We start from the raw sequence: 72,089 nt of genomic DNA on the forward strand, positions 1-72,089 counted from the left end.
TAAACAGTCAACTTTAAAGTCTTCAATCAATGCAGAAACCAAACGGTTAACTACGACATGCCCATCTTATTTCAGTCCTAAATATCTGACAGAGACTATAGACCCCCATCTCTGCTACCTCTACGCTGGCAGACTACGCAATAAAGACATCACACCCAAATAGACATACCTTCTTTCATCCAAACAAAAAGTCAGCTGCCTTAAATAGTCGTGTTCCAATTCACTTAACAAAAAATATTCAACAGACAAAATTGGGTTTCAATTTTCAATTAGTCGATTCCTAAGATAAACAAAGTCGCATGTTGTTTTTATGATCAGATTAATAGCAATGCAGATCTAATTCACACAAATTAACACAGTATATACCCTGGAAAAACCTTCTAACTTGTAGGTGAAATCAGAAAAACCCAGAAACAAATATCTCAATATATATAAAGTAACTAATTACAATATGGCCAAATTCAAGACCGTTCACAAGTCTAATCTGGAACAGTAATAAAAATGTTGAATACAATATATTGAACCGCTGTAGATAAACGATCTAAATATCAATCACATTCTATAATCAATATACCTGTGTGTGTGTGTGATGATCTGCCTAATATTGTATTGATCTATCTCTGTACATATACGACACAATGAATATATATAAACCAATATGCTATGATGCCTCTGTATATATCAATCTACTATTATATATACCTCTAAAAATATTTATCTGCAATAATTATATATATATATATATATATATATATATATATATATATATAGACACACACACACACACACACACATACATATATATACATATATCATGTATCGATTTGTTCTTGAGATTATGTATATTGCTCTGTTTATATCAATCTGCCTATTACTGCATGTATATATATTTATCTGCCTCTAAATTAAAAATACTTCACTTGATTAATGAGACCAAATATATATCCGAAAGGCGCCCTTTCACCAAGGGTCAAGCCTTTCTATGAAGAAGCATGGCTTATTCAAGGTTGGCAGACTATGCTTAGTCAGGTAATATCACAATATTAATTATATTTTGTATTCAATATATATTTGCCCATTTAATATATGGGAATTGCCTCACATAAATATCAACGCTGATAGGCCAATTAGATGTTCATCTTGGCATGTGGATTCCAACCACAGCTAAAACATCAACACCACCTAAGTAGAAACGCTCTAATTCATTTGAGGAAACAAAATATGACGATGTGAAAGTTAAAATGGGATTTTATCTGATTTTATCTTTTTTAATTCCAATCATTCAAGAAAACAAAATATACTGTTTGGAAGTTAGAATGAGGATTATGCTCTTTAATTCCAAGCTACACTAGCTGCCTAACAACACACTCTATGACCATTGAAAGAAACATTTGCATGCACAAAAGTATTTTTTTAACAAAATTGAATTAAAATCAGTCTGCGGGCTATGTGTTCTTCCAATAGACACTCGCTAAACTCTTCAAGCAAAAAATAAAATACAAAATGCCTAACTAGAAAAGCCCTAGCTCATTTGGGAAAAAATTAACCCACCCATTATAAAATTGAACGCAAACGTTAATTAATCAATTACTAGATCACTTAGCTATGCTAGTTGTGCAATTAGTCATGCCTTAATGAATTCAAAGATAAAATCAGAAATCAATGACACTTACAAAATTAATAATGTTCCACGGGGATCTATCCCCTTAAATCCCCACGTTTCCATAACTGGGGTCCTTGAGATATGGGGACTTCAAAAAATATCACCTTACTAGATCACTTAGCTATGCCAGATGTGCAGTCAAACATGCCTCAATGAATTCAAAGATAAAATCAAAAATCAATGACACTTACGAAATTAACAATGTTCCACGAGGATCTATCCCCTTAAATCCCCACGTTTCCATGACCGGGGTCCCTGAGATATGGAGACTTCAGAAAAATATCACCTCACTGCATTACCACCTCCGCTGAGATGCCAGAGATGCCCAACATATCCCAAGAATGGAAAACAAAAAAAAATGATTTAATTTTTACAGAACATCAATTTTTTTAGGAAGCCACGTCCAATACCCAACCCTAATGACTAATGCACCCCCACCAAAGCCTCTCAAACCAATATAGCACCCTAAAACATGCATTTTTACTCACAAACTCATTTCAACAACAAGGTTGAGGAGGAGCAAAAGAGTGAGGGTGAAGGAGTGAAAGAGTGAGAGATAAGTGATGCAAGTGCAAAAAGGTTGAGGAGGATCAAGAAAAAGAGGATGAAGAGGGATTCTAGACCAAGTTGCAAGGATGTTTCAAGCATAAGATAGGATTCTATGACTTTCTATTTTTAATTAGTTTCATATTCATATTTTAATTTTCTTCTTATTTCATAGATATGTCACATGGACGCAAGTGCATATTCATCGTTTCAATGTTCACGGTTCATATTGTATAAAGATTCAACATTGAAATTTGAAAAGAAAAAAAATCATACTCAGACATGGCTGCAAGCTGTCATTTATTAATTTTTAATTTAAGTTTTCTATTTTAGTTGTTTATATGTTCAAATTTATTATTTATTATTTTGATTGTCAAACTAAAATTAAGCTTTTTTTATACTCTGGTTATGCTCTTCAAGCAAACTAGAGGAAAAAAATTAAAAGTGAAACTAGTTGACAAAGATTAACATCCAAAATAATTATTTATGTATTCTCTGCTTCTGTGCTTCATGCGACCTAAGTAAGGAAAAAAAGAAAGAAAATCTTATCTTTGCTTCTTAATCCTTTGCATTGTGCTACATTCATAGTTTGAGTTTTAGTTTTAAAATTATTAACTTTTTACTGCGATACCACAATGAGTTCTCATGGCATGAGTGAAAATGAGGTCAATGTTCAAAGTGAAACTGAATAATCTAATTATGCACCTAAGGTTGAGGCTGAGAGAGGTTATCATGATGGCGACACCCAAACCACCAGTTCCATGGCAAGTGTAGCTGCAGCTGCTAAGTCACATGGTTCGAGTTCAAGTTCGCATTCAGCAACAATGAAATTCGGAGGAAGTTTGCCAAGGGAAAAAAATTGAAAAAAAATCGACATTAAATTTGCTATATGTATATATAATTTTTTTAACAATATATAAATATAAATCAATTTAAGTTGTCAAAATAATTTTAAAATGCTAATATTTAATTATATTATATTATAAAATTAAATAGTCAAATGTTTTTAAGTTTTATTAAAACAAAATAAAAGTAATATTAATTGTAAATGAATGTAAATAGAAGTCACTTATTTAATTAAAATTATTAAAAGTAAATCAACATAATAATAAATTTAAAAATAATGTTATTTAAATGTGGTCAAAGTTAATCTATCAGCTGTATGTTAAAGTTTAGATTGGTCGCTAGGTTTAAACGGATTTGCGACGGACTTTTCCTTCCAGGAGTGACAATTTGTTTTGTGGATTACTTCATTTTCGCCCTCATTATTTTCCGGCTGGCCGAAAATTGGCTTTCATAAAACCTATTTAAAAAGTGTTCCGGTTAAAACTAAATCGTATATAGTTCGTTTCTGTCGCAATTTCTGCTCAAGTGGGTTCATATACCTATTCGATGCAACTAGTAATGGAATTTTTGTGAATCCTGAACACAAAAGCATACAAACTTTGTGCCATACGAATTTGTAGATGAACTCGAACGATTTTTTTTAATTTTATATAAGTACGGCGATTTCCGAACTTCATACACAAAGTTCGGCGAACCTTGTGACACTCCTGCAAGTATGAATTGTCCCTCCACAGTACAGGCAAGTCTCGCTGAAGGTCCCTTTGATCCTAAGTCTCCACAATTCGTAACAAAATTACAAAGCAGGCCTAGGACATCAGGGGCACAAGATTGCTGAAATGTTACTTTTGTGGACTTGAATATCAAGGCAGCATTGTCGGAGTTAATGCCCACCTGCTTCTAACCCGAGGAAAAGGTGTGGATGTATGTGAGTTTTGGGGAGCATTGACAAACCTAAAATTTAGGACTGAGATATGTAACTATGCGGTACCAATGGTGAAGAAAATGTAGTTGCGCCTATATCTTGTCTCATAAGCTGAATGGTCATCAGAGCCAAAGACACGTTTCTACTTCTACTTTGCAAACACAAGTTGCACACACGCCTTCTACTTCTGCCGCCAGTGCAGCAGAGACTAAAGGTAAATGCAAGTTGACAAGCGATGCTCTTAACAACTGCTAAATTATTAAATGCGCAAATGAAGGATGATGTAGATGATGCTATTGTTATATTCTTCTTTGCCAATGGCATTCCATTCCATGTGGCTCGATCTCCTTATTATAATGAGGTGATGGTGACGGTGGCAAGGCCACGGCTATCAGATATACCATTAGGAGAGACAAAATTGAGGACCACAATTCTCGGATAAGAACTATTTCAAAATAAATGTGTTAATAGAGAATATGAAAGAATCTTCGGTGGCTAGTGGATGCAGTATAATCATGGATGGGTGGACGAAAATTAGACATCATCCACTAATCAATATCATGGTTAAATGTTCACAAAACCCGTACTTTCACAAGGCAGTTGATTGATCAAAGGGTCACAAAGATGTCAATTTTTTATATCTGATCCTCAAGGGATGTTATTGAGGGGGATGGGCTACCAGATATGGTCCAAGTAGTGACAGAAGCAGCCCCTATGTACAAATCTGCAAGGAAATTAAGGCAACTTAAAGACATATTTGGTCGACTCCTTGCATGCATGCAACAAATAATGTAATCAAGGGCATGGGAATAATCGGATAAAGTACTAGTCAATGATGTTGGAGATGTGCAAATGTTTGCCTATAACCACCACACTTCACATGCCCTCTTCAAGACCACCTCTACAAAGAAATTCTTGAAACCTATAAAGACTAGATATGTATCCTATTTCATTCTCGTGGAGGGGATGCTTAAGCTGCAAGAGGCATTGCAACTAATGGTTATGATGGCAGAATGGAATTGATGGCTAAAGTCCAAGACATAGAGAGCGATTAGGATCCAAGACATAGAGAGGTATAAGGATGAAGGAAGTGTTAGGAATAACAATGCACAACACACAACTGAGAGGAGGGGGAAGGGGAATCAGTTGCATCTGAATTAAAACATTGAACCACACATCACTTTTCAGATCTGTAAACTTGTCAGTAAACAGATGTGTTACTTTAGAGGTTATGTAGTTTGGCCCAATGGAATATACGTGACAAACTACTTTCCAACAGTTGGATAGGTCCTTGGTATATGACCTTCCTTTGCATTTAGAGGGACAGCTCCCTCATATAATATGATTTGATTTTTAATTTTACAAGAAAGTAAATACAAAGATTTATGACAATCGTTCTAGCTAACTGAATGTGCAAACCTTTAACAAGAACTTAAACAAAGAGCAACTTAGACTCCATCAATAATACTGATGAACTACGCATACATGTATCTAATGAAGAAACTCCAATTTTCTATATCACAGGCACATTTCCATGAAAAAAGGTGCTTGATCACATAAGCCAGACTTTTAATGACAATTTGTCTTCACGAAAATGGAAACAATAAAATGTTATATTCTCATACAACAAATACAACTGATAATACTTGATCATCCAAAGTTAATTGAAAATACTCTCAAATTCACTTTGTTTTTAATACATAAAGTGATGCTACTTCAGTAATAAAGTTGCCCTCTTAGTTCATAAAGTTTCAAAAAGCCCCATTACAAAGCAAAATGTTCCCTTATATAGACTTGAGGTTGAGATAACCAACTCTTATGAGGTTAATAACTGCCTCACAATTATGCATTTCTGCTGAGGTTGATTAACCTCTACAAGGAAAACATTTAAATGGGGTTGCAAGCTTTGGGTTTAACTGTGAAGGAAACTCTGCAGTTAAGCGCGCTCAGGCTGGAGTAGTACTGGGATGGGTGACCTCCCGGGAAGTCCCGGTGCTTCACCCCTGTGAGCATCACCTAGATCCAATGAGTGTTAAGTGTTCCATTTATTCTCATGAGAGATGGATTCATGTTGAATCACTACTCATGAAACATGGGTCATCGAGTTTGACTCAAAAATCACACAGTTAAATCCTGATATTCACATCACAATTTAAAAACATGTCTAAAAGCCAAAATTTATCAAAATGCATAGAATATACAAAACCATCAAGAGCTTAAGACTGAAATCTATCAATCAAGGATTGGCTGATTTGCCCTTGAAGACCCTGTAAGCATCAAGGATCGCTACCATTGATTCATAATTTGGGAGGAACACATTCTCCATTCTGAGCTTGCTCGTAAAATATTTTTATCCTGGATCTCCTCCAATACATGTTGGTAAGCCAACTTACTACTATCCTCTAGAATAACAGCAACTACACTGAGCTTTGTCATGGTTTCGGCATCTGACACCCAATTCTCTCTCTCTGACTGAATCCTGATAATGAAAGATTCCAAAAGAAATGGACAATTGATATGTTGAAGATGCCCCACCAACAACTGTAGAGACGACTTCCTCCAATATTTTCAACGTTGCCTTTTCAAATAGAGTTATCAATCTTTCAAATTCAGTGATTCCTTTGTTGATATTTAACACGTTCCAGCTAATACTTTTATTTGACATGTGTGTTTGGTTATCCTTGGGATCAGCAATTACTTTTTCAGAGACCAAAACATTCACATTTATTTTGGACATCTCTTGTAGCTCATCCATTACTCCTTGCCAGGCAACCTTTTCTTCTTTAGTTGTTTCAAGTTCCTTGGTCATCTCTTGTTCCTACATAAGGATCTTCTCATACATCTCCTTTGCTCTAGTTATGAAGTTCGAAGCATCTTCTGTCATTTTTTTGATCCATGCTTCTATCATCATGCTATGAGAATTGTGCTTATTTACATTTTCTGCCAGTGTTTGATCTAGAATGCCATCAAGACCTGTTAGAGTTGGAAGGGAAGTAATTGCTGCCTGTGTGTTTGAAGGATTGCCAACTGAGTTAATATAAGACATTAAAATCTGAACTTGCTCCTTGAGTTGTTCCTTTGACCTCTTTTCTTTCTTAGCTCTCTGTAGTATCTATGTTGCAGATAACTCAAAATTCTGAAACTCTCCTTACAACAGTGGATGTACCAAGGTCTACTTTGCTTAGAGTGAAGTCTGACTCTGTGGCTTCTCCTATATTCTTCTTTGTTACTGGCCTTGCTATTTCTAAACATAAGTTGCATGAAGTCTTATCTACAGCCAACCTAGACATCATTTTAGTTTTCTTCACTTAAGGTGATTTCTGAAGAATACTAGACACCACATTGAATGGAGGTGGAACTACTTGAATTACCTCTTCTTCTTTTGTAGACTCTTTTGCAGCCATGATGATGAAGGACCTCAAGATGTTATTTGTGTATCAATAAATTTATGGCCAGTTATCACTGCTAAATTTTCTATCCTGGGTAATTGATTATCTGCTAAGTAGGAGATATTTCCACAGCAAGTCAAATTATGATTTGCTACCAGGATTTAACAATGTAGTTTTTGAGTCAAACTCATTGACACATATTTCATGAGTAAACCACTACTCATGAAATATGGGTCAAAGAGTTGGACTAAAAAAAATCACAGTTAAATCCTGATAGCAATATCATAATTGATTATCTACCTGTGTGATGTCTATCAGTGGTATTTCTGAAGAGAGAAACTCCTGAGGGGGTGAAGTTATAGTTGTAGGTGGAGGCAACTCGAATAGATTGTTCACTGTTTCTAGGAAGTTCCTGAATGTTCTCAGTGGGTCTATATTCTCCTTGATTTGCTTTGCCAGCTTTGTCCTTTGGTTTTGATCTTCTTTTCCTAATTGTGAATTCAACCTCGCATGCCATGAATAAATCATTCGGCTGATTTGGATCTTCATCACCACCATTATTATTTGAGTTTACCTGCTGCAATTCCTTGTTTGAGATTGCCTCGGATGCCACACAAGATTATTCCCCTTGATTGTTGTTCTTTCTAGCAGGATTATTCCTTTTACTTTGAGGTTCAGTTGCCATATTTTCTATCCTCTCCTTATTTACACATTCCTTTGTTCTCTTGATGACCTAGGTTGTCCTCTCCTTCAAACTTTTCAATTTTGGAATAGACCAGTCAATAGATGGAAGTTCCAATAACTGAATCTTCTCGTAGTAGAAAGGATCAATCGACAAACATTCATCATCCTCTATATCTGTCACATCAAATCCTCTTTGAAATCTATAACCTGTCTTACACTAAGCCTCATCCAAGCCCTTCTCCTGACTTTGAAATCATCCTCACAATCATCCCACAAGTCTTCTAGGGCTCGAAAATGACCGAGGATGGCACTTAGCTTTAGTTCATTGACTGCATTGCCTTTACTAGCATAGGGAAATCGAATAGTGTAGGGATACAAATTGATTTTGGCAATAGACCTTTCTATATTCCTTGCATCTGCCACCGTGTCACACCTGTAATGCCAAAAGGAAAGAGAATTTCATCTACTCTTTGGTTTTTCCAGAGCCTGTTAATTTGACTGATCTGCACATTTCAATTAGCACTAGTTTGTCATTAACAAACCTAGGAAGCATGAGGGGATATCCATCATAAGCTGCCAACTGAATGTAAGTGAACTTCAGGAAATGTATAAGGGAATTTCATCTACTCTTTGTCTTTTACAGAGCCTGTTAATTTGACTGATCTGCCTGCACATTTCAATCAGCACTAGTTTGTCATTAACAAACCTAGGAAGCATGAGGGAGTATCCATCATAAGCTGCCAACCGAATGTAAGTGAACTTCAGGAAAAGTATAAAATAACTTCCATACTTTTGAATTGCCACTGCTGCCTCTGGTGATATTTTGAGTCCTACATTTCCTTGAAGTTCTCTCACTGTCGACATTGTGAATGCATCATTCACCCTCCCAAAATGGTGCAAGTTATTCTCATACTACAACTGAGGGAGGTGATTATAAATGAGAGCTAAATTATCATAGATACCATGTCTATCAAGTCCAGGCCAACTTTTCATACCTATTATGGCATAGAAGAGGTAGGAAGTCATGTAGAAGCAATTGCTACTTTCAAGCTCTAAGAGTTGATTGTGAAGGCTATCACTGATAAGCTCTGCCCAATTGATGTGTTGTTTCCCTTCACAGATCATATTTATAAACAAAAACATCCAGTCCCCAAATGCGTGCGAGTCTTTAAGTCCCATTACTCTACTTAGAAGAATTACCATGTTTTCCACATCCTCCTTTAATCATGACCTGTGAATGGACTTTGCTAATTGGGATTTACCTCTTCTTGGCTGTGAGAACCAGGATCTAGCAATAGTATTCAAGCATTGGGTTTGATTTGCAATAGAATAATCTTTTGCCATTTCTTTATCTATATCGTCGTACTGCTCTCTGATTGGCAACTGAAAAACTGTGGCAATAAAACTGGATCCAACCAAACTATCACCTTATCATTTGATGCAATCACTTCTCTAGTTCTGGGTGATAAGCCTTCAAGCATTCTAACACCAATTCAGGGCACTATGCTAAGATGGGATGACCTCCGGCTCAGGCTAATCCACTATCTAATATCTTCGTAGCCAAGGCTGTCCTATTGCCACTTTCCAGAGATGACCAAAAATCCTACAAGCTGATATTTCCTCGAATGGTATCATCGATATCTGGCAGAGAGCTTTTTAAGATAAGAGCATAATCGAGCCTTTGATATTTGTACTTAATGATTTATAACTCGATTTCCTCTTCAATTAATTTTAATATATTTCTCTCCTGCACCTTTTTGTGATCATTTCATCAATTGAGCCAATATATCATTGAGGAATTTTGTTTATGCCAAACCTGACAAGAATCTCTAAAAGCAACTAGTATGCTCTACAATTTTCGGATGTCTGCAGTTGCAGGGGCATTTTGTCAAACAATTCCCATGCTTGGATTGGTCACTCCTAGTCTTCACATCATGTAGTATATGGTAAGTTTATTTAGTTAAATTTATTATTTGTATTGTCCAATGCTTTATTTCCTGCGATCTCATCTTTTGAGTTGCAAATTGTGGCTCATCTACGTGTTCCCATCTTACATTCTCTTTTTAATGTCAAAGTTGGTTGCATGTTAATGGCCATTATATCGGTGTAATCACTATTAAATCACCATCCCTGCAAACTTGAGATGTCATATTACTTTGAGATTTATACAGTGTCGTGGAAAAGGAGAGAAAATTGAGCAAGGAAAAAATTGATTGAGCAAATAATGTGCATGTCTATAATCTGCTCAAATTGTGAGCACTTGCGAGTACAAGAAACTTTGCTCAATCAAACCTATGTCTTCGTCATATCGTACTAACCCATGGGAGTAGTCAATTGACACTTACAAGATATTTAAAGAAATGAAATGACCATATTTGACAAAGTCTTGCTACATCGTTTGCATCAGGCAATTATATTGTTTGAGGCATTTTTTTTGTTTATTTTATGTGGCTATCCCAACTTTAATCTATTACCGTCTCATAAGGAAGACGACTAAATAACAATCACATCAAAGATTGTGTCATAAAATTAGCATGCTTCCCTATTTCCTTCATATGTGTCGATTTGGATTCAGTGTCCTGAGTGCATAGCCTGCAAGTTCGTGGGTTTTCAATGTAGCACTTTGTCAAACATATGGCAAGTGAGGTTGGCTTTATTGCAACATCAATACTTGTTGTGAGTAGCACATTCCATGATAATTCATCTCTGCTAAACATTTTGTCAAAACACTTCACACCGAGCTCATTACACTCCACTGAGTTATTTACGAATATTCCCTGTACTCCAAATTCTATAATGGATTTAGATTCAAAATATTGACTTTAAATATTGAATGTTGCTGAATAGATATGCGGATTGCACACGTTTGCGAATTCCATCAATTTGTTTGGGCTTTAATGTGTGTGGGGGATCCTAATTCCACACTGGACCCGATCATCAAACTAGTTCCATCGACATTTCATCAAATTCTTATTCTGTCTTCCCAAATCTTCTCATTTTGCATTTCATTGTGGAGGACACTTGGTTTATGAAGCCCCTAAAACATGTCATGAACCCTCTGATTAAATTCCACTCAGTTGGCATTCTTAATGGCTCTGCCGATATGGGATCAAATAGCTCACAAAGAATATTTGCTTATCTTTCTACCCAGCTGTCATTCAATTCGACTACCCAATGTTTCCAAACAACTCTCACAATGTCTACTCGCAAATTTTGGAATAACCACACACTGCATGATGACAAGAAGAACCATAGGCAATCACCAACAAATTTAAACTGTAATATTAACATTTGCATCTATATAAAACTGAGTTCCTTAAAGATCGCCTCTTCTAAATGTTATCATCGAACAAATGGTATTGTTAGAATGATTTAGAATAACCGAGAGGGGAGGCTAAATCAGTTATCCTCAGGTCTAGATGTACCAATTCATCTTTTAATCACTTCAACTACTTCAAATCAAAACATTTAGTAACTCGGTCTCTATAGCAAATAATCAACAACATAAAACTTGCAGTCCACTGTCCTAATAGTAACAAACTTGTAGAATGTAAAACATTAAAAAACATCTCAGATAACATCCACACAAGTATGACACTAGGATTTAACATGAAAACCAAATAGAAAAACCACCAGTAACATGCTACCAATTTTCACTCTTCTGAAGTGAGCTCTGTGAGGAGCCAACCCTGTTAAAGGTTACAAAATACACTGTTAAATGTGACTTTGTTATAGGATTTAATCACCCTGCTAGGAGTGGCCTTGTTAGAGGACTAGAACATTCCATTAGAATGCCACCTTGATTAAAGGGTTTACAAATGACTATTAGGTCAACCTTGATTAAAGGATTTCAATTGATGATAAAATGGTTAGAGAGTAACAATAGGTTGATTTGATAAATACAACTCACTTTGCAAATACAAATCACAAATTCGGTCCAACAGCTGACTCATTGACTGGCCTCCATTAACACCTCCATCACTAATTTGCTTGGCAATCCTTCAAGCAATCACTCTTCACCTCAACACTTCATTGTTCAGCCTTCTGCTCAAGTGCGTCAATCAAAAGAATCAACAACTGCTCCAAACTCTACTAGGTTAGCCCTTGTGCCTCCTTAAATAGGTAATTTTGATCTTTTGCCACTTAAACATCAGCGTAGATCTTAGGGTTTGGTCAAATTCATTGAATCCTTCCATCATTTCATCTCCTCCTTTCTCTTCTAGAAACTTCTCCTAACTTCTCCTTGAATCCATGCATAGAAACTTTCAAACACAATTTGTTATGTATTAAATGCTTCAGGTCATCCATCCTTATCTTCAACACGCTTTCCATATTCCAAGAATTCAATTGTGTCAGCTAGAAATCAAGATTTCCTCATAATCTGTCGAATGTTGTCCCTCGACCAACATCGGATTCTGACCCACAATCATCACTAAATTACTCAGTCGATACTAACTGTTCTTGTTCAGCATACTTCCAGATACTTGGTCGATACTGATGGTCGATTGACACTGTATTTTGTGCGGCTTATACTATCGCTCGGTCAACTATAGCATCGCTCGGCATAAACTTCTGGTTCCTTAATCTTCTGCTCTTTTGCTCGTTCAAGCCTATGCATTTGGTCTTCTATTAATCGATCCTTCTAAGCTTTAATACAACTATCTTCTCCACCTGTGTTATGATTAAATAATCATATTATCTTGTCAAAGTCCAACTAATCAAGTGCCCACTATAGTTCCTCATAACTCAACCTTTCAATAGGTCCTTTTGTATCTTCTTCTCAAATCCTCTTCATCAATCATCTTGATATGGCACTCTACTTAGATAGCAACTGTCTTACCAAAAAGGTTTGAAATGACAACATAACAATTGTTCCAATTGTAGTTCCAACAACTAGGTGTTCGCATTGGATACACTTCCTTCACATGCACAAGACATTCTATCAAATAATATGTTTGTCATTGAAATGGGGAGTCTATGTCAGTGCTAGAATCTTGCCTAATAAGAAAACAAGTTGGATTTTAGATTACAGGCCACAAAACATTACATGTTGTGTACCCTCAATCCATCTTTGGCATCATACTAGGTGGTTGGCAGCTTAGTGTTCAAGGCTGCCCAGATTGCAATTGCTTTTCCACATTGAATGAACGTCTTCTATAGCAATATTGGATGCTCAGTCAAATGTTTATTATCTGACTATAGATCCCAAACTTTCTTTCAAGGTTGTCACTTGACAACAATCATGGCGGATGCTATAACTACGGCTTCTTATTTCATGGGATGACATAGGCCATACACAAATGTCAATTTAAGATCTTCGTCAACCTTCCTCACCACATTTTGAAGCTCTGCTTCGTTAGTTCCAACAAAGTGAATGCTTGGCATAATATTCTTCTTGTACATGAAGTTGAGGGATCACATTGTCCAAGACTCTCACCCATAGCACATAGAGAGGATCCCTTTACTTTTCAGCATTTTGGCAAGGAATAGCTGCCTTTTGTTTGGGTTTATTAACCTCCTTCCTCTCATTTGCCAAATGAGGTTAAGATTTGGGTTGCAAATATGTTTCTGAGCTTTCCCGCTTAGCTTCCTTCTTTCTAGGAGGTTAATATTATACTTAGAAACACATTTTTGAGATTTCCCGCCTAGCCTCTTGTTGGTTAGAGAGGTTAAAAATTGAAATAGAATTACGTGTTTTGGGCATGTTTCTTAACCTCTTTGTATTTAAGGTTAATGTTTTGATTGCCAAAACACATTTTTGAAGCTTTCTGTAACCTGCCACAACTTTTGACTTGGGAATTGGATTTCAAAAATTCGAAAATGTTGGATGGAGCTGGAGACAAGTCGGAGGCATCAAGACCATAAAATCATTAAAAATGCAATAAATTAGAATCACCGAAAGCTTAAGTTTGGCACATTTGTAACTTATTTTGGATCATGAAGATGAATTTTTTGCAATCCAGATGGATGGGAATATAGGGAAATGTGCACAGACACATGGCCTAGGAGACTCCATAAGGAACTTCACCTGACATTATGATAATTGTGAAAATCTTGGCAAGCACAAGAACTGGGGCAACAAAACTTAAATGCAATGCAATGGGGATCAAACCTACTAATGATATACTAGTACATATAATACCTTGTTAAAGGTAGATGAGCAACGCAAATGCATTCACGCACTCGCTTGGAGCTCACTACTCAATTACAACAAGGGCAACATCCCTGATTGGACAACAATACAAATAAGTGAACAACAATTCACTGTAGACAACAATCTATTGAGATGAACTGACTAAAAGCATCAATTATGCCAATACAATTCCTTTGAAGTATATTATCAAATTCCACTAATACCTCTTCTCAATCAACTTTGATCTCTGTCACTAATCCAAACTTCACATCATCACGCTCTTTTTATTAGCTCTTCTCCATCTGCACTACATGAATTCAGAAAATAAATTCACTCTCTTCTACAAGTCTCTAACACTTATTAGGTCGGGGCAAATCTCAGTTAGGTATTGCAATCCATCAATCATAGATTTGTATCACGTCTGATTAGTACTCTAAGATTCATCTTCCTTTGTCAATTTGCATCTTGTAACCATCCGTTTTCCAATTGGGTTTGAATCTTCCATACCAAATTTCTTCAATAATTCTTTTACATACTTTCTCTATGATATTAAAAAATCCTTGTCTCGATTTGAATAATTCGCAAACCAAAAAAGAATTGCATCTCATTAGCAAAATCTGAACTTGTCTTATCATCACCATCAAAAATGATATCCACAAAGACTTCAACAATCAAAATGCTTTCAAAATTAGCTTTAAAGTATAAGTTACTGCAGGCAATGCCTTTATTGAATCCAAGCTTCAAGAAATATTTGTCTAATCTTGCATACCTGGCTCTAAAAGCTTGCTTTAATCCATATAAAGCTTTCTTCAATGGGTAAACCGTGTCCTAATTATCACAGCAAATCATCAGGTTGTTCATCATTGACTTCTTCCTCAAGATCTCCATTGAGAGATGTTGATTTGACAACCATCTAATATACCTTGAAATTTTTATAAGCAAGAAACATTCTAACAACTTCAAATATAGCAATAGGTGCAAATGTCTCATCAAAACCTATACCTTTCATTTGTGAACATCCTTTCAAACCAACCTAGCTTTGTTTCTAACCACTTCACCATTTTCATTTCACTAGTTTCGGAATATCCATTTAGTTATAATAACATTTTTATCTTTAGGTATGGGCACTAGAATTCTTGTTCTTTTCTTTTTAATCTAATATAATTCTTCTTTCATAGCTTTTATCTAGTTATCATCTTTGCAAGCTTTATTAACACTTTTAGACTCAACTTGTAAAGACAAATGAATTTCATCCTTAGCAATCTTTCCTCTACTCATAACACTCTGATTTTTATGACCAATAATTTTATCTTGTAGTGTCTCGTACCCTGATGCTCCTTGAAATTGATGTGCAAACCCTAAACTAAGACCGTACGGTTGATCCAGTACAGGAAGAAGACTTGTACAGATGCCAAATAGTGAAGTACGGTCAATGAATGAAGGTTGTACAGTGTTGTTGATCACCCAATGTCATGTACGGTAAGCAAGAGAGGGGAGTCGTACATTGGTATGGCCGCATGGTGGTATGGTCATATGGTGGCAAGACAGACTGTACGGGTGTATGGTGGAGGTGGTTGGTGATCCGTACGGGGGATACACGGGATTGTGTACACCGTACAAGAAGACATACGGTGAGACAAGAGGGTCGTACGATCAACGAATATCACACAGTAAGGGGGTGAATACGAAATGTAACATGGAATTTGCAAACAATAGAATGGAAGGTAAAATGCAAGGAAAAATAGAACATTTTGTGAAAATACTTTATTCAATCAACACAAGAGAATTTGATAATAATAACTTCATCAATTCGAAAGATAATGGTGCTCCGATTTGCTAGATCCGAGCAAAGTGCTACAGGCGACGGAATAGGGTGAGGGTTGAATCCCACTGAAACCGGAAGAGCCAAATAGGGAAGATCTTTCACTTCCGAAATGGCAAACAACAGAGAATCCCAACTGGAATTCGCAGTACAAAGAAATAAACCAAATTGCATGCCTAAAGCCTACCTCTAAGTCGTGCTTAAATACCCATTGGGGAAAACTTTCCGAGGGTGTACAAAGATAGCCAACGGCAACACAAACTACGCAAACAAAAATAAGAATGGGTCCGAGATACATAAAATCAATCGGCCCATTACAATAGTTTTAATAAATGATTTATTTTATAACAGGAACATTACAGTCCTCCCGTCACAAATTTTGCTTGTCCTCAAGCAAATGTAATGTTGGGTGCTAGAGAATGTGCTCGCCTATCCCACGTTCATCATCCAATGGCAAGTGTTTCCAATGCACCAGATATTCCTTCACCATGCAATTCCACAGAGTCTTCTCACGTACTTCGATGATCTCGGCTGGTTCCAATATGAGCTTTCCTTCTTCATTAAGCGGTGGAAGGTCTGTGGCTACTGTGATGTTTTGCCCTACAGCCTTCTTCAAGCATGAAACATGGAAAATGTCATGAATACGACTTCCCTCCAGAAGTTCCAATTCGTACGTGACTTCACCAACACGACAAACTACACGATATGGGCTATAAAATCGTGGCTTCAATTTTTCCTTTCCCTTTTCCCTCAATGAAGATTGTCGGTATGGCTGGAGCCAGAGATAGACCAAATCCCCTACTTTGAAACTCCTCTCCATTCTGTTTGTTGGTGTACATCTTCTGTTGAATTTGCGCCCGTTGTAGGTTTTCCTTCAAACATCTCTATATGTCCTGTCCCTTCTGAAGCCAGTCCCTCGCCCTTGGTACGCAGCTGTCACCCAGAACCATGTCGATGAAGGAGAGGGGTTCATACCTGTACAGAGCTTTGAATGGTGTCATTCCGATGAACATGTGGTACATGGTATTGTAGCAATATTCCCCTAGATGTAACCATTTGTCCCATGCTCGTTGTTGTGTCGACACATAGTTCCGAAGGTAACCTTCGAGTCATTTGTTTACAATCTCTGTTTGTCCGTCTATCTATGGGTGGTAACTAGTACTTGGCAATAATTTTGTCACTTCCATCCGAAACAGTTTTGTCCAGAAGATACTGATGAATTGCCCATCCCAATCACGGATGATGTTTCGGGGTAACCCGTGCAGACAAAAGACTTCTCTAAAAAACAGATCGGCAACTGTGCGGCTTGAAGGTCGGAGGGGATGGCGACGAAATGTGCGTACTTTGTCAATCTGTCAACCACCACGAAAATACAATCCTTTCCGTTCACCTTGGGAAGCCCTGTTATGAAATCTATCAATATACTTTCCCACTTACGTTCTGGAATTGGCAGAGGTTGTAGCAGCCCGATAGGTAGAGTATGTTCGGACTTGTTTTGCTGGCAGACCGTACTCTCTTACATACTGTAATACGTCCCCTTTAAGTCCTTTCCATGAAAACCTCTCCCGAAGACTTCTTTAAGTTTTGAGGAAACCCGGGTGTCCTACCAGGGGTGGGTCATGTACTTCCTTCAAGATTTTCTGCTTCAATTTGGATTCTAGCACCAAAAAATTTGATTTTTATAGTAGATGATGTCATCCACCACTCTGTACCGATCATCCTAGGTGTGGTCATCCATTAGCTCACAAGCAAATTTGTTTTTGGAGTATTCAACTAACAAATGTGCCTTCCAGTTAGCTGAAATCTGGTTTAGTGAGCAGATGGTGGGTTTCCTAGACAAGGCATTGACAACCACATTGTTCTTTCCTTTTACATATTCAATGTCAAAATCAAAAGCTTCAACCTTGCTTACCCATCTTTGTTGTCTCTCGTTCAAGTCCTGTTGCTCCAGAAAATATCTCAAACTGTTGTGATCTATACGGACGACAAACTTGGCACCTACCAAATATTGCCAAAACTTGGTTAGTGCATGTATGATGGCCAACATTTCTTTGTCATAGATGGAATATAGGTGTTTTGTCGGCGTAAACTTCCTGCTCTCATAAGCTATGGGGTGTTTATCTTGGATCAGTACCACTCCAATGCCTTCTCCGAACACGTCGCACTCCAAAATAAACGGTCGAGTGAAATCAAGTAATGCAAGTACGAGACAAGTGCTCATTGCCTCTTTCAACTTATCAAAGGTGAGTTGTGCCTTTTCATTCCACTAGAAAGATCCCTTCTTTGTCAGATCCATTAAGGGTGCACTCCGCTGAGAGAATCCTTTAACGAACCTCCAGTAATAACTACACAGTCCGAAAAATCCTCGCAAATCCGTGAGTGATTTTGGGGGAGGCCAATCAAGGATAGCCTGAATCTTCTCCTGATGCACTTGAACTTTGTATTTACTGACAACATGCCCCAGGTGCAATATTTTTGTCATACCAAATTCACACTTGGATTGCTTGGCGAACAAAGATTGTTCCTCCATGATACTTAGGACTTCATTCAGATGCTTTAGGGTGCTCCTCTCATGTCCTACCATAAATAAGATCATCAAAAAACACCAATAAGTACTTACGCAATTGCTTGTTGAAGATGTGATTCATGCATGATTGAAATGTAGCAGGTGCATTTGTCAATCTAAATAGCATGACCAGAAACTCATAATGTCCGTGGTGACAACGAAAGGTCGTCTTCTCTACATCTTCCTCCCTCATGAGATCTATTTTGTCACTTCCATCCGAAACAGTTTTGTCCAGAAGATACTGATGAATTGCCCATCCCAATCACGGATGATGTTTCGGGGTAATCCATGCAGACAAAAGACTTCTCTAAAAAACAGATCGGCAACTGTGCGGCTTGAAGGTCGAAGGGGATGGCGACGAAATGTGCGTACTTTGTCAATCTGTCAACTACCACGAAAATACAATCCTTTCCGTTCACCTTGGGAAGCACTGTTATGAAATCTATCAATATACTTTCCCACTTACGTTCCGGAATTGGCAGAGGTTGTAGCAGCCCGATAGGTAGAGTATGTTCGGACTTGTTTTGCTGGCAGACCGTACTCTCTTACATACTGTAATACGTCCCCTTTAAGTCCTTTCCATGAAAACCTCTCCCGAAGACTTCTTTAAGTTTTGAGGAAACCCGGGTGTCCTACCAGGGGTGGGTCATGTACTTCCTTCAAGATTTTCTGCTTCAATTTGGATTCTAGCACCAAAAAAATTGATTTTTATAGTAGATGATGTCATCCACCACTCTGTACCGATCATCCTAGGTATGGTCATCCATTAGCTCACAAGCAAATTTGTTTTTGGAGTATTCAACTAACAAATGTGCCTTCCAGTTAGCTGAAATCTGGTTTAGTGAGCAGATGGTGGGTTTCCTAGACAAGGCATCGACAACCACATTGTTCTTTCCTTTTACATATTCAATGTCAAAATCAAAAGCTTCAACCTTGCTTACCCATCTTTGTTGTCTCTCGTTCAAGTCCTGTTGCTCCAGAAAATATCTCAAACTGTTGTGATCTATACGGACGACAAACTTGGCACCTACCAAATATTGCCAAAACTTGGTTAGTGCATGTATGATGGCCAACATTTCTTTGTCATAGATGGAATATAGGTGTTTTGTCGGCGTAAACTTCCTGCTCTCATAAGCTATGGGGTGTTTATCTTGGATCAATACCACTCCAATGCCTTCTCCGAACACGTTGCACTCCAAAATAAACGGTCAAGTGAAATCAAGTAATGCAAGTACGAGACAAGTGCTCATTGCCTCTTTCAACTTATCAAAGGTGAGTTGTGCCTTTTCGTTCCACTAGAAAGATCCCTTCTTTGTCAGATCCATTAAGGGTGCACTCCGCTGAGAGAATCCTTTAACGAACCTCCAGTAATAACTACATAGTCCGAAAAATCCTCGCAAATCCGTGAGTGATTTTGGGGGAGGCCAATCAAGGATAGCCTGAATCTTCTCCTGATGCACTTGAACTTTGTATTTACTGACAACATGCCCCAGGTGCAATATTTTTGTCATACCAAATTCACACTTGGATTGCTTGGCGAACAAAGATTGTTCCTCCATGATACTTAGGACTTCATTCAGATGCTTTAGGGTGCTCCTCTCATGTCCTACCATAAATAAGATCATCAAAAAACACCAATAAGTACTTACGCAATTGCTTGTTGAAGATGTGATTCATGCATGATTGAAATGTAGCAGGTGCATTTGTCAATCTAAATAGCATGACTAGAAACTCATAATGTCCGTAGTGACAACGAAAGGTCGTCTTCTCTACATCTTCCTCCCTCGTGCGGACCTGATGGTATCCAGAACGGAGATCTATTTTTTTTAAATAGACCGCACCATGCAATTCATCTAGCAACTTATCTATCCTTGGAATGGGATATATATTCTTTATTGTTTTTTTGCTCAACACATGGTAGTCCACACACATGCGCATCGTCCCGTCCTTTTTGACCAATACCACAGATGACACAAAAGGGCTAGAACGGGGACAGATCCATCCTTTCTCTAGCAATTCCTGAATCGTCTTTTCGATCTCAACTTTGAATTTCTTGGGATGGCGGTACGGTGTGTTTATGACCAGCTTGGCTCCTACTTCCAACTCGATAGTATGTTCAAACCCTCGATGAGGCGATATGCTAGGAGGAATGTCAATGAAAACTTTATCATGTTTACTCAAAATATCCTAGAGTTCATCATATTGTGGTGGTGTTCGTTGTCCTTTTATAGGTTCCACCGAGACAAAATAGTGTGCAGCCCACGCAACGTCATCACGCCGAAAAATAGCCTCCATCCGATGTGCAGAAACTTCCTTCGAACCTTCATTTGCCATTCCGCAGAGAACAAACTTCTTTTCATCAACCACAAAAGTGAAGTCCATCCGTTTGAAACTTTCAGTGTGTTCAAGCGTCTCCATCCACTATATGCCTAGAATAACCTCCATGTCATCAAGGTCCACTATGAAAAAAATCCTCAGTCACCGTGTGATTCGCCATTGTGATACTTAGCTGAGGAACAAGGTGCGTGCAGGGTAGAAGAGTCCCTTCGGCAACTTTAACTTGAAAGTCTACATGCGTCTCCGTAGGTAGACCTCTTCAGTTCAGCAGAGATGAGTTAATGGAGTTTAGAGTGGTTCCACTGTCAAGCATCACCATAACCCTTTGTCATTGAAGGGTTCCCCATACACAAAAAACTGTGCACCTCGGGCTACCGGCTAAGGCAATGGTTCCTCCGCGTCGTACCAAAGTTGCAATTCTCTCCGTATGGTTTAAACGGACCATGTTGGTGTCATTGTGAGGTTGGTTATCTTCGGCCGGCATTTCTTCCTATTCGTCCTCATCATCGGACACAACCTCAATGTAATGGATCTTCCCCTTCCGAGGCATCTATGGCCAAGTTCCCAAGGTCCCTTACAATTGAAACACAAGTTCCTCCTTCGGAGTTCCTGTCTGGTAGCTTCGTCCAATGACGGCTTCCTAGGCGGAGGTTTGTCCCTCGGAAATGCCGACGGTTAGGAATGTGAATAATTTTGAGAGGATGATGCCAATGATGATGCCATCCTCCGCACTTTATTGATTGCGTCCAACAGGGTGGCAGGATTGAACCCCTTTACCCAACCTTTCAGAGGTTGTGTCAGTCCGTCCATGAAGAGCACTACCCATCTTCTTTCGGAAATGTCTGTGACCAAAACAGAGAGTTTTTGAAATTCCGCAATGAACTAATCGACCAATCCAGTTTGTCTCAGTTACGCCAAATCTTTGAAATTGAGTTCTGGATCTTTACCATCAAATCGCTCTATCAATCTCTCTGTGAATTCCACATAGTATTTATTTGATCATGCCCTAATGTGATGGTGTCGTGATGCCACCATTCATGCGCAACTCCCTCCAAGTGCAGCACCACAAACTTGATTGCTTCTTCTTTTGGCATAGGATTCAGCTGGAAGTATTGACCTTCATTACCCACGCTTACACAAATATGGAACCGGATCCATCAAATGGAGACAGATTTACTTTACTCAGCTTTCTTCTGAGATCATCGTTAAATATCCTCTGTTTCTGCCTCCCGAATATCTCATTCTCAGATCCGCGTAATCTTTGTAGGATATATCTTCCTCAAGATTTGCATTCTTCCAATCTTCTCTCAGTTGTTCTTGCATCTCTTCAAAGGTTGGTTGTTTCCCTCCGTATTGTGCCTCTGTCCTGGGGGGAAAGATGGCATGGAAGGCCGAGAGCGTGCGAGATGAGGGTTTGATTTACCCGACACCGAGTTCGCACTATGACCATTTTGTTCTCCGGATATTTTATTGTCCGTCAACTTCTTGAGAGTCTCTTCCATGAGTCGTTGAGTATCAATGATCTGTACTTGATTCCTGGCAAGTTCCCTCAGTAGTGCCACAAGTTCAGCAGTTGTCGGTTTCAGTTCAATAGCCATTCAATCAACAGAATATGTCCTTCTCTTTTGGCTATAAACTTTCATTCACTGTCCACAAGCTAGTAGGATCGAAGTACTCTGATACCATTGTAGTGTCCCGTACCCTCAATGCTCCTTGAAATTGATGTGCAAACCCTAAACTAAGGCCGTACGGTCGATCCAGTGCAGGAAGAAGACTTGTATTGATGCCAAATAGTGTACTGTCAATGAATGAAGGTCGTACGGTGTTGTTGATCGCCCAATGTTCTGTACAGTAAGCAAGAGAGGGGAGACATATGTTGGTATGGTCGTACAGTGGCAGGAAAGTCTGTACAGGGTATGGTGAAGGTGGTTGGTGATCCGTACAGGGGATACACGAGATTGTGGACGCTGTACAAGAAGGTCGTATGGTGAGTCAAGAGGGTCGTACGGTCAATGAATATCGCACAAGAGGGGGTGCTTACGAAATGTAACACGGAATTTGCAAACAATAGAATGGAAGGCAAAATGCAAGGAAAAACATAACGTTTTGTGAAAATACTTTATTTAGTCAACACGAGAGAATTTGATAATAATAACTTCATCAATTCGCAAGATAATGGTGCTTCGATTTGCCAAATCCGAGCAAAGTGCTACAGGCAATGGAATAGGGTGAGGGTTGAATCCCACCGAAAATGGAAGAGCTAAATAGGGAAGATCTTTCACTTCCAAAATGGCGAACAACAGAGAATCCCAACTGGAATTCGCAATACAAAGAAATAATCCAAATTGCATGCCTAAAGACTACCTCTAAGCCATGCTTAAATACCCGTCAAGAAAAACTTTCTAAGGGTGTACAAAGATAGCCAACGGCGACACAAACTACGAAAACAAAAATAAGAATGGGTCCGAGATACATAAAATCAATCGGCCCGTTACAATAGTTTTGATAAATAATTTATTTTATAACGGGAACATTACATATCTTTAGTATGATTAAGCTTTACATAACTTGGAGTCGGAGGGGCATGAGACTCATCAACTTCAATACCATTATCAATCTCTTCATCCGCTCCTTCCTATTCTCTATTTTGATTCTAATTTTGCTCTTTTGTGCACTGTAACAGATTATCTTCATCATCATTTGATTCATTATTACAAAATCTCTCCTGTATCTGAAATCTTTCATTAACTTTCACATTAGCACACTCTATAAATTTCTTTATCCTCTAATTATAGCATTGGCAGGCTTTGCTCTTAGTAGAATAACCAAGAAATATTCCTTCATCACTTCTAGGATCAAACTTTCATACTTAATGTAACATTTGCTTCCAAAAATTCTAAAACACTTAACAATAGGTACATGTCCATACCATAGTTCATAAGGTGTCTTACAGGTACAATGCCTTATCTAAACTCTATTCAATGTGTAGACTGCAGTAGTAACAGCGTCTTGTTGAAAGTTTAGCTTCAGTTGAATAATACTGAGCATCTGAATATGTTATCTCTGTCTTATATATATATATATATATATATATATATATATATATATATATATATATATATATATATATATATATATATAATTCAGACAGATATGATTCAGATCAGGCATATTACTGCTGTTACCAATTCACATTGGGTTCTGTCACTCTTGATACTTCGACTACATTGGATTACTTCCAGATTTATCTAGCATCTCCAATCAGGGATCGGGTCTTACTTGTATTGCCTTCGACAATTATTAAGATCATTATCAAACATATTATAGGGCATGATTAAACCATTGTATGTTTACGGTTAACAAAACATTAGTTTATGACCATGTAGGGTCATGACGCCATAGAGTCATGATCATGTAGGGTCATGACCCTATAGAGTCATGCCCCTATGGGATCACAACTCTTCACAATTGTATATATAATTGTTCTCATCAGTGGACAAGGCAATATGAAAGACATAACATACTTGCAGTCCCAGGATTAATAAAGAAACATTGCAGATTACAAAATACATTCCTGTCAACATTCGGCATTCCAGTCACAGCATATCAAAAGCATTTTTGAAGGTATCTACTTGTTACATTCAAGTTACTCAAGTAAAAATCTGATATAAATCTGTTATTATTTCTATCAGAGATCCTATAAAATTAACATTGTGTCAGAGCCATAGTGATAAGAAATTTTATTCAGAACTTATATAAAATTTATATTTTATTCAGACTTTACCATTTTTTTTATATTTATAAAAAAAAAAAATGGTTAACCACGTAAGGTTAGAGAATAGATTGGAGGGGGCTTCAACCCTTTCTTCATGGAAGATTCGTGTCATGATAATCCTAAGAGAAATGGAATTAGAAAAATATGTACAAACAAATAAAACTATTCCAGAAAATGATCCAGACAAAACAACATGGAAAAGGCACAACAATAAAGCCATGAAAATAATTATAGACTCTGTTAAGGATCATATTCTCCCGTCTATTTCTAGCCTTTCTACAGCATTTGAAATGTTCTCCACTATCAAAAATACATTTGAGATCAATAATACTAGCAGGTTGTTGACATTAAAACAGGATTTATTGTCAATTTTGCAATAAATCTGAGGCAAATTTGCTTCCAACATCATAGTCCTTGCAGTATCAAGGATCCTATCATTCCTTTTCTTTCCTATCCCATTTTGCTAAGGGGTTCTAGGGGCAGACATCTATCTCCTTATTCCATGTTCTTTGTGATATGCATCGAATTCTCCAGATGTAAATCCTCCACCACGGTCAAGTTTAGACATTTCAGTTCCATTCCAGATTCAGTCACACTTTCTCTTTAAGAATCTTGAATTTATCAAAAGCTTCTGACTTTTCTTTCAAAAATGCAACCCACGTCATTTTGGAATAATCACTAATGAATAGAATGAAATATCTCTCACCATAACAAGTCTTTATCTTAGTAGGACCACACAGATCTGTATGAACCAAATCTAAAATCCTAGTAGCAGTATATGTCTTGTTCTTAAAAGTAGTTCTTGTTTGTTTCCCCATAGTGCACTCCTGCATAATGTGTTAGTAGGCTTCATCAGCTTCAGTAGATCTCTCAGAATATTAATGTTATCAAAATTTATATGACAAAGTCTCTTATTTCATAACCGTCATCAATCTTCACAACCAAACATCTATTCTTTGCTGAATTCAAATGAAATACATTACCTCTGGTTTTTATTCCAGATGCAATCTCATTTTCAAAGTCATTTGCAATAGTGCACATTCCATCCTTAAATCGTAGATTGTAACCTTTGTCAACCAATTGTCCAACACTCAAAAGATTATGCTTTAGTCCATCAACAAATAAAACATCATCATTATTATTCTTACCATAAAGAGTTATTGAACCTCTTCCATTGATCAAACAAGGAGTGTTGTCACCGAATCTAACACCGCCACCATCATACTTATCAAGCTTCACCAACTTATTAACATCTCTTGTCATATGGTGTGAGCAACCACTGTCTATTATCCATTATCCTTCTTCTCAATTCAGGTAACCAGAGCTTGTTCTTCAATCATAGGCATTTCATCCTTAATAGCAATAAAGACAATCTCTTCCTCACTCTTTTTAGATTCGTCATCAATAGCACCATTAGCAGCAGCATAAATAACATCTCTTCTTTTAGCTAAGCTTGAATTTCTTTGGTTTACATTTAGCAACTCTCTGAGAACATCTAGATGCAAAATGACCAATCTTATTGCATGCAAAACATTTCTATGGCACTTTTCCTTCGTACTTCCCTTCATCGTTTGGTATCCTCTTTGCAATCATAGCTTCCAATTCTTCTTTCTTTCTTCTTCCTCAATCTCTTCCCATTCCTTAGCATATCTACCAAATCTTGCAGAACTAGTAAAACTTATAAAACTATCATAATCAGTCTTATTCTTTCCCTTGGAAATAGTAGCTTTAAATGTCGATCTACTTTAGGTAAAGTATCTCCAAGTTTAATCATTTCAAAAGAAGACAACTTACCAACCAGTGTGTCTCTTGTTATATCTTGATTTGTTATGATATCCTCAATAGCAGCAACCTTGGTGTCATAGAAAGTTAGCAAGAATCTGAGAATCTTTGACACAGTTTCATCTTCGATAATGGTTCCTCCAGCAGCTCTAATTCCACAAACTTCTTCCGTTATCTTCTGCACATACGCCCTAATTGTTTCATCTTTGCTCATCCTTGTATTTTCGAACTTTTCTTTTAGGCTTTGTAACTTTGCTTGTTACACAAATTTGTTACCTTCATAAACTGACTGCAGTCTTATCCAAATTTCATGAGCAGTTTCATTTTCCATCGCATCGGTATATTTGGTATTAGCTAGGGCAATGAGTAAGGCTTCCTTAGCAATCATATTGTAACAAAATTTCTTCAACTGTGCTTCATCTGCACTCTCAAGATCTAGAAACCGGTAGGGGTCTTTTGTACTGGTTCAATGTTCTACATTCATGCAAATCAAGTGTGTAATCATCCTTCATTTCCATAGTGCATAGTTAGTTCCATCAAAACTTTAGGCTTTCCTTCTTAAAGGCCATTGCAGATCTCAAGCAGTTAAGCTTCAAAAAGAGGACCAAAGAGCTCTAATACCAATTGTTAGAAATAACAATGCACAACACACAACTAAGAGGGGTGGAAACCAGTTGTGTCCGAATTAAAACATTAAACCATCCATCACTTATCAGACCTGTAAATAAATGCAATGCAAAGCAAATAACACCATAACACATAACACTTAAAAAAAATTTGTGTGGAAATCTGGTCAAGGGAAAAACCACATTGGGAATCAAACCCACTAGATGATGTACTAGAACTTATAATACCCTGTTAAAGGTAGATGAGGAATGAAAATGCGCTCAGGCCCTCGCCTTATCACAACAAGGGCAGTAACCATTATTGGACAACAATCCAAATAAGTGAACAACAATTCACTGTGGACAACAATCCACTAAAATGAACTGATTGAAAACATCAATTATACAAATACAGTTCCTTTGAAGTACATTATCAGATTCCACTCATACTTCTTCTCAATCAACTCTGATCTCTGTCAATGATCCAAACTTCGCATCATCACACTCTTTCCATTAGCTCTTCTCTATCCGCACTACATGAATTCGCTGTCTTATACAAGTATCTAACACTTATTAGGTTGACTCAATATGAGTCCTAATTACAAAATAAATTACATCAACCAATGTGACGTCATAAGTGTCGGCTAGAACACATATAAAATACATTACAATATCAAATAACAAAGCTATCATCCGATTGTTGATCACAACAATCCAATCAACATGTTTCCCAACTGAGTCAGCCAGGAAATCAATTCCCTTTCACTGTCCAACGAGCAAACAGTCTTCTGAGTCATCAACCTCAAGTAAATCCATAGGTAGTCATGAATTTGCATCTTCACGATGTATCCTCAATCGCACATGGAAATTCTGCTCCAATGAAACTTGCCGAAGAGTATACTGGACCTCTATCTGAAATAGTTCTCAGTAAATACTATCTGCGACTAGCCTTTGGCAAATCTTCTGTAACTTCTTTGATTCGACTCAGAAACACATGCGATGGCAAACATAGCATGTCGACTCACCAAACATCATCCTATCAGGTCCGCAGGCTCAGGGACAACAAATTATATCTTCGCTGAAAGTCTGATTGTATTGTTCATCAACCGGAACACTGTCTGATAGCCATATATGTTGACATCAATAACAAAACATTAATGCCAAACATATTCAGCAACAATTCCTAATAGGAATCTCTTCTAACATCCAACAATCTCCCAATAGGAAGTAATAAGAGTGATTTCTTTTAAGGTGGTGCAAAATATATGGTCTTCATCATTACTCTAGTTTTCAAGGTCATTAAATATGGGGGATGCCAATGCCTCTCACCTTGGACAGGTGTATAAGTGCATTGATTCTATGCTAGACAAAATGTGGGTTATTGTGCAAGACAGAGTGGATAAAGTTTGTCACTCTTAGGGGCTATTCTAAGGAGGCCAAATTGGATAAGGCAACTATGGCACAAGAAGGCTCAATTTTGTGCTGGAGTTTCATGGGGCAAATTTGATGACTAGTACTCTAGCCTTATTTCTATCTCAAATTTCTAGTTCTAATACTAAGAGGAACTAGTCTAAACAAGCTTCATCCACTCTTTTAAGCGGAACAAGCTTACCTCTGCGAGAGCAGATAAGCCTGTGGCTATACAAAGAGTTTCGTCTCATTGACTGCAAGACACTTTTGTACAAAGAAAGTCTAGCAACACAATGGGACGTAAAGCCAGAGGAACCTGCACAAACTGTTGAACAGCTATGCTTACACAGGGGAGTAGTTGGTATTAGTTTGGAGGAGCTTGACAATGTGAAGTCCACTTCCAGCAATTCCAGTGATGAGAAGTTTGGCAATAAGTGGAGGCCTCACTTCACTCTAGTTTGTTATTTTAACATCATTATAATCATTATGAAATCTTGAATATAATATAAATTTTGAATTTAACAAATTGAATTTACATTGCTCAAGATGAAGTTGTTAATGTTTGGTTCAAGCTTGGCAGTGTCTAAGTTCTACTTGGGCGGTCAAAAGAAATCAGATATCTGGAATTTGGCAAAAAGGGGGATGATTTTCAATTAGAATTGAAAAATCCTGATTGAATCAGACAAATCTGTCCAGTCACAAAACCTCCAGCCAAATATGGCTCAAAAAATTCAAATTTATTAACTAGGCTTGTCGTAATCCATTAAAGGTAAAATTGCATGCATGCAACACTATTGAAATCAGATTTAACTAATTAATTGCCGAACCATGCTAAATGCCTAACGAGACATGCACTCATCCATTCATGAAAAAATCTGCATGACTACAATATCATTGAAAATAGATTTTTATTGATTAGTGTGAGATGTTTGCCTGGCCATGTTCTAACAGGGATTTGGAGAGCTTCACTACATAATGGCCCAGGTTCAAATCCAGAAGAGGCAACTCAGGTGCAAACTGTAAACTGTAGTTCAGTACCCTCCCCAAGTGATGGGTTGGTCAATAAGAACATATAGATTCAAATAAGAAAATTGAATTCCAATTTAAATTACAAACTATAGCAGCTACCTGAATAGACATCAAAGTGTCATTGCCAACTCCATTCACGCAGAGTTTCAAATGCCCACAATAGCAATGAAATTAGGTTTTATTTAGTACAATGGTGTGGTAGTTAACAGCATGCTGCAAGAAATGTTAGGAAACGAACCTTGTCAAATTATACAGGTGAGAAACTGGGATATTTAAGTACAGTTGAGGGTACTACATAGTAGCTATACAAAGTTAATTTTAACCCAAGAATATTGTGTTTGGGTTTATTGTCACAAAGGTACATGAGATGGAGTGAGATAACAAAGGCAGAAGACTTAGTATTTTCTTCCCTATAACTATTGTAACAAAGCAAAAGAGGTGGTGGTTAATAGACACAGGAGGCAATAGCCCTAGAGGATAAGTTTCTCTAGCCTAAACTCTAGCAAGATCCATTTGGGTAGTAGAATATTGAACACAAGAGCCTGACTGATGCATACACAGGAATCTTGATGGGAATCGGATTACAACTAGTAGGTCAGATTCAGTGGCTGCTAATGTCATCTACTCCATACAAATCAGTTGAAACTAACATAGAAGTACAATACATCTGAAAAAAAGGTAGCAAGTTCAACTAAATATTTACATGCAAACATAATATTGAAAATTATTCAAGTTTCAACCGAGAAACTCCTACTGAAAATAAAGCTACGATCAATAGAAAAATAAGCTTACAGTCTCAACTAGTCCATCCAAATCGGCTGAAATGCCAATCGAACACCCTAATTAAAAACAATTAAAACTGAGCAACAAATTCACAGAAAAACTCAAACACCTGGAATTGAGTTTCAATTAATCAAAAATTTCAACGGTTGAATCCATATTGCTTGGACACTAATAAAAATGTATCACTGCCATTAACGAGAAACCGATATATCATACAATCGACCCCAAGAAAATTAAAAAATGTCGGGCATAACCTTCCTAACAATTCCTTCACTGAGCTCCCCAATTTGCTTATCTAGGCTTCGAAGTGTTTCCTCTTTCTGGACCTCTAATTTCTGCAAAGCCAACTCCAATTCCTTCTCAACCCGTGTTCTGGACTCCTTTAACTTCGCCTCCAACTCTGCAGACATCTCCTTCTTCATCTGATTCAAGGAAGCCGTGACCTCTGCCCGGGCAGCCTTGAGAATGGCATCAGCCTCCTCCTGTAAGCAAAGAGAGTTTCAGCATTTAAAGAAATTGTTGACGAAATTGGCTAAGAAAGTATGATTTGGATAATGGAAGACTAATCCTGAGGAGTGTAAATTTTACTATTAATACATGCATAATTTGGAAGAATTACAACCTTAACAATTCCATGATTCTGTGTATTAAAGCTCGAGAAAAAGTTAAAGGTAAAAGTCAGTTTTCCAGTCAAGGATAAACTAGATGTAAAAAAAGATTATTAAAAACCCTTCTGAAAGCCCAAAAGAGGACATTTGTTTCCAAGTGCCTTATGAATTAATCAAATATTGCAACCCTTGTTTTCAACCTCACAACCAAAGCCTCAGAATAAATATAACTTTTACTATCCACGCAAATTTTGATGAGTCCAAGTTTCAGTGATCTCTGAGAAAGTTGACAAGCAGTAATGATTGGTACAGTGCAATAATTCGTTTCACTATTTTGGATCCCCAATCCCCTTAGGCTCACCTCATACGACAGATTCCTCGTGAGCCAGTCAAGCTCCCGAGAGAATGTTAATAAAGCAATGCTTACTGCCTACTAGCCAGAAATGGGGATATCCAGCAATGACTAAATTATTAAATATAACAATTGACTGATTCATAGAATGAAATTATTTTGAAAATCTGTACGTCAGTTCGCCAAAAATACAGCTAATTATTAAAAAAAAAGACCCTACCTGTAAGCGCTTGATTTCCTCAGAATTGTCGCGAACACTCAGCAGCTTTTGCCTGATTTGTTCATCCCTATCATCCATGAATTTCCCCAAAGGCTTTACCCAGATGTTGTCAAGTGCTACCATTAAAAGCAAAAATTCTGCCGCTATAATGGGCAGGGTGAGATTGAAGTCAAAAAGCTTGGCTTTTTCTACTTCTGCCAGAGCAGGCAGGGCTAGAAGGCTGTTCAAGGCAATCAAGCAGCCATTTCTTACAGCAGGGGAAATTTTAATGTTAAATGGGGAGCTGGATGTATTTTTTTTCTGTTGGGCTTGGATTAGTAGGCGATTTTGTTGGCAGCAAACATTGTTTTTAAATGTGGGTACTTTGGTACCTGATGGAAATGTGTTTTTCAAAGGGATCTTGCCTGTGGCTGTGAATGGAGAGGCCATGAGTGTCATTTTTTAATGCTTGATCGTCGAAAGGAATTTCAGAGGTTTGAGGAGATGGATTTTACCGCCATGTGCTGAATATATTCAATGGGTATATACATTTCTGCGTATCCCAACCATATCCTACAATCCTCAACACCTGCCACACATTTATGTATGTGGTGCATAAAACAAATGGATGATAGGCTTTTAGGCTGTCTAATCATTCTTCTACGGCTACTAATTTTAGAGAGACGATAGTAATTCATTTAAATGGCATTTTCTCTCAAGTGGAGTGGAAATAAATATGGAATTTGTGTAGCACATTTGGTTGGTCCTATAGACTCTTGTGGTCCTCCGGACTTCATTAAAATCGCATTCATTCATTAGAGATGTTCTCCTCTTTTGTCATCCACTTTTGATAGATGAACTCTCTTAATGAATAGCCAAAATAATAGCCAAGTAATATTGTAGGTATAAGAAATATTTTGTATGAGATTTGAGATCTTTTTTTTCAATATTTCAAACTATATGTTAGACTACAGTATTTGAGGATTTGGAGTGATTTAAAAATATGGTTTCTAAAAAATTATTATGTATATTAAAATTATATTTATATTTATAAATGGATAAAAAAAGATTATATAAATATTATTCCTAATTAGTCGATAGGCTTTCATTTTGAGGTTGCTTGTAATTAGAAATCGGCTCACTTCAATAAACAAGTTCAAAATACCATTTTCTAATTATGGTTTGTAGAAAATCATTTAGGGTGACGTGATGATTAAGGCTCTTCTTTGATCGAAAGGTTGTAGCACGGATCCCTAGCATTGTATAGTTGTTCACACTAGACATATCAAAAGAGAGTTGTCTTATACGCAAAATTTATATCATCACCCCTACCAATGTCATGTGTCTGTAACAATAAATGACCAACGTTACTTCCTCGTGCCTAGAGCTTAGTTGGTTGATGGGACTACTAACACATTCCTAATGCACGTGTATGGTCTAGCTTTGATTTTCAATTATGATGATTGCACAACTCTGATTTTTTTTCAAATAGCCTAACATGAATCACCATGATGGGAAAATGAATGGATGAACATAATCAATTTCCTATTTATACATTTTTTCATTCCTCGACATTGTGATTTACTTTACTGAAGTATTTCCCTTCACCATGAATCAAGTCTCCACTTTCAACTATTTTTGTTGTTCCCAATTTTTGTTCAACATTTTTTTTTAGTTTTTTGGTCATGGTTTAGGGTGAATCTAAAGTAATTTGACTAATAGATCAAATAACTTTTTATAACCTATTCAATATGGCTTTCAATTTCCATGATTTTTATCCTAGTGTATTATGTGTGCTACCAAATGTTGTTATATGTAATAGTGACGATCATCTCCCAATGTATTAATAAATAGAATGTTTATCATGCAGAAAAATAAACTTGTAGCAGATCACTTGAAGGATATACTAGCCACATATTGCTCAAAGGATATTCCTTCAATAGATTGCTAAAAGGATATACCAACACAAAGAATTTGAAGAATGTAGTATCCTCCTAGAAAATTTGCCCATCTTTTATCATGTATATTGATAGTCATAGAAAAATAATTGTCTATTTAGGAAAGTAATCATTCTAAATAGAATGAGTTTTGATTTTTTAATTTGGAATATTGACTTCAAGTTTGGAACCCCTACTCTTCGCATATTTTTTTGTAAATTTAACCATGTCTCCCACTTAGCATCTAGAAGAATACACCTCAAATTGTTAGTTGTGTTTGATACAATAGAAGCACGAAGAAAATAAATTGTAGATGGGTGCTAATATTCAACACTGTGTGCCACCATTTTAGAACAAGGAGCATTTAATTCATATTGGCATTCTACCCTATATCACTCCATTCTAAAGATGACCTAAGTATGATAAAATCCACCTATGTGAAAACCCCACAAATGGTCTATAAGATCATCAACACAACAAATAATTTCATTTGGCAGTTGTAATGTCATTTCATGCATCTTCTGTATCTAGTTAAGTTAAGGAAGGATCATAAAATGGGCACCTAAATCATGGAATTTAGTTATTGTGAGATTCTTAAAAGATGGATAGATGAAAAGGCTTCAAGGACCTTTAAGAAAATGCAATTTGGTTGTGAAAAGCTAAGTTCTCTATTAGTATCTTCCTAGTATGTACCAAAATAGGCACCCAATCATTTGTTAGAATGTCTCAAAGAGATCGTGGGATGCAATGATTGCAAGAGTTCATAAAAAATAAATTTGTTGAGAAGCCCTTGTAAACTTATAAGCATAAGGAGCACACAATTTCATTGTTTAAAGGTTTGACAAAACATACAAATAATGAAATGGATTTAGAAACTCCATCAGAAATGCAACAAATGGGTGCCTTATGATTGAAGGATATGCACAAAATAGATTTGATCAAAAGGCTTTGGAAACTTTTGAACAATAGCAATGGTGGTTGTAAACCCCAACTCTACAACAATTGCTAATAGCCTTCTTGCCTATGCAAAATAAGAGCTTTGGACTGGCCTACATACATCTTTAAACACATAATGACATGAGGGTTGTTATTAAATATTATAGATGAAATTTGTATCACACATGTTGTCAAGGAAGATACATCCTTAGAATGTAATGAACCAAGAGTAAGACCACTCTCCTACAACTATTATTCTAATCCATAGACACGTAACCAGTTACAAATACAAAAAATTGCCTTTGATACCTTTATCTCGTGTGATTGTTGTCAAGTCATTATCTCCATGAGCACATTGGGGTGGGCCTACAAGTTCCACATGGTTGAGAGGTGTTGCTACCTATACCACTATTGGGAATTGCAGAAGGAATGACTATCTTTCAGATGTAGGATATTGTCAACTAATTACTCCTTCTCTTGTTCTCTTGACTTCACTTTTGTACTTGTACTCTTGGTGTGGATTCTTCTTGTATTGAGGTATTCTTGTATCTTGATGGATAACCTAGATATTTTATTTTTATGTATTTTCTTTATAATTGAGTGAATGATGGATGATGCCTCAAAATTAATGTATATGGTACTCCTTGATGTGGAGTTAGCTCTCATTTTATGTCATATGGTGGTGTTGGCATGCCCCTTCTTTGGTTGTTCTGAGCATCCTACTTGTTGCATGTTTATGTAACAATTATTACCTATTTTAGGATATGTTTGATTCCTTTGTGTGGTGTCAAAACTAGCTTTTTCCTGTGTTAGTTTTAGGTTCTTTATGTCATAGAGCTCATCGAAACCTTTTTTATGCCTTTTGAACAGAGTCGATCAAAGTTCAAATGCAAATGCTATGGCTTCTAGAATGAAGGACATTTTTTTATTGTGGAATGTTAGTATTTTATCATGCCTAGTAGTAGCATCTTGTCACATGATAAATTTCAAAAAAGTAATTCATCATACATGTGTAGTAATAGAATTTCACCACATGAAGTTCTAGTGAAGTTTCTCATCTTTTTATGCATTATATCATGCAAAACAATATTTTTTCACACTTCTAAAGGAGCTTTATTGCATGATATGTCATGGCTCCCACTCATAACCCTAATTATAGTGTTCTCTACCCAAGAGAGAGAGATAGATGATATAAAATGATCTCACTTAAATACATTAACTATTGATATAATGATAAATGAATATAATATATTCATTAAGTATCATATAAGGTTATATATTACCATAATATAATGTAATATATATATCAACATATTGATATGACAATGATATTATATTATTATAATAATAAATATAATATAAAATAATAATACATCAAATACTATGATTGAAGTGTATAGTTATTAAATGATAAAGAATAAATAATATTTATGACAATTAATAATCAAATAAAGAATTATTATTATTAAAATCTTAATAATAATAATATATTAACCATATAAATAATAATTATAATAGGGGCATTAGAAGAGACACGGCCCTTCAAACATGACAAATATATAAGGATGACATTTTTTTAGGGAATTACATCATTACTTGCAAAATTTTATCTTATTAAACATGGATAGAGAATGGGGTCATTACAAATGGTATCAAAGCATGTTCTTGCCATCCTAATGGGAAGAACATCGATAGACAAAATTAGGAAAAATCATATTTCAAATAATTGTATCAAACATAGAGAAATAGTTGAATGATGTGGTAGGTATAAGCCTACAAGATTATTACGATAAATTGAAGGAATCGAGTAACATCAATTTTGTTAAGAGGATTCCATTTGAATACTTATGTCAAAACATCTCATCAAGCAAGCATTCCTAAAGTTGTAGTCAGTACACTCAGATCGCATGTATAATGCTTTATTAATATTCATGGACCATTGATCATTAATGAACAAGAAGAAAACATAAAAGGATCTATGTTGCTCCCAGTTGAAAAGGATGTAGATTTCATACCTTCATTATTCATCCAGATATATATATATATATATATATATATATATATATATATATATATATATATATATATATATATATATATATATATATATATATATATATATATATATATATATATATATATATATATATATATATTGCACCATCTAATATAGGTGAAACTTCATTCACAAGAAGAATAGCATCAATGATCAGGCATCATGGATTGACACCTACCATTGTATAGTAAGGAATCTTTTACATTAATGAGATTATCAGATAATGATTAAGGAGAAGCTTTAAAAAAACCTATAAAAGGGAGACATGTGAGAAGCGTTGCGATTACCATAGGTTGGAGACGAAGTTCCAATCAATTTGTATGTGTAAATATAAATTGAATCAGATGAATATCAAATCATACCATTTGTCAAGATTTAGTTGCAAGGATAAGGCATAGTTAGAAATAGAAGGAGACTAATTTGGAAGATTAACGACTAGTGTAGCATGGATAGTTTGGCAGAAGTTAAGGGGCTACGTACCCAAACAAAAATAACCACAGTAAGATAAGAAACAAAGAGAAGAGAGATAGATTGAATAAAAATAAAGAAAAAAAAATGACAAAAATAGAAAATACTAGAAGGGTATTGATCTAATCAAAATAGACATTGATTCAAAGAAGGTATCTAATAAATCTGTATAGAAATATTGATCTAATCAAAATAGACATACTATTCAAAGAAACTGATATCTTTCAAATTCAACAATGATGACAAGGATCATGTTTAACATTTGATTCAGTACTTGACTCCATTATAACATAAGCGATTAAATCAGAGGAACACCTAGATATTACTATATCCTCTATAGATGATTTTATTAAACATTATATGTGGACTAAATGAGGACGAATCAGACATCTTTATATTTTAGGGACAATCAGAAGAGGATTGATTGATAGAGTACATATTAACATGTAGCATACAACATGCAGATCAAAAAAAATGGTATATCTTGGACATTAAGATGAGTGATCGCATGAGAATAACATGATCATGACACATATATATTAATGCAAGATGGTAGAAAAAGATAACAAACCAGTTTTGTTTGATCTCCAAACATATTCATTTGCATTAAAATTAGAGGAGATCAAATTCACTAGGCCAATAACAATGGGCATCACACCTATACAAGGAGAATATTTATACCAATCTGACGTGACAGTCCACATCAAAGGTTTTATTAGACATCATATGTGGAGTACGTGAAAAATCACAGGAAGTGGAACCATGGGGTACATGGAGACTAACCCCACCACGTAATTAAATAGTAGCCTGATCCAAAAGATATTGTTACAGTAAGGAAAATCAAGGTGATCGAGCCAAGGATGAGACATGATTCATATACGATGTGGATCCCATTGAGGTACGTTATAATGTTTTATTATTTATTAAACCATTGAATATAATATCTTGAATAGAAAGGTAAGATTATATATGAAAGCAATAAGTATCTTATAGAGTTATGTTTGTATAAGGTAGAACCATATAGTATAGTCATTAGATACATATCATAAACATAGAAATAATTCTTGATGTTTTAAATAGAAGATTTGAAATCTCTATGATTATAAATATATGTAAGTATTTATCCTTTTCACTATGAATATGTTATTTAGATGAATATTGATTAGAAGTTAGTTAGATTATGTAATGTCCCCAATTTAGTAGTTATTCGACTATGTGATCGTTAGCCTTTTATTTTATTTTATTTATCCCACATTGCTTGTGAAAAGTGGTAGACCCTATGAAGTAGGAATAAAGGGAGAGCTTGTGGCTATCGTTAGGCAGGTTGAATATGAGAAGAAATTGGATGCATGAGTTACGGATCTGTTCTTGGTGTCAGAGGACATCTATCCTCTCTTATGACATTTTAGATGGCATTCCCTTGGGGTTTGGCCTTTGGAATTCATTGCTATTAGCTTCATTAGCAGGCAGCTTAGGCGCATTTCCAACTACAAGTGGATTGGGTGTTTTCTCGTACCATTCTCATTCCTTGTCTGATACTTATGCCATTGTGGAGGAATGTTTTTATGGGGGTCTTGGACTAATTGAAGGCAGTTTTTACTATACCAGCATTGTAGCGTGGCACTATTCATATTATTGTAGTGGCAAGTTGGAAAATCATGACTAGAATAACATGTTATAATGCTGGAGTAATTAGTGAGTTGGAAAGCTTGCTATGTATTTGATTTTATTAGCTTGAAAACTAATATTATTTCAATAGTAGTTCAATCTTTAGTTTTGCATAAATTCCTTCTTGTTCATGTTATGTGGTTTCAAATTTGTGCAAAGACATTAAAATCACTATTGGCAATTGGTTCGATTTTTTGGGCATTTCTAGGGTGCCCATTATAGAATGTTATTTATGGAATGATATTATGGGGAATTATTATTGAAAATAGAATAACAAGGAATTTTCGTAAGTATCAATATTTTTTTGTAACGGATCAACATTAATGTTATATGAAAATTTAAGGGACAAAGAAGATTAATGTTATAATGTTATTAGTGAATTAGATAGGAATCCCTTTGTGTTGCATTATATAATGGATAGGGAGTGTGCACAAGCAGAGGAGTAAATCAGTCACATTGGTGTAAGAGAATCTCAATATGGATAAAGATCTAAGGGAGCCCCGTGTTGAGCATGTCCAACCTTCAGAAGCAGTAAATCTACCATCCACATCAAAATTAAACATGTTCTTAGTGGGTAGGAAGTGTGCACAGGAGGAGGAGTAAATCGATCACGTTGGGGCAAGAGAATCCCAATATGGATAAAGATCTGAGAAAGTCCCAAGCTAAGCATGTCTAACATCGAGAAGCAGTAAATCTACCATCCACATCAAAATTAAACATGTTCCTACTGGGTAGGGAGTGTGCACAGGGGGAGGAGTAAATCAATCGCGTTGGGGCAAGAGAATCCCAATATGGATAAAAATCAGAGGGAGCCCCAAGCTGAGCGTGTCCAAACTCGAGCCGTAGTAAATATACCATCCACTATGGAATTATATACCCTATTATAGTACTAGCTATAGAAAAGTTATTACAAATATGCATCTTTAAGAAATTTTGAGTTTGAGACAGGGTAAAGGAGCACGACATTAATGATCAAAGTGGTAAAACATTTTCTTACCTTTTCTTATTTCAAATTGTAAGTAGGATTCTAACATGTATACTATGTGTCTACATCGTGTCTTCATGCATTAATTTGTTTGCTTCGTGTCTTCTTTGTGTCTTCCTGCATTCGTGTGTCTACCTCGTGTTTGCATTGTGCCTTCTTGCATTAATGTGTCTACTTTGTGTCTTCCTTCATAGACCATCATATACTAACATGTTTACTTTGCAAGTATTTTAACACATGCAAGGAAAAGAATTTGAGTTATAAATTGCTTGAGGACAAGAAAACTTGAGAGAGGTGGAATGTCATGGCCCCCACTTAGAACCCTAATTATAGTGTTCTCTACCCAAGAGAGATAGAAAGATGATATAAAATAATCTCATTTAAATACATTAACTATTGATATAATGATAAATGAATATAACATAACCATTAAGTATCATATAAGGTTATATATTACCATAATATAACATAATCTATATATCAATATATTGATATGACAACGATGTTATATTAGTATAATAATAAATATAATATAAAATAGTAATACATCAAATATTGTGATTGGAGTGTATACTTATTAAATGATAAAGAATAAATAATATTTATGATAATTAATAATCAAATAAAGAATAATAATTATTAAAGTCTTAATAATAATATATTAACCATATAAATAATAATTATAATAGGGGCATTAGAAGAGACACATCCCTTCAAACACGACAAATATATAAGGATGTCATTTTTTTTAGGGAATTACATCATTACTCACCAAAATTTATCTTATTAAACATGGATAGAGAATGGGGTTAGTAAATGATACTAATTGTACTTCATTACACTTTGGACATTGACCACTTATTACATTGCTTACAAGTCTTCTAGTTGCAATTGTTATGATTAATGTGTATGTGTATTTATGCTTTATATAAACAAAAAAATTGCAGTAGTGTATGTTGTATCCTTATTTACGAGGATACTTGAGTGGGGCATTACATTTGGTATTAGAGTCATGTTCAAAAATTGGGATCTATGTTTTATGCTCTCATTATTTTATTCATATGTTGAGATCTTTATATATTGAGACTTGTTTTGAAATGGATTTTGTTTATGATATAATCTTGTACACTTTTGATATAATCTTGTACACTTTTACAAGGTTCTAACCTGTGTATTGTTCTTCATGAAGGATGTCTCTTGCACATAGATGTGGAAGGAGTCATGACTGGTAGGGTGCCCACCAAAGTGACCAAGAGGAAGAGAAACATGAAGAACATTGTGAGGAAAGGCATCAAGAAGAAAAAGAGAGACAAGGAGAGAATCAAGATGGAATTGAGGCATTTTTGTCATTGCTAGAAGGGCTCATAGATTGATTAGGACCTCAAATAGAGGATTCTCAACATGGTGGTTCGTTACTAGAGGGATCATAGGGTGGAGACTTTCATATGTTTGAGAAGAGGGAAGAGAGAGAAGCACATATACATTCTTACGCAACCCAATGTCAGAGGGGCACACATGAGAGATAGAAGTGCAAGTGATGAGGAGGTTATCTATTTGAGAATGATGTGGGATCATCAATAATATCAACCACCTTTCTTAGATGGAAAGGGAGGTGCACCAAGGCCAAAAATTAGTTATTGGACATAGGGCATTGCTTTTTTATTCATTCTTATGCAATAAACCTAAAAACTTGTTGTGCAATTATGCACTCGAGAGATCGTTCTTCCACCTAATGGAACATAGAGGAGTAGAAGCTCAAAATTATCCTTATAGATCTCACATGGGATATATTTGAGGAGATATTCAGAGAGAATTTTATATCTTTTTGGTATAGAGAGGCTCTGCTAGATGAGTTCAATGAGATTAGACAAGAAATCATGGTGGTGGAACAGTATGAGGTGAGATTCTTTGAGCTATGATAGTACTCAAGCTACAAGCATGATGAGGTACTTCTGACTCATCACTTCATTTGGGGCCTTAATGGATCTATTATTGAGGATGTTCATATGTACCAATCTAGGGCACTTACATTTTCTTTTAAGAAGGTGAAGATTGTTAAGAGAAATGTGGCTAGAGGATACAGTAGTAGAGTGGGTACATAAAGTCACAGTGAATGACTTATAAGGTTATCTACACCTCCTACATAGACATAATCGGTTGGGTTATCCCATACTTAGTCGACTCCATTGAGGGGAGGTCACCATTATCTTAGGTCACTCCATACGTAGAGTCCATAAAGTGGCCAAGGTTTAGGTACTCCAAGAGGGTACAGGAAAGGTCAACAACAAGATAGATAGATGCAACCTATTCAACTAATACATAGTGTACAACTGAGTTCTAGAAGGGGGGGCTATCAACTAGTGCTCCTCGTGGAGGATGTAGTTATGGATATGGTAGTAGAGCATGCTTCTTTTGTAGCCAACATGGTCACAAGTCAACAATAATCCTCAAAAGATGTCAACGAGGCTGAATAGGAGTGCAACTATGTTGGATCGTACCTTTAGGGATGTAGGTACATCCCATCATGTATTTATGGCAATTGATAATGGTCAAGATGAGCATTAAGGTACTATAGTTAAGACAACATGTGTGTTATATGGTCTTATACCATTATTTGATTTGATTTTGGTGCTTTAGACTCTTTTATTTCACCATCTCTTGTTCAAAAATATGGGCTAGTGGCAATAAGATAGCTGCATAGGTTATAGGTAGAGTTGGATATATGATCCAAAGTGACTATGGATTTCCTAGTTGGTAGTTGTGTATTGGAATTGGGTGCCTTCACCATCATAATTGATTTTTTCATCCTACTCTTAGGATCCCATGGTATTGTGTTAGGTATGGATTGGTTATATTTTTACCTGGTGAGTATTGATTGTTCACATAAGTTGGTATAGTGTGTCAATGACACAAGTGGGAACGTTGAGCTTGAAGGGGTATAGAGACATATTTTACTTCAAATGATCTTAGCTAAGCATCTAAAATGTTAGGATTAACGAGATAAAAATAACAATTACATGCAAATATACCCAATATTAGAAAATAATAAATCACATAGAAGAGAACACAAGACACAAAGATTTAATGTGGTTCACCCAATCCTTGGGCTACGTCCACCAAGTAATGAATCCAATATTCTTATTATCCAATGATTACAACTTGATTACAATCTATAGTCCCTTAAAACTCAATACCACCACAAGAAGCTACAATCTCATCATACATTATGAAATCACTTACCCTAAGCCATTTTATACATGTTTTTTTACTACTTACAAAATTAGGGCTAGAATAAGTTGTCTAATAGAAAAAAAATAACAGTCAACACCTTTTACAATAATAAAGTTGATTGAGCTTCGGGAGCACTGCCCCCAAAAAACCCTACAGGGGCATTGCCCCTCGACCCCACCCTGTAATATGACAAAGAAAAAACCTAGGAAAGACCTTGGAAGGGACGCTATCCCTTGACCCCATCTTGGGGGCACTACCCCCAAACCCTCATAGAATAATCTAGGGGGAAACTAAGCTAAATGAAGAAGGGAGAAATTAACCTCCAAGTCTAATTAGGCTCCACATCACAACATACAATGGGGTGCGAGGCATGGATGTCACATGGTTGTAGTTATTCATTAGTAACCTTGATGAAGTTGAGAATCAAGAGGTGTTTCTTGATGATCACCCACTCCTCTATGAGTATGTCAATGTGTTTCTAGATGATATACCTAGTATTCCACCACAATGTGATATTGGTTTATGTGTTGATGTCATCCTTTAAGAAGATCCTATTCCATAGGCACCTTACCATATGATTGCTCAGGAGTTGAGTGAGCTTTGGTTGCATCTATAGGAGTTGTTGGTCAAGGCTTATAATTCTCCTAGTATATCCCCATGGGGTGCACTAGTCATCTTTGTTAAGATGAAAGATGGATCTTTATGATTGTACATTAACTACTGATAGTTGAATAAGGTGATGATAAAGAACTGATATCACATACCAAGGACTAGTGAAATATTTGATCAAATGAAGGGAGAAATAATATTCTCAAAGATTGATCTGAAGTCAGGAAACTGTCAACTTCACATCTAGGAGGTTGATATTCATTAGTCAAATTTTAACACACTATATAGGCATTATAATTTTATGGTCATACCTTTTGGGTTGACCAATGTGCAATCAATATTCATAATTTTCATAGATGGGGTATTTTTCACATACCTCGATCTATATGGCCCCCATTTTTCTTGATGATATACTGATCTATTTGTGAGTAGGAAGGAGCACGAGGTCCACTTGAACCAAGTATTATAGTTCTTACATGACCATTGGTTGTATGGTAAATTGGGCAAGTGTGAGTTCTTTCATACTTAAGTGAATTATTTGGGGTACATTATATCGGTGATGATATTGTAGTGGGTCCTTCTAAGATCTAATATGTTATGGATTAGCTAGTGCCCACTTGTATTTTTGAGGCTCATAGCTTCATAGGTTTTGCAAGTTACTATCATTGATTTGTAAAGGATTTATCTTACGTCGCTCATCCCATCACTTTGCTTTAGAAGAAACTGAAGAAGTACATTTGTACAAAGTAATGTAAGCCATATTTTGAGGTTCTTAAGGAGTGATTAACTAGTGATCCTATCCTTGCAATGCCATATCCTATAAGTGAGCTCATTGTGTGTACAAATGCATCATTGGAGGGTGTGGGGGCTAGTGTTAATGCAAGAGGGGTATGTGAGTTACTATGAGATGCAAAATCTCAAGGACCATGAGATGAATTAACCCACTCATGATTTGGAGTTTGCAATAGTTATGTATGCACTTACGGGATGGAAACATTTTCTTTTGGATCACAGGTTTAAGTTGCATAGTGATCGTCATAGCTTACAATATATCTTTACTCAACCAAACCTAGATGCATGATAAAATTGATGGAGTTATTATGTGAGTAATATTTTGATGTCAATTACATCAAGGAGGAGGAGAATTTGGTAGTCGATACCTTGAGAAGGAGAAGAAATGATATATTTTTCTTGTAATTGGGAGTGGATTTGTGTGGTTGTATCTTGGAGGATTTTCTTAGTGACACTTGGTATTAGGGGTGAGGGATGAGATTAATTTTGGACATTCTCTTGAGGGGAAGATCATGGGTTATTATTTCAGTTTTTATGGACTATTATAACACTTGGAGCACACTTATGTGCCAATGTCAGGGGATCTTGATTATTTGGTTTTATCAGAGGTACATTGTGCACCATATTTTGTAAATCTTGGCATCAAGAAGATGTATGTTGACCTTAGACAATTATACTTTTGTGTAGGAATAAGTCATTATGTTTCTAATTTTGTTGATAGATTCCTTGAGTGCAAAAGAGTGAAGGCAAATAATCAATATCCAATGGGTCTTTTGTAACCACATTCCATTCCCAAGTGGAAGTGGGATACCATATCTATTTATCTTATCGCATTGTTTCCTACATCATCACATCACACATCATGATGATGTTATTATAGTTGTAATGGACAAGTTACCCATGGGTATCTCACTTTTCACCCATGAGAGCATCATATACAACTTATTTAGTGGAAGGGAGCAAGTTCTTTTAATCAAATAGGAAATATTTAATTAAATTAAAAGAGGGGTTTTTCTCTTAATTAATTAAATGTGGATTAATTCTTTAATTAAAAGAGAGGTTTTCTTTTAATTAAATAAGACTTAGGATAAAATGATCAAACCTTAGGAAATATTGAAATAATTAAATTAATTACAATTTGATCAAAGAAATTGATTTGAATTGATTTAATAAAATATTACAAATCATTGATTCAGGAATTTTGATAAATTGAATAATGGGGGCCCATAGTCTAGGCGACCATTTTAGGGTGCATACATTTGCCCCTCTTTGACTAATGTCTAATCGATTTGGGAATACATGTAGTCAAAGAAGGAAATTGAAGTGTGAGATCGATTTGGGATCACAAAACAACCTAGATGTGTGGTGAATTTGGGAACACGTCAAGACAAAGAATACAAATAAATTTTAACTAAAAAAAAGTCTAGGATAAAATTGATAAAATTGAATCAAGGATTGAAGTTGATAGATACTGCCCCCTTGTGATCGAAATTGAAACGAGATAGAGGAGAAATAAAAAATTGAACAAAAGATACTAAGATTAAATATATAAGAATCATGGAACCAAGGTAGATCATCAAGCATGAAATATTATGCCCCAAAGTTGAATTAGAAGAAAAGAAGTGGGGTGAAAGCAAATGGAAGGTAAAAATTTGAAAGATATGGAAAGAAACATAAAGAAGAAAATAAAAAATTTCATAATAGAATGCCCCAAAATCAATCAATTGTTTAAGATAGAAATTTTGATTGAGATCAAAAAAGAAGATAAGGAAATGAAGATCAAAACATGACCAAAGTTGATTAAAAGTCCACAAGAAAGATGAAGGGAAAACCCTCTTAAACTCATGATGCACTCTAAAAATGCAAAGTAACATGAAGTCTAATAATGCAAGCTACATGAAAATGCAAAGGTGTACTTGCAATAGAACAAATGTAACATAGGATTTTGTGTTCATCATTCATTAGAGAATGTAAAATAACTTATTTTTATCATTGGGCCATTATTAACAGACATTAGAAAATTACACAATTATCACTAGTCACAAGCACAACTATGAAGATATGAATGTGATTTATATCAGATTGGAATGTGGAAAGATTCTAACATAAGCATCAAAGACATAAAGGTTAAGATGACTTTGATGTTAGCTTACCCAATTTAATGTAGCAAAACTATGCTCGCATCAAGGCATAGATGCCAGGATGACCATAAGAATAGTTGTGCAAAAGTAGTCAAGGATGATGCTTCAAATCTCTCAAGTGTTTCAAGGGTACAATAAGAGACACTCTAGAGTTTCAAGACCACACCCACAAGAAGAAAAAAAGAAAAAAGAAAAAAGAAAAAAAAGGAAAAAAATAAAAATGCCTCATGCCCCAAGTCCTCTTGCTATGCATGTCAAAGAGACTTATCAGATAAGGACACTCAATAAAAATCAATAGCAGTCAACACACAAAGAAAAGATCATGACATAGGTCAAGCATTAAGTGTCTGTGTTTAAAAATGTAAGTGTGTTAACTGATATTGAGTTCTGAGGATAAGGATCAAATGCTTGCAAGCAAGTAAGTTCACATGACGAAATTGGGTAAGACCAAACCGATAAGTGTTGAAAAACATTCAATGCTAGGGGTTGTATTGAAAAATACAATTGGGGTGGTATTAAAAAACACCATTTGCGAGGTGTCCTAAAGACTAACGTGGGCAAGAGACTAAAGCTAACTTAGTTATGCCCCCTAGACAAAGACCAATTCCAAACCAAGGCAACAAGGACAAGGTATGATGGAGAAAGGCCAAGCGTCAAGGACACATGCTAAGAAATAGGGGTGCAAAGGCATCAAGTAGAACCCATTTCTAGGTTTTCACCACTTGGATTATTATTTTCTTTTCTTTTCTTTTTTTCTTTTTGGAATATATAATTTTTTTGGAGATACATCAAAGTGCTTATTACCAAGATGATCATTTTTTCAAGACATTTTCCAATTTTTAGAATTTTTACAGTATATAATTTTTTTGTATTTTTGAAATATATCATTTTTTTGTATTTTTTCAAGATCAATAAATATGTACAAAGATGTCCCCAAATAGAATGGGCATCATGGATAGAACTTCTTCGGGTGCAAGACATTGATAGGATCAAGGAGTCGCTCTCCCTCTGTTGTAGACAATAAATAGGCACCAGCCCCAAAAGTTGTAATAATGTAAGGTCTAAGCCAATTAGGTTCAAATCTATCCTTTTGATCTCTATTCTGTTGATTCTTAGGATTTTCATGTAGGACAAGATCTCCCACCTAAAATTCTCTAGGGTGAATCTTTTTGTTGAATGCTTTTGACATGCACTTTTAATAGACCCTCATATGGTCAAATGATGCTTGGTGTTTCTCATCTAGAAGTTTTAACTCTTGAAATCTCATGGTGTAGTAGTCTTCATCTATAACTAAACCTTTGAGGGAAACTCTAAGTGAAGGAATCTCAAACTCTAAAGGTAACACTGCTTCAACACCATATGTAAGGACAAAAGGAGTAGCCCCAGTGGGAGTACGAATACTCATTCTATAGGTCCACAAAGCCAAATTTATCTATAAGTGCCAATCTCTACCATTCTTATGAATTGTTCTATGTAAAATTTTGAGAATAGTTTTATTTGATGCTTCTACTTGACCATTTCCTTGTAGGAAGTAAATGGAGGACCAATGTTGTTTTATCTTGAATTTCTTACAAAGTTGTTTAAGGTCCTTATTTTTAAATTGGCCTATGTTGTCAGTGATAATCTTGGAAGGAAATCCATATCTACAAATAATATGATTCAGAATAAATAGAGAAATTGTCTTGCTCGAGGCAATAGAAAATGGAACAACTTCTACCCATTTAGTGAAGTAATCAGTAGTAGTGATAATAAACTTGTGTCCACATGATGAGTTGGGATGAATCTGCCCAAAAAGATCAAAGGCCCAACACTGAAATGACCAATAAGAGATAGAAGGAATGAGTTCCCTACTCGGAGCATGTATCAAGTTACCATGTTTTTGACACTTTTCACATGAATTTGCAAAAGCTACTGCATCAATCTGCATCATGGGCCAATAATACCCCACCTTGAGAAACCTTTGAGCCATGAAAAGACCATTAGAATGTCCCCCATAGATGCCCTCATGGATGTCAACTAACACTTGATTGGATTCTTCCTTTTCTAAGCATCTAAGAAGTGTTCCATCCAGACCCCTCCTATACAAATCTCCAGAGATAAGGGAATGGTGAGAGGCGTTCTGAATAAGGTTTCTGAGTTCAGATCGGTTAAAGGTTTTAGGTATATTGCCATCACAAAGGTATGAATAAATGACACCATAACGAGACAACTCATGACCAACAAGGGTACAAATAACATGACTTTCTTAGGAATCATCAATAGGGTGATGTAGCTCTTCCATCAGGAATTCAAATCTTGATTCATGTTGCTCTAATTGAAGAAGTGAAGCAAGTGTAACCATAGCATCAACTACTTTGTTTTCTACTCTAGAGATTTTTTGAAATGAGACAAATGTGAAGTAGCATCTCAAGGAATCAACCATTTGTTTGCAAGGTGCCAATTTCTCATTTTTTGTCAAATAATTGTCATTGACTTGGTTGATTATCAGTTGTGAATCCCCATAGATGTTAACTCTATAATTATCTATTCTATAGCCATTTTAAGTCCATTTGTTAAAGCTTCATACTCAAAAATGTTATTTGTACATGGAAATAATAACTTGTAAGATTTAGGAATTGTGTACCCATGAGGAGAAACAAACAATACACCAGCTTCGAAACCATTTTGCATAAAGGATCCATGAAAAAACATCTTCCATGTTCTTTCAATCATATACATGAGGTGGTCTTCCAGGAAATCAACTTGAATAGGTGCATCATCTTGTCTATCTTGAAAATAACTAGGGAGACGATCAAGTACCACATCCTCAAGCACCTAAGAGAGGTTTTCACCCTTGGATGCATCCTTTATTTTAACTATTTTTGGTTCTAACACCATCACATAGTGGTTTTCTCCATCAGAACTCTTATTCTTATTCTTTTATTTTCTTTTTATTTTGTGACTAAGGTATGTGATGCCTGGCTCTATCATGTTGGTAGCCAGTTCACTAGTGGAAGTTACTACGGGTTCAATGGCATTCAAATAGAAGGCTATCTCATAATCATTTTGAAACATTAAAAGCTCAGGTTCATAATTGCATTGGGACTAATCAACCAAATCAGGATGAACAAGGGGTAAATCAAGGACTGGTTCAAGGTTATGAATATGAACGATATATCTGGTGACTAAAGAGTTAGAGTCCATCAAGTAACTTCCTAAACTACCCAAATCAAGATTCATCCTAACAAGCAAAGAATTGTACACTAAGGTAACATGTGAGTTCAAATCATCTGATCCTACACGTGAATCGTTGACTAATTCGGGTTAAGAACTATATGTATGAACAACATCAATATCCATATCAACTGTAGAAGGCTCCGAGAGGGAGTCCTATTCATACTCATTGGAATCTATTTTTGAATCTCAACTAGGATACTTACACCATGAAGGCTTGGGACACTTGGATGTGGAAGCCTCAATATCATTAAGGGTCACACTCTCTTGTTCTAAATTTGCAACTATCTCATGAGATACTGGACTATCTGAATTTGCCCAAAGGAGATTAGTAGAAGGGACCCAATCTTCACACATATCTTGTTGATTTTCCAAATTAGGTATGTACTCTTGTTCTTCTTCACTATTTGACTTATCAAGGATAGGAGCAACATTATTGTGATTTACATATCCTAGGCCATCTAGCTTCTTGGACTTGTGTTTGAAAAGACCATGATCAAGGGGTTTAGCTCTAGCATCCAATCTATTACTAAGAGGGCCATGTCCAAGATAGCTCATCTTCTTGACAAAAGTATACCCTCTTCCATAAGCTTTAGGAGAGGGATTGAAATTCTCATTATGCATATACTTCTCTTCTTTATAAATCTAATCTCTAATAGCCCCATCTTCTTTCTCATCTTGAATAGGCACTGACGGCTATACAAAACTATCAAATAATGTCATAGTTGAAGAGAAAGGTTTCATCTCTTGTGAAGGTTTACCATAAGACCTAGGTGAAACTAGTAATGCTGTGAGGGAGTTGAGTTGATATCCCCCCATGTCAAGGTCAATGGATTTGAACTTGTCTTTACATTTAGCTAAAGTAGCATCAAAATCATCTGCTTCTCTATTGAGGGGAACATGAGTACTTGCTGAAATTGAGTTAATAGACAAAGTATTATCCCTAGGTATAAAAATCTTTGTTCCATTGTAAGGGAACTTAACACACTAATGATAAGTAGATGGCAATGCTTGTCTATTGTTAGTGAGTAGATTGTCTTCTGAAGAAATAAATACAAATTAACTCTAAATGCCCAGATAGGAAGATTGAATCAACACAAACAGTTGGATAGGTTATCATTGAATTGATAACCTTCATTTGAATTTATTAGGTACAACTCCCTGTACATGATTTACAATGAATTTAAATATGGATGCTTTTAACCAAAAAGCACGAAAGGTTTACAAACATCCACTCTAAACACGAAATAGATGAAAAAGATTAACTAACTGAAAGAAATTGACTAGCAAATAACACAAAGTTCATTTGCCAAAATGCTGCATTACAAAGCGAAAATGAAGAATGTATCTTCCATCCTCTTGAGAAAATGAAAAATCAGAGCTTTTAAAGACATCTTGAAATGATAACATAATAAGAAAACAGTGACATTAAAATGTATTTCAAAGAAAACTGAAAACAATACAAAGATCGTGATTAGTGGAAAGAAACTACCTCATAATCAAAGTTTTGATGCAATTTTCCTCTAGTCTCCCTTCTCTAAAGTGTAAAGACAATAAAGATCCTCTTACACATTTACAGTCAAAGTCACTATCTAAAGAAAACTAAAACTCTTCGCTCGCATTACATAAAACAAATCAAAATTTATCCTTTCCTTCAACACACAGTTCAGAAACAAGCTTTGCTTTCCCTCCCTCACAAGAAATGAAATAATCTAGAACAATTATTTTCCCTCCTGTTGTAGCACACAGTCTGCAGTCTCCAAAAGAAAAAGTGGAACACTTGCCTCAACTAATGCTCCAACATTTATAGCTTTAGGCAACGAGTAACCTCCACCAAAAATCAGTTATTCAGTTATAAAAAAAATTATTTCTGATTCCCCAGTAGAGTTGCCAAAACTCAAAATTTATGAGAAAATGAAAAATTAGAGCTTTTAAAGACATCTTGAAATCAAATATATTTAGGAAATAATGATGCTAAATATGTCTAGAGAAAATTGAAAGTTATACCAAGATAATAGTCAGTGGAAAGAAATTTGTCTCTCTTTCCTACTGTAACACCCAGTCTACCTCCTAGAAAGAAAAGTGGAATCCTTGCCTCAACTAATGCTCCAACATTTATAGCTTTAGGAAATGAGTAGCTCCCATCAAAAATTAGTTATTCAGTTATAAAAACAATTATTTTCAATTACCCAGTAGAGTCGCCAAAACTCAAAGTTTTTGAGAAAATGAAAAATAAGAGCTTTTAAAGAAAATGAACTTTGTGTTATTTGCTATTCAATTTCTTTCAGTTAGTTAATCTTTCACATCTATTTCATGTTTATGAGTGGATGTTTGTAAACCTTTCATGCCTTTTGGTTAAAAGAATCCATATTTAAATTCATTGAAAATCATGTATCGGGAGTTGTACCTGATAAATTTAAAGGAAGGTTATCAATTCAATGGTAACCTATCCAAATGTTAGTGTTGATTCAATCTTCCTATTTGGGCATTTAGAGTTAATTTGTATTTATTTCTTTAGAGGACAATCTGTTCACTAATAGATTTTGAGCAACTTTGCTAGGGAATCAGAAATGATAGATCAATGTTTTTCTTTCCTCAGTTAAATTTGTTATCTTTCCAAGTAGAGATTGCCAACTCTATTATAAACTTTCAGAATTCATGGTTAAAGAATCTAGTGTTTTCATTTTCAGAATTTGAGATACCTCCCCAAGAATGGAGGTTGGTGGCTCTATTGAAGAAGGATTCCCAATAGCCTTCATTATATATAAAAAAATCTTAAAAGATTGGATTCCAGAAAGAGATGAAGATACCTCTAAAATCTTTATCTTTATCCCATCATTCAAATGTAGTCCTATCAAAGAGGTTATCGAAGAAGTTGCAACACAAGTAGGTTGGTTGAAATCTTTTTATGGTGCCATCCCCATAAAGAAAAGATCCCAAGTGCAAGATCTAGAAAAAAAAAGGACATGCATGCGAGAAAGAAGAGACGACTAAAGTGGAATACAAGCAGGAGAAAGATATTGAAGAAGAAGGAACTAGAAGCTGACAAGATGATGAATATCTAGACACCTTTCAAAAGTACATGATTCTCATCTCCACATCACCTCTAGTAAATCTTGAAGTTGAGGTAAAGACTTTAGATTGCCCATCATTATTTTTGCTTGATGAAAATTTTGAGTCTATTCAGAAAGAAGATGACGTTTCTTTTCAATTGGCTTCTATGACTATGGAGCCTTGTATAAAATCTTTGCCTATGACTTCATTCCATGAAGATAGTTCATATTTTGATACCCAAGAAGATAGCGAGAGTATATTATGCTCACCTATAGAACTCATGGAAGATTTCTACAAGGAACCATGTTCAAAGAATGACAGTCCATTGAAACCTTCTGTTATAAATGATTCTTGGCTATTCAAGAAAATTGGAAGGATGGTTAGTGATTTCCAAGAGACTACAAAGATACATGATGAAAATCATACAAGTGCGGCTGAGGTAAAACATAGTTTCAGTTTGACACCTTTGATTTCTGCAACTAAGGATTTAGATACCTACTTTGCTGATGCTAAAGTTGGTCATAATATGCTGATTGATGAGTTAGAAACCATGCCTCATACATTCTATGAGAACGATGGATTGAAGATCTCTATGCAGATATCATATACTCACACTACTAGTTTTGAAGTATTTATGTTTGATGATGAAAATAAGTTGACTAAAGGTGATCCTATGCTGAAATCCTTTTGTTTAGAAATAGATGTGAACTATGCCTTCTCGGAATGTGGATTGTCAAAAAAAGGAAAATCAAATTTTAACAAGAGCTAGCCTACACAAAGAGTTGTTGATATTCTTTATCTAGAATTCTATTATGTTGATAGTTTTCTTGTTATTGACATGTCACCCATGAGGCTTCTTGAAAATACAATTGATGGGTTTCTCTTTGTGACAGTCATACTCTATTTATTTAGAGTGGTTACACTTGCATATCATCCACTCTTTCGAGTTGGAAGATATTTTTCACAGCTTGTTAATGGTTTTGCATGAAAGGATGGACATGTTCTCAAAGGTATGGGCTACTAGCTTATCTTTTTGTAAATATGTTTTTGGTGTGCATAGTGTTAGTCTGAATAATGTGCAAGCTTTAGGCTTGCTAGTAGTTTAGGTGTTTTGTTAGTTGGCTTTGCCCTGCTCCTCTCCACCCTTTCTATGAGAAACTCCTAATTTTCTCTTCTTGGTGGACTCTATTGCCCAATGGATAAGGCACTTGTCTTTGCCAACTATTGCTAGAGTTCTCTGATTCTATACCAAAATCACTTCTACAGTTAGAGCCCCTATTGGTACTCAATATAGACCCAATATGTGAACTTTCAGTTTCAAGTCTTGAACCTCTTTGAACTACTTCAAACTAGGTTCAAAGTAGTTCAAAGTGGTTCAAAATAGTTCAAAGTGTAGGCTCAAATGCATTTGATAGTTTAAGGAGTTCAATTGGTTTAACCAAGACAAACAAGTATAGAGGATTCACAGGTTCATCTTGGTTCAAAGTGGTTCAATGAGGTTAATTTGGTTCAGAAGAGTTCATCCTACAGGTTCGAATGAGTTTGGTAGTTCAAAGAATTCAATTAGTTTGAGATGTTTTAAATGGTACAACAGGTTCATGGAGGATCAAATGGTTCATAGGTTCAAGGAGCTCAAATAGAGGCAAATTAAATGTAAAGGTTCAACAGTTCAGAGTTCAAGTTTGAAACATGACATGGTTCAAAGTGGTTCAACGGGTTCGATGGTTCAATAGTTTTATCTACCTGCAAACAATAACCAATAACTTTCAACTTGGACATAATTTTACCAATCGCTCTTGTGGAAACATAGATGAAAATGATATCACCAACATATCCAAAAATGAAGGAGATCCAATGGTGGGATAATTAGTTATGCCTCCCATACTTGAACCTGTCAATTTTTATAACTGAATAACCACCTTCAAACCTGCTAGTTTTTATAACTATTTTTATAATTGAATAACTAATTTTTGGTGGAGGTTACTCATTGCCTAAAGCTATAAATGTTGGAGAATTAGTTGAGGCAAGGGTTCCACTTTTCTTTTCGGGAGGTAGATTGGGTGCTACAACAGGAAAGAGAGACAACAAATTTTGGGACTATAGGAGAGTTGATCTTTATTTTCTTTTCTGAACTTTGTGTTAGTAAGAATAGGAAATTTTGATTTTACATGTAATGAAAGGAGATTATATTTGATTTCAAATAGTGATTTTGATGCAATATGTATTGAGGTCTGTGCAATTTTATACATGTTAGGGAAGGGAGATTTGGGAGAAAATTGTATACCAAAACTTCGAGTTTGGGCATATTTCTTTCCACTTACTGTTATCTTGGTATAACTTTCAGTTTTCTCCAAACACATTTAGTATCACTATTTCCTAAATATATTTGATTTCAAGATGTCTTTAAAAGCTCTGATTTTTCATTTTCTCAAAAACTTCAAGTTTTGGCAACTCTACTGTGGAATCGAAAATGATAGATCAATGTTTTTCTTTCCTCAGTTAAATTTGTTATCTCTCCAAGTAGATATTGGTGACTCTATTAAAAACTTTTAGAATTCATGGTTAAAGAGTCCAGTGTTTTCATTTTTCAAAATTTGAGGTACCTCCCCAAGAATGGAGGTTGGTGGTTTTATTGAAGAAGGATACCCAGTAGCCTTCATTATATATAAAGAAATCTTAAAAGACTGGATTCCAACAAGAGATGAAGATACCTCTGAAATCTTTATCTTTATCCCATCATTCAAAGGTAGTCCTATCAGAGTGGTTACTGAAGAAGTTGCAACACAAGGAGGTTGGCTGAAATCTTTTTATGGTGCCTTCCTCATAAATAAAAGATCCCAAGTGCAAGATCTAGAAAAGAAGGACATGTATATGAGAAAGAAGAGATGACTGAAGTGGAATACAAGCAGGAGAAAGATCTTGAAGAAGAAAAATTTGGAAGATGACAAGATGATGAATATCTAGATGCCTTTCAACAACACATGATTCCCATCTCCACATCACCTCTAGCAAATCCTGAAGTTGAGGTAAAGACTTTAGATTGCCCATCGTTATTTTTGCCCGATAAATTTTTTGAGTGTATTCAGAAAGAAGATGATGTTTCTTTTCAATTTCTTCTATGACTATGGAGGCTCATATAAAACCTTTTCCTATGACTTCATTCCATGAAGATAGTTCATATTTTGATACCCACGAAGACAATGGGAGTGCATTATGCTCACCTGTAGAAATCATGGAAGGTTTTAGCAAGGAACCATGTTCAAAGAATTATAGTCCATCGAAACCTTCCCTTATGAATGATTCTTTGCCATAGGTTGCTAGAGTTCTCTGATTCTGTACCAAAATCAGTCTTGCAGTTAGAGCCCCTATTGATACCCAATATAGACCCAGTATTTGAACTTTCAGTTTCAGGTATTGAACCTCTTTGAACTACTTCGAACTAGGTTCAAAGTAGTTCAAAGTGGCTCAAAATAGTGCAAAGTGCAGGCTCAAATGCATTTGACAGCTTAAGGAGTTCAATTGGTTCGACCAAGACAAACAAGTATAGAGGATTTGCAAGTTCAACTTGGTTCAAAGTGGTTCAATGAGGTTCATTTGGTTCAGAAGAGTTCATCCCACAGGTTCAAATGAGTTTGGTAGTTCAAAGAAATCAATAGGTTCAAGATGTTTTAAATGGTATAGCAGGTTCATGGAGGATCAAATGGTTCATAGGTTCAAGGAGCTCAAATAGAGGCAGATTAAATGTCAAGGTTCAATAGTTTAGAGTTTAGGTTCAAAACATGACATGGTTCAAAGTGGTTCAACGGGTTCGATGGTTCAACTTTATCTACCTGCAAACAACAACCAATAACTTTTAACTCCGACATAATTTTACCAATCACTGTAGTGGAAACATAGATGAAAATGATATCACCAACATGTCCAAAAATGAAGGAGATCTAATGGTGGAATAATTAGTTATGCCTCCCATACTCAAACCTGTTAGTTTTTATAACTAAATAACCACCTTCGAACCTATTAGTTTTTATAACTAAATAACTAATTTTTAGTGGAGGTTACTCATTGCCTAAAGCTATAAATGTTGGAGCATTAGTTGAGGCAAGGGTTCCACTTTTCTTTTCGAGAGGTAGACTAGGTGCTACAGCAGGAAAGAGAGACAACAAATTCTGGGACTATAGGAGAGCTGATCTTTATTTTCTTTTCTGAACTTTGTGTTAGTAAGAATAGGAAATTTTGATTTTAAGTATAATGAAAGGAGATTTTGTTTTATTTCAGATAGTGATTCTGATGCAATATGTATTGAGGTCTGTGTAATTTTATACATGTTAGGGAAGGGAGATTCGAGAGAAAATTGTATACCAAAACTTCAAGTTTGGGCAGATTTCTTTCCACTAGTTGTTATCTTGGTATAACTTTTAGTTTTCTCTACATGCATTTAGTATCACTATTTCCTGAATATATTTGATTTCAAGATGTTTTTAAAAGCTCTAATTTTTCATTTTCTCAAAAACTTCAAGTTTTGGCGACTCTACTAGGGAATCAGAAATGATAGATCAGTGTTTTTCTTTCCTTAGTTAAACTTGTTATCTCTCCAAGTAGAGATTGGAAACTCTATTATAAACTTTCAAAATTTGTGGTTAAAGAGTCTAGTGTTTTCATTTTCAGAATTTGAGGTACCTCCCCAAGAATGGAGGTTCGCAGCTCTGTTAAAGAAGGATACCCAGTAGCCTTCATTATATATAAAGAAATCTTAAAAGACTAGATTCCAGCAAGAGATGAAGATACCTCCAAAATCTTTATCTTTATCCCATCAATTTTTATAAGTACATAACCACTTTCAGGATTCAGTTTTTATAACTGAATAACCACCTTCGAACCTGCTAGTTTTTATAACTGAATAACTGATTTTTAGTGGAGGTTACTCGTTGCCTAAAGCTATAAATGTTGGAGCATTAGTTGAGGTAAGGGTTCCACTTTTCTTTCCGAGAGGTAGACTGGGTGCTACAGCAGGAAAGAGAGACAATAGATTCTAGGACTGTAGGAGAGCTGATCTTATTTTCTTTTTTGAACTTTGCGTTAGTAAGAATAGGAAATTTTGATTTTAAGTGTAATGAAAGGAGACCTTTTTTCATTTCAGATAGTGATTCTGATGCAATATGTATTGAGGTCTGTGTAATTTTATACATGTTAGGGAAGGGAGATTTGGGAGAAAATTGTATACCAAAACTTCGAGTTTGGGCAGATTTCTTTCCATTGGTTGTTATCTTGGTATAACTTTTAGTTTTCTCTAAATGCATTTAGTATCACTATTTCCTGAATATATTTGATTTCAAGATGTTTTTAAAAGCTCTAATTTTTCATTTTCTCAAAAACTTCAAGTTTTGGCAACTCTATTGGGGAATCGAAAATGATAGATCAATGTTTTTCGTTCCTTGGTTAAACTTGTTATCTCTCCAAGTAGAGATTGGAAACTCTATTAAAAACTTTTAGAATTCATGGCTAAAGAGTCTAGTGTTTTCATTTTTAGAATTTAAGGTACCTCCCCAAGAATGGAGGTTAGCAGCTCTGTTGAAGAAGGATACCTAGTAGCCTTCATTATATATAAATAAATCTTAAAAGAATAGATTCTAGCAAGAGATGAAGATACCTCCGAAATCTTTATCTTTATCCCATCAGTTTTTATAACTGAATAACCACTTTGAAGATTCAATTTTTATAACTGAATAACCACCTTCGAACTTGCTAGTTTTTATAATTGAATAACTGATTTTTAGTGGAGGTTACTCATTTCCTAAAGCTATAAATTTTGGAACATTAGTTGAGGCAAGGGTTCCACTTTTCTTTTTGAGAGGTAGACTAGGTGCTACAACAGGAAAGAGAGACAACAGATTCTAGGACTATAGGAGAGCTGATCTTTATTTTCTTTTTTGAACTTTGTGTTAATAAGAATAGGAAATTTTGATTTTAAGTGTAATAAAAGGAGATTCTATTTTTTTTTAGATAGTGATTCTGATGCAATATGTATTGAGGTCTGTGTAATTTTATACATGTTAGGGAAGGGAGATTTGGGAGAAAATTGTATACCAAAACTTCGAGTTTGGGCAGATTTCTTTCCACTGGCTATTATCTTGGTATAACTTTCAGTTTTCTCTAAATGCATCTAGTATCACCATTTCCTGAATATATTTGATTTCAAGATGTTCTTAGAAGCTCCAATTTTTCATTTTCTCAAAAACTTTGAGTTTTGGCGACTCTACAGGGGAATCAAAAATGATAGATCAGTGTTTTTCTTTCCTCGGGTAAACTTGTTATCTCTCCAAGTAGAGATTAGAAACTCTATTATAAACTTTCAAAATTCGTGGTTAAAGAGTCTAGTGTTTTCATTTTCAAAATTTGAGGTAGCTCCCCAAGAATGGAGGTTGGTAGCTCTGTTAAAGAAGGATATCTAGTAGCCTTCATTATATATAAAGAAATCTTAAAAAATTGTATTCCAACAAGAGATGAAGATACCTCCAAAATCTTTATCTTTAACCCATCATTCAAAGGCAGTCCTATTAGAGAGGTTACCGAAGAAGTTGCAACACAAATAGGCTGGCTAAAATCTTTTTATTGTGCCATCCTCATAAAGAAAAGATCCCAAGTGCAAGATCTAGAAAAAAAAAAGGACATGCATGTGAGAAAGAAGAGATGATTGAAGTGGAATACAAGTAGGAGAAAGATCTTGAAGAAGAAGGAATTGGAAGCTAACAAGATGATGAATATCTAGACACCTTTTAATAGCACATGATTCCCATCTCCACATCACCTCTAGTAAATCCTGAAGTTGAGGTAAAGACTTTAGATTGCCCATCATTATTTTTGCTTGATGAAAATTTTGAGTGTATTTAGAAAGAAGATGATGTTTCTTTTCAATTGGCTTCTATGACTATGGAGGCTTGTATAAAATATTTGCCTCTGACTTCATTTGATGAAGATAGTTCATATTTTGATACTCAAGAAGACAGTGGGAGTATATTATGCTCACCTGTAGAAATCGTGGAAGATTTTAGTAAGGAACCATGTTCAAAGAATGATAGTCCATTGAAACCTTCCCTTATAAATGATTCTTGGCTATTTAAGGAAATTGAAGGAAGGATGGTTAGTGATTTCCAAGAGACTACAAAGATAGATGATTAAAATCATACAAGTGTGGTTGAGGTAAAACATAGTTTCAGTTTGACACCTTTGATTTTTGCAATTAAGGATGTCGATACCTACTTTGCTGATGCTAAAGTTGGTCATAATATACTAACTGATGAGTTAGAAACTAGGCCTCATACATTCTATGAGAAAGATGGATTAAAGACCTCTATGCAGATATCATATAGTCACTCTGCTAGTTTTGAAGTATTTATGTTTGATGATGAAAATAAGTTGACTAAAGGTGATCCTATGCTGAAATCCTTTTGTTTAGAAATAGATGTGAACTGTGCCTTCTTAGAATGTGGATTTTCAAAAAAAGGAAAATCAGATTTCAACAAGAGTTGGCCTACACAAAGAGTTGTTGATATTCTTTATCTAGAATTGTATTATGCTGATAGTTTTCTTGGTATTGACATGTCAACCATGAGGCTTCTTGAAAATACAACTAATGGGTTTCTCTTTGTGGTAGTCATACTTTATTTATTTAGAGTGGTTACACTTGCATATCATCCACTCTTTCGAGCTGGAAGATATTTTTCATAGTCTATTAATGGCTTTACATGAATGGATGGACACGTTCTTAAAGATATGGGCTACTAGCCTGTCTTTTTGTAAATATGTTTTTGGTGTGCATAGTGTTAGTCTAAATAATGTGCAAGCTTTAGGCTTGTTGGTAGTTTAGGTTTTTTGTTAGTTGGCTTTTCCCTACTCCCCTATGCCCTCTTTGTGAGCAGCTCCCAGTTTTCTCTTCTTGGTGGACTCTATCGTCCAATGGATAAGGCACTTGTCTTTGCCAGAGATTGCTGGAGTTCTCTGATTCTGTACCAAAATTAGTTCTGCAATTAGAGCCCCTGTCAGTACCCAATATAGACCCAGTATTTGAACTTTTAGTTTCAGGTCTTGAACCTCTTTGAACTACTCTGAACTAGGTTCAAAGTGGTTCAAAATAGTTCAAAGTGTAGGCTCAAATGCATTTGATAGTTTAAGGAGTTCAATTGGTTCGACCAAGACAAATAGGTATAGAGGATTCACAGTTTCAACTTGGTTCAAAGTGGTTCAATGTGGTTCATTTGGTTTAGAAGAGTTCATCCCATAGGTTCGAATGAGTTTGGTAGTTCAAAGAATTCAATCGGTTCGTGATGTTTTAAATGGTGCAACAGTTTCATGGAGGATCAAATGGTTCATAGGTTCAAGGAGCTCAAATAGAGGCATATTCAATATAAAGGTTCAACAATTCAGTGTTCAGGTTTCAACAGTTTAGAGTTCAGGTTTGAAACATGACATGGTTCAAAGTGGTTCAACAGGTTCGATGGTTCAATAGTTTTATCTACCTGCAAACATAAACCGATAAATTTTAATTTGGGCATAATTTTACCAATCTCTCAAGTTGAAATGTAGATGAAAATGGTATCACCAACATATCCAAAAATGAAGGAGATCCAACAGTGGGATAATTAGTTATGCCTCCCATACTTGAACATGTCAGTTCTTATATTTGAATAACCACCTTCGAACCTGTTAGTTTTTATAATTGAATAATTGATTTTTGGTGGAGATTACTCATTGCCTAAAGCTATAAGTTTTGGAGCATTAGTTGAGGCAAGGGTTCCACTTTTCTTTCCGAGAGGTAGACTGGGTGCTAAACAGGAAAGAGAGACATCAGATTTTGGGACTGTAGGAGAGTTGATCTTTATTTTCTTTTCTGAACTTTGTGTTAGTAAGAATAGGAAATTTTGATTTTAACTATAATGAAAGGAGATTCTATTTTATTTTAGATAGTGATTTTGATGCAATATGTATTGAGGTCTATGTAATTTTATACATGTTAGGGAAGGGAGATTTGGGAGAAAATTGTATACCAAAACTTTGAGTTTGGGCAAATTTCTTTCCATTGACTTTTATCTTGGTATAACTTTTAGTTTTCTCTAAACTCACTTAGTATCACTATTTCATGAATATATTTGATTTCAAGATATCTTTAAAAATATAATTCTTCACTTTCTCAGAATTTTTATCTGTATTGTAATGCAACATTTTGGCAAATGAACTTCATGTTATTTGTTGTTCAATTCCTTTTAGTTAGTTAATCTTTTCGCATCTATTTTGTGTTTACGAGTAAATGTTTGCAAACCTTTTGTACTTTTTGGTTAAAAGCATCTAGATTTAAATTCATTATAAATCATGTACGGGGAGCTGTACCTAGATAAATTCAGAGGAAGGTTATCAATTCAATGATAACCTATCCAACTGTTAGTGTTGATTCAATCTTCCTATTTGGGCATTTAGAGTTAATTTGTATTTATTTCTTCGGAGGACAATCTGTTCACTAACACATATCATGAATTCATGGTCTACCAAGTAGAATATTGTATGCAAGGTAGAACATCAACTATTTGGAATAAAAAATATTTTTCAATAGGACCAATCCTAATGGGAAGGAGGACCAACTCCTTTGAACTTCTCTCTACCTCATCATAAGCTTTGATAATAATCTTCCTTCGGGTATCAATAACTTGTTTAGAATAACCTAATGTCTTTAAAGAATCAAAGAACAAATATCGTCTTTAAAGAATCAAAGAACAAATATTAAGCCCAACACCCCCATCTATCAACATGCACCTAACACAAGTTCTATGGATCATGACCTCAATATGAAGGGAACGATTGTGCGGATGGCTTAAAGATTTATCATCTTCCTCCAAAAAGGGAAGGTAATGAGGTCTAGCAATATGATTAACCATGTTTTGGAATTGATCCACATCTAAATTTTTGGGGACATTCACCATGTGCAAAGCATCCTCAAGGACTTGTTTGTGTGTAAGAGACAATTCTAAAATCTCAAAGACTGAAATTTGAGCAGGGGTTCTTTGCAATTGATCAACAAGATTATAATTTGACCTAGGATTAACCACTGGTTTTGAAGGAACATAATTGGATTGCACTTGTTTTGGCTTACTTGGTTGGTTTGAACTAGGTCCTTTGATGACAAGGGGACCTTGACTTCGAGTAACAACATTGAGACTTTGGGAAGACACTTGCTTAAGTTTACTTGACTAGTTCAAATTTGGTCCTCTAATGACAAGGGGACCTTGAGATGACTCTCTAGAGTGAGCACCCCTTAGCACCAAAACAAGTTTTTCAGCAAGCATAGAAGAGCTCAAATTTAAATCATAACCACTGGGATCTTTATCTTCCATCATGTTGACACTTTATTCTACAACCTCAAGCATATTGACAACATTTTTTGCATTTGCATAAGTGTAATTGATTATAGCCTTGCCATTCTTAGGTTGGGAAGCTTCCCCTTTCTCGTACTTGGGAAAAGGCTCTTTGAGTGGTGTGTGATCAGCATTGGTATTTAATCCATCTATTTCAATTTTTTCATTCTCAATAAGATCTTGAACAATATGCTTAAATCTCCCATAGTTTTCAATATTATGTCCAATTGCATTGTGAAGCTTTCAATAGGCCTTCTCATCCCACCACCATGGCTTAACTTTAGCTATGCAGAACTTTGCAGCATTATAAGGGCACACAAGATTATGAGCAAGGAGCTTCATGAATATCTCTTCATATGATCACCCAATTGTGTAAAGTTATGTTTCTCTCCTTTAGACCTTTCTTGATATCTTGGCTTGTCACTTTGTTGATTGGCACTAGCCAAATGGAGAACAGCTTGGCCTTTAGGCTTAGAGGAATCCACAACTCCATCATTAACTAATTGTTTGTTCTTATTCCAATATGTGTTCTTTCCTTTATCCTTGTTATTATTGTTGTTATTCTGACCATTGTTGTTGTTGTTTCCATTTTTTGTCAAAATGCCTTGCTCTCTCAAAACATCCTCAATTCTAAATGCGACTTTAACCATGGTATTAAAGAACTCAAAAACCATCTTCTTAACTTTGTACTTCATCTCAAGAACCATGTTACTAATGAGGATTTCAATCTTTTCTTTCTCAGGAATAGTCCTAGAATAGCTAGAGCACTACCATCTCCATCTTTGCAAGAAAGTAACAAAGGATTCTCCTTGATTTTTCTTTGTGTGACATAAGTCCAATAGTGAGATAGATCATGAAATATTGTATGCAAAGTGTTGAACAAATCTCTGAATTAATTTAGGGAATGTATAAATAGAAGGAGTTATATTGGTAAACCATTCCATTGCTTGACCCTTAAGACTCCTTGGAAATAATCTCATAAGGTATGAGTCCTCCTGATGAAACTCAAAACTCTTAGTATAGAACTGATGCATGTGATCATTCAGATACCCATTTCCATCATAATTGTTATATTGGGGGATCTCAAATTTTCTAGGAAAATATTTCATGTCAACACTCTTACCAAAAGGATTAGGACAAACTGAATCAAGTGAAAAAGAATTCTTGGGTTCTGATATTTGCTTCAGTTGTTTCTTCAATTTGTCAATTTATTCTTTCATAGAGGGATCATGCTTTTGAATCTTTTTGTCTACATCAAAGTTGTAAGGGACATTAGCACCCTTGTTGATTAAATGTTGAAAGCATGCATCTCTATTTTGGTCCATATATGCTTCCATATGTTACTAAAAATGTGGGTCTGGTTGCATAGCCATGAAATCATAAGAATTGCAGTTAAAGTTTGAGCAACCACCTCCATATTGTGAACCATGATGAGCTTTTTGTGAAGGTTATCTTGAAAATCTTGGAGGTGTTGGTCTCCTATAATAATCATGTCTTGAAGCTCTCCTTCCTCTAGGGCTAGGAGATCATGTGTTTCACTTCATGGAGTCTTAGGAGGGATGGATGGAGGAGAGTTGTTGCTACCACCAATGTGCACATTGTTGAATCTATTGTCGAGTTATGAAGCCATGAGAAGGTCTTGTGCTTCTTGACGAGCTTTCCTTTCTATCTCAATCATAACTTGCCTTTCTTCCTCTAGGCATCTAAATTATTCTTCTTTCTTAGCTTGTTCTTCTAGAAGGGCTTTTCTCTCACGCTCAAGTACTTCAAGTTTGCCACTCACATAAGCTAAAGGTGTCATGAGCGGTGTACATGATCTTGACTATCTAAACTGGTTACCAGTAAATGTTGCATTCACACGAGCACTAGAAGACTCACTAATTTGGTCATTATATTGGGATTTCTCTTCTTGATAGACATAATGCTTACCTTTCTTAGCCCTTTGGTGTGCATCCAAATATCTATCCTCAATATGGAATGAGTAGGACAACCACTCAAAAGGTCAACATAGTATTCATCACTTTGATTCTTCTTTTGTGGAGCCATTGTAAAATCCATATCCATATCTGAGTGAGGTGATGCTAAGCGTGTACTAAACTCAATAAGGTCTCTACTAGGGTCAAACAAAGCTTCTGGAATATTCTCAAGAAATTGAACAAACAGAAGTTCTTTTCCCTTAAGTCTTTGACATGTTTGAACTAAAGTTAAATGTTTAAAGATGACTTGAGGTAGCTTTCCTTGATCTACTTGATATCTTCTTGTAACTGGAATGAAAGACAAAGTACTAGGTGATAGGATAACCCTAAGAAATATTGGTACCATGCTAGGATAGTAAAAGTACTCACTTGCCCAAAAGAGATGTGATAAGATAGAATTTTACAATAGACATAAACCAACATTGCCACAGAAGTTCCCACAACTTTGGGTGAATACACTAGTACATATGGACTAGGAGGTTGATTTACCCAAATTATAAATAATTAAAATTGAATTTTTATGAAAGTGGATGGACAAGAAATTGCTAAGACTCTTCAAGCATAATATTAAAGAATCCAAAGGTATATCTTTCTCAACAAGGACAGTCTCTAACTCACCAACTCTGAACAACGTCACTTGTAATATCAAAGATCACTAATTCAAGGGATCAAAGCACAATAACCCAAGGTTCAAACAAGCTTCTAATAATGGGGTAAGTAGTCTAATCTGAATCAAATCAACTTAGGGAGACTAGAAATAATAGGGTAGCAAAGCAGTTTGATCATAAAGTCTCAACTCGGGAACTCAAATTTTATTTGGTTTAAATATCCAACTAGGTGTGATAGATTTTGAATCATGAACCAGGCACTCAAGACAACAATCAGGAATTTCAAGAAAACATCTTCAAACAATGAATAAGGGACAAAGCAACCTTGTACATGAACAAGAATAGTGTTGTAGTATCAGTCTAATCATTAGAACCATCACTATGTATGTTCTCAAAATGTTTTCCAACCATGCACATAGTCCTAGAAAAGAAAATTTGGCAACACTATGGTTCTTAGTAATAATCAACTCCACAACTTTTGCAATCTAGAGTGGGAAAAATCCAATCTTAGTGCATTAGGATTTTGACATATTCCAGAAATTTGATCAATTGGAGATATTGAGGAGATTCGACAACCCAAAAAAAGACTGCACTCATGAGGATTTCCCCCACAAGGACATTTATATAGCGGTTGCTACTACCATGTCAAAAATGGCTATTACCGCTTGAGGTTCCATCCACGTGGTTGACCCAATAAAGAAAATTTCCACTACGGTTAACCCTCTCTAATCAATGAAGACTCACAAAGTTGTACCAAATGGGGACTTGGTTTAGATTCAAGGGTTCCAAGTTTCTGATGTGCCCAAATGGGAACAAAGTATACTCCTCTAGCCTCTTCATCTTACCCAAACATAACAAACAAGATTCTTTGACATGCTAATTTGAAATCACCTCACCAAATTTTTGGAAAGGCTAACAACCACCACCACCAATCTCAAAAGAGAAAGTACTAATGGATGTTGAGGACAAATCCAAGCAGAGTAGTGAGATAATAACAAATATCTTTCCCTACCTACAAGGGGATCTATCATCGAGAAGAGCTTCACATGTAAGGTAAGCAAATGAAGCACATTCCCTCAAAAAATCCACAAATAATGTTCATAGGGCCTAATTACTATGTGAAACACATATGTGTAAAAGTAAATCTAGATCCAATTTTAGAGCACCAAATGAAGTGTGAATCTATGAAAGCATGTAAAAGCACTCAAGCCAAACACATGAGAGGGTTTGTTTTACTTCCAAATCCAAATGTTATAGAGATCCAAAAAAAAACCTGGTAATCCTTGCAATGCGTCTTTTCTCTATTGTACCTTTCATTTACGCTTGAATTCTCACTCGCAAAAAACAAAGCAAGAAGCAAAATAAGTAAACACAAGATATGCAATATATATCTAACTTATCTAAAACTAGGGTTAGATCTGAAAATCTAATTTTTAAGAGTGATAATAACCAGATAATAATCCAAATGAAAGCTCACATAATGCATTGATCCATGTGAAAATTGAATGCAAGCTATTCATTAAATGCTTTTTTTGAATATTGATTTTTGACCTAGTCAACAAGATTGGACCTATATGATATGGATTTAGATAAAAAATGCTAAATGCAAAAAGAAGACCCCTATAAAAAATCAAAGAGCTTTCCAAAAATGTTAGAATTTTGAAAGTATCTTTTCATTTGTGCCCTAGAGAGCCATTAAGATCTAGGGTTTTTTTGTCTCCAAACAAATCTGCATAAGGGGGTTAACTCAAAAAATATCTAAAACCATCAAGTAAAGGTGGGTGGCCCCATGGTGGGTACAAAAAATGTATGCCTAAAATGTGAGCACATTTCTATGAGTCATTATATCCAAAATTGCTCAAGAATGAGGTCTCGAATGGTGGCTCCTAGCTTTTTATTCATGGAGTGCAAGGTTTTGTAATGGAGGCCCCCAGTTTGACCTAGTTTGTGCCCATGCAAGTACACCATAAAATAAGAGATTCAAAGATCAAAATATGAATGCAAATGAAGATGCAAACTAATCTAAATGATGACAATGCAAGAAAGGAAATCTAATCTATGAAAGGAAATAACAATGCAAGATTAATCTATGAAAGCAAATATGGATCTAAGCTACTATGAAAATGCAAGGATGGATCATGATGGAAGCCATGGATGCTTGAGAGAAGAAGACAAGAAGATAGAAGTTCTCCACAAAAAGATTTAATGCTCAAACTCTTCCAAAAATCACTCTCCAAACCTACAGGATAACAATAGCATAATCGTGGATGTCAAAAATGAGGACAAGGCTCTCTCTTATAAAAAAAATAGATGATTAAGATTAAGAGGCAATAAGATTTAATCAAAGGTGGAGAATGAATGATCTGTGTGAGACAAAATTCCACCAATGAGAAAAGAGGAGGAAAATTAAATGGAATCCCACTTAGAAATATGTGCATTTAAGTGTAGAGGAAAAAAGAATTTATTTAATTTTTATTTATTTTATTTCCTTTTTCAAGTGGGATTTCATTTAATTAAAAGGGAGCAAGTTCTTTTATTAAATAGGAAATATTTAATTAAATTAAAAGAGGGGTTTTTCTCTTAATTAATTAAATATGGATTAATTCTTTAATTAAAAGAGAGGTTTTCTTTTGATTAAATAATACTTAGGATAAAATGATCAAACCTTAGGAAATATTGAAATAATTAAATTAATTATAATTTGATAAAAAAAAAATGATTTGAATTGATTTGAGACAATATTGCTAACCATTGATTCAAGAATTTTGATAAGTTGAATAATGGGGGCCCATAGTCTAGGTGACCATTTTAGGGTGCATATATATATATATATATATATATATATATATATATATTACTTTAAAATAAATTTTAGGCTTATTCACTGATTTTCTTCTACATAATTTTACAGTATAACCAATCTATCCATAATTAAAACAAGTAGGTTTGTTAGACATCTTACCTAGTTTGTTTGTGACTCCCTTCTAGTAGGGTTTTTTCTTCTTCGATTTTTCATTGAATGACTCATCAATCATGAATGTTACTTGGTTTGTGTAACCAAGACCAGTTGTATCATTGTGTCTCTTTTGGTTCTTCAATTGTTCATCAAGATTTTCCAAGCTTTCATTGTATTTCTTTAGCTTCTCATTGGTATCTTTTATAGTTGTTGTTCCTTCTTTAATTTATTATTCTCCTCTTTGAGTCTTTCATTTCCAACCACAACCTCTTGATTCTCCAGAATACTTCCATGAAGGTGGTCATGCATAATAACATTCTCCTAGAATATATTGAAAATTTGTTTATCATTTTCTTTAAATGCAATCTTAGTAGTTCTCTTTGAATCTTCATCTAATTTTCTAGCTCTCTCACCTACTTTCTTTTCTTCAAGATTTTCATACATTCTAATAGATTGAATTTCAAGTTCTCTTTTAAGGTTTTCTACTCTATCCTTAATCTTTTTATTCTTTTTCATCAATTCCACAATTGCTTCCTTAGATTCTTTATACATGGATCCTTCAAATAGTTGATCAATAAAGTCTTGGCTTTCATTTAGCTTGTTAGTGATATCTCTTCTTATGGCTATGGACTTTCTCAACTTTTCCTATAGCTCTTGAATCATCTGATTTTCATTTCAAGTTTCTTCTCGTACCTATAACACTCCATGATTGTGGAAATTTCCCTCAATATGCTAGGTTTATTATCAAGAGGACCAAATATCTGATAAACTAATTATTAGGTTTCTTAGGTATTGAATGGGGGGGGGACAAGTATAACAGGCAATGTGAAACTTCAAGAATCAATTTGATAAATTAAAATATTAAATTTCAAACTATACAACATATAACTGATGTTAGTAAATAAAAGTTAACTATAGTAAACTTCCACACAATCATCACACGTAACATAGTTATTTTGGTATTGTGTAAACCTTTAATAGAGGGTGAAAACCATGTTGGCATAATTGTCTCAAACCCTAAAGATTGTTTGGTAGGCTCAATTATTAAAGTTGTTGTCATTGATGTCAAGGCATCCAAAGACACTAAGATTGGTAAGGAGCAACAACTAACAAAGCACATTGATGTGTGACTCTAGTTCACAAGGGTGATCAGAGCAGAAGAAGTCCATGCCTAATAGAGGCAAAAAAAAAGCTGATCCACTTAGACAAAAGTATGCTAAGTGAAGTCAATGTGGGAAGATGGATGCCAAAGTGGAAAGGAAAGTAGATCGACTGGTGGGTATACAAGATGGTCTGGCCCAGGTCGTGAAGAGGGTAGGAGTGCACTCATCATTGTACTTAGTGGTGGTGGGTTAGTATATCAAGGAATAGTTGAAAGACATCAAATTCAAATTCTTTCCAACAAAAGAAAGTTGTCAAAGACACATGACATCTGTGACTCTTGTATGAACATACTATGTCTGACAAGAGTAGTGCACTACTGCAACATGAAGTTGAGCTAGTAGTAGGGGTGATAATTCAAAATTTGAATATGTATATTAGGGATTCTAAGAAAAGTAGGAAGAAAGTATAAAAGGAGATGGATTCGAAAGAGAAAAGATTATATTGTAGAGTGACTATCTAGAGACCTAGAAGAGCCAAGATAAGTGTAATCTCAAGGCATGAAGGAGAGTGATAGAGAGAAGTTATTGTCAAAGAGTTAATGTGTTGAGGAGAAGCCAACAACTAGCCTATTAACACAAGGGTTGTTGTGTGAAGGTTCAAGGAGAGCCAAGCACATGTAAGTGATCAAAGTTTGAAGTTGCAAAGCCAAGAGAAGGTAGAGCATAGTTCTAGATGGGTTAAGAGAGTTGAAGAAGTATCTATTTCAAGCTAAGTGTAGTAGCTACTTTGTTAGATCATTCCATGTTGTTTAGTAATCTTTACTACAGTAAATCCTATCAAAGGTGTACCCTAATAGGTTCTTTGTACAAAATCCCCTAATAGGATGACACATTAACTTGTGTTCAAAAGTCCTTTAACTAGGTTTCTCCTAAGAGGATAAGAATCCAACAAGTCTTATGAAAATCCTATCCTACTCCGACTACAAAGATGTTGAAGACCTAGAGACAACATACAAGATGTGGGAAAATCTCAAAATTGGTTATGGTGGAGATAAGCATGTCATGAAAGCTAAAGCTTAAAGCTCGAGAAGAAAGTTTGATGGAATAAAAATGCAAGAACGTGAAGAGATTGAAGCCTATGATAAGCAGGTGAAGGATGTCATGCTATCCATTAGGGCATGTGGAGGCATACTACAAGGAGATGAGTGCATGAGCAAGATATTGAGAACCTTGCAATTAAAATATGTCATAAGGGTATCAACCATTCAAGAGTTGAGAATAATAGACAAGATAGAGGTATCTCTTGATGCCTTGGTAGGAAAGCTCACTACATTTGAGCTTAGAAACTTTGAACACATCCAACCATCTAAGGTTGAAACCTCATTCAAGGCCTCAGTTACACTGGCTACTACACAAAAAGGAAGAGAGGAGGTAAGAACATCTAGATACATGAGATAATTGAAGAGCCTATACATTGAAGAAGTCAAGCAAGAAGATCTCTAGGCTCTATTAGCAAAAATAATGATCAGAGACAAAGGGAAGTAAAAATATAAGCTTCTATTCAAATGCTTTAACTACAAAAATATAGGAAATTATGCTACTAGATTTCTAGAAACTATCAGGAAGGAGACCAATAATTCAATGGAGAACATCAATTAAAAGGGAACCAAGAAGAGGTGGTCAAACTCCAAAGGAAAGGAGAAGAATTGATGCTATATTTCTAAAGAAGGTGTGACCAATGAAGAGTAAACTAGTGATTATGATGAGGACAAGGATGAAGTGTCCTTTATTACCATCATGAAAGAAAGGGTGGAGAGATCCCTAATAACTAGTACTAGTATCCACAAGAATGAGAAAATAGGTAGAGGTTGCTTGTAACACATGTTTGATAATAGGAGCAAGTTCTACGAGGTCACAACCTATAGTGGAGGAATGGTGAAGTTTGGAAACATCTCACCATGCACAGTGATAGGTAAGGGTCATATAACCCTAAATGGACCCACTACTTATGAAGATGTATATCTAGTGGAAGGATTGAAACATAACCTATTGAGTATGGCCTAGTTGATGGACAAAGGTTATAAGTTTCAGTTTAACAAAGGGTCTTGCAGAATATTTGACAAGACAAACAAACTCTAAGCTATAGGAGAACAAAGAAGAGATAATATTTTCTACCTTAATATTTCTAATAATACTTTTATTATATCTAAAAATGATAATAGTTGGTTGTGGCATCAAAGGTCATGTCATGTAAATTTGGAGAGTATTGTCAAAGTAGGAAGGAAAAAATGTGAAAGGTGTTTAACCCCTATTACCAAACTTGTCAATGTCACGTGTAAAAATTGTCAACTAAGAAAGTTGGCAAGTTCAAGTTTTTATAGCAAGTCACTTACTTTTAAACATGTTATAGATCTAGTTCATAGTGACTTGTGTGGTCCCATGAGGATGAAGAGCATATTAGGAGATATGTACTTCATGTTTTTTATTGATGATTTTTCTAGAATG

At 35.5% G+C, this 72,089-nt stretch overlaps 2 protein-coding genes and 1 pseudogene across 2 annotated transcripts; 1 reads left to right on the plus strand and 2 right to left on the minus strand.

The window, feature by feature from the left end:
* Positions 1-16,417: 16,417 nt before the first annotated feature.
* On the minus strand, positions 16,418-16,825 carry LOC149556171 (uncharacterized). The gene has a single exon (XM_089829731.1). It carries the CDS (start codon positions 16,823-16,825, stop codon positions 16,418-16,420), a length of 408 nt encoding a protein of 135 aa, XP_089685857.1.
* A 13,555-nt stretch (positions 16,826-30,380) lies between these two features.
* Positions 30,381-31,969, minus strand: PDE334 (ATPase, F0 complex, subunit B/B', bacterial/chloroplast). The gene is made up of 2 exons (XM_089830300.1): positions 31,473-31,969; positions 30,381-30,774 (listed from the first exon to the last, which is right to left on the minus strand). The coding sequence occupies exons 1-2, from the start codon at positions 31,908-31,910 to the stop codon at positions 30,526-30,528; spliced, it is 687 nt and encodes a 228-aa protein (XP_089686426.1). The 5' UTR covers positions 31,911-31,969; the 3' UTR covers positions 30,381-30,525.
* A 26,230-nt stretch (positions 31,970-58,199) lies between these two features.
* Positions 58,200-58,269, plus strand: LOC149556173 (small nucleolar RNA SNORD36; annotated as a pseudogene).
* Positions 58,270-72,089: the final 13,820 nt, after the last annotated feature.

Source organism: Cupressus sempervirens, chromosome 5 (assembly GCF_028749045.1).
Source record: "Cupressus sempervirens isolate cs-2001-9-10 chromosome 5, ASM2874904v1, whole genome shotgun sequence".
NCBI classification, from domain to species: domain Eukaryota; kingdom Viridiplantae; phylum Streptophyta; class Pinopsida; order Cupressales; family Cupressaceae; genus Cupressus; species Cupressus sempervirens.

Coding starts and splice junctions, on each gene's coding strand:
- PDE334 (XM_089830300.1), bottom strand. CDS start 31,910: ATGACACTCATGGCCTCTCCATTCACAGCCACAGGCAAGATCCCTTTG. Junction 30,775..31,472: donor AGGAAATCAAGCGCTTACAG/GTAGGGTCTTTT, acceptor CTTTGCTTACAG/GAGGAGGCTGATGCCATTCT.
- LOC149556171 (XM_089829731.1), bottom strand. CDS start 16,825: ATGGAGAGGAGTTTCAAAGTAGGGGATTTGGTCTATCTCTGGCTCCAG.